The sequence below is a fragment of the Pinus tabuliformis genome, chromosome 6 (genome assembly GCF_031772625.1).
Source record: "Pinus tabuliformis cultivar Carrire ecotype Pingquan chromosome 6, CPIR1, whole genome shotgun sequence".
NCBI lineage: Eukaryota > Viridiplantae > Streptophyta > Pinopsida > Pinales > Pinaceae > Pinus > Pinus tabuliformis.
This window is the reverse complement of record NC_142292.1, coordinates 1571650251-1571722339: the sequence shown is the minus strand read 5'-3', so window position 1 is coordinate 1571722339 and position 72089 is coordinate 1571650251. Positions and strand designations below refer to the sequence as shown.

Below are 72089 nucleotides of genomic sequence, written 5' to 3'. Positions count from 1 at the left end.
AGGGATAATAAACCCACAAAATTTGTATTATAAAGCCAATGGATTATAAACCCAACATATCTAAATTAAACCATAGGATTAATATTATAAACTTTATGAATAATATTATACCCTAGGAATATGAACCCTTAGATTAATGGACCCAAGGGATTGATATCATAAAGGTAAGGGACTAATAAACCCAAGGGATATAAACCCTAAGGTAAATATTATAAACCCTAAAATAAACATTAAACTGTATGATTAATACTATAAACCTTCGAATTAACATTATAAACCTAAGCGATTAATAAACCCAAGGGTTAAGTATTAAAAACCCGAAGAATTTTGAACCCTACGAACATTAAACCCTACGAACATAAACCCTAAGATTAATAAACCAAAGGGATTAATATTATAAACCCAGGGGATTATAAACTAAAGGGGCTAATATTAAACTGTAAGATCAATATTATAAACCATATTCTTAATATTAAACCTTGGGAATATAAACTCTCTAATTAATATTAGAAAGCCTAGGATCAATATTATAAACCCAAGGGATCAATTGACCCATTGGATTAATATTAAAAACCCGAGTGATTATAAATCAAAGGGAATAACATTAGACCCTAGGATTAATATTAAACCCTAGGAATATAAGCCCTAATATTAATATTACAAACCTCAGGATTAATATTATAAACACGAGAGAGTAATACTATAAATCCAATGAATTAATAAACCTAAGGGATTAATATTATAAACTCAATGGATTATAAACCAAGGGAAATAATTTTAAACCAAAGTGATTAATATTATAAACCTAAGGGATTGACAAACTCAACAAATTAATATTAAAAGCCCAAGGGATTAATATGAAACCCTTAGATTAATATTATAAACCCTAATAAAAAAATTGTAAACCCAATATTATAAACTGGATATTAAAAGACAATAATATTATAAACCTTGTATTTTTTTTCTTAAGGAGAAATCGTAATTTTATTAATGAAAACAAAATTACATGTTGCAGATGCTTGAAAGCATTCCATCATCTAGTCAAAGACTAATGATCATAAGTTCATACAAAATAATAAACTAAACAGATGAAGAGGAAAGGTTAAACTTTCCTCCATTTCTTTTTTTCAACCTTTCACTATTATCCTTGAGATGGCATGGATGAGACAATGGCTAGCTAATTTCCTTCTTCTATTCTTGTAGTTTCCTTATCTGAATCAGAATTGTCAAATGCATGATGACATTTGTAGCTGCTAGAATCCTTTACCTCTGGTATCCTTGCTAACTATGTTGCAATGACCTGTATATCAATTGGTTTTGGTGTTGTTTCCTCCTTTCCATCTTTTTCTTGTGAATTCTGATTTTCCATATTGGGCATGGGCTCTTTTTCTGCTTCAGCCTCTTCGTCATCTAGCTCATTTGGGGGGAATTTCCATCTATTGGGTTGCTTTCCTGGTTGCTTCTTCCTCCTTGATTATTTCTTGGCTTTAGGGAATGTGTTTTGTAGATGTCTTGTTTGCAACAATGCAACATTTAGTAAATAACATTGTGATAATCTACCATGGTTTCCCAAGGTTGACCATGAATGATGATGGATGACCATGCCTGATTTTGAGATTGAGACAATCTTTGTCAGAATGTGATGTTCAACCATGGTTGACCATGATTGACCATGATTGATCATGGTTTCCCATGGTTGATTTTCATATTGACCATGATTGTCATAATGTGATGTTGGACAAAGAGACAATCATCATCACAATGTGACCATGATTATTAACCATGGTTGATGATGATTGACCATGGTTGACCATGATTGAACATGGTTGATTTTCAAACTAAGATAATATTTTTCACAATACGGCATTGGACCATAGTTTACCATGACTGATTTTCATGTTGAGAAAAATATTTGTCACAATGCAACGTTGGACAATGGTTGATATCCATATTAACAATCTTTGTCACGATGTGACGTTAGTACATGGTTGACCATGATTGACCATGGATGAACATGATTGTCACAATGTGACATTGGACACTCAAACATTCTTTGTCATAATGTGACAATGGTTATTGACAATGATTGACCATGATTGATTTCCACATTGAGACAATATTCACGATAATGCAACATTGGACCATGGTTGACAACGATTGACTATGGTTGGCTATGATTGATGATGTTTGACCATGGTTGATTTTCAGATTGAGACAATCTTTGTCACAATGTGACATTGGTCCATGGGTGACCAAGATTGACCATGGCAGAAAATGATTGATTTTCAAATTGAGACAATCTTTGTCACAATGCGACATTTGACCATGCTTGACCATGGTTTACCATAATTGATTTTCATATTGAGACAATATTTGTCACAATGCGACGTTGGACCATGGTTGACCATGATTATAAACCCAAGGGATCTATATTAAACATGAGGATTAATATTATAAACCCTAGGAATAATATTATATCCTAGGAATATGAACCCTTAGATTAATAAACCCAAGGGATTGAATTTATAAACCCAAGGGATTAATATTATAAAACTAAGGTATATAAACCCTAAGATAAATATTATAACCCCTAAAATAAACATGGTTGACCATGGTTGATTTTCATATTGAGACAATACTTGTCACAATGTGATGCTGGACCATGGTTGACAATAATTTATTTTCATATCGAGACAATCTTTGTAACAATGCAATGTTGGACCATGGTTAACCATGGTTGATTTTCATATTGAGGCAATCTTTGTCCCAATGCAACGTTGGACCATGGATGACCATGATTGACTTTATAAACCATGGTTGACCATGGTTGATATTCTAAACCCAAGCGATTAATACTAAAAACCGAAGGGATTATAAACCCAAAGGAATAATATTAAAGTCAAGGAAATAATATAAACCATCGTTATATAAACCCTAAAATAAACATGGTTGACCATGTTTTACCATTGTTGATTTCCATATTGAGACAATATTTATCACAATGCGACATTGGAACATGTTTGATCATGGTTGATGATGGTTGATTTTCATGCCAAGATAATCTTTTTCATAATGAGACATTGGACCATACTTGATTTTCATATTGAGACAATCTTTGCCACAATGTGATGTTGGACCATGGTTGTCACAATGTGATGTTGGACCATGAGGCAATATTTGTCACAACGTGACCATGGTTATCGTTCATGGTTGACCATGATTGATTTTCATATTGAGACAATCTTTCTCACAATGTGATGTTGGACCATGGTTGACCATGGTTTATTTTCATATTGAGACAATCATTGTCATAATCTAGAATTGGACCATGGTTGACCATAAGTGACCATGGTCAACCATGTTTAACCAATGTTGACCATGATTGGCGATGGTTGAGCATGGTTGAGTTTCATATTGAGACAATCTTTGTCACAATGTGACGTTGGACCATGGTTGACCATAATTGTAAACCCGAGGGATTTATATTGAACTCTAGGATTAATATTATAAGCCATATGAATAATATTATACCCTAGGAATATGAACCCTTAGATTAATAAACCCAAGGGACTGATATTATAAACCCAAGGGATTGATATTATAAACCCCGAGGGAATAATATTAAACCCAAGGGATTAATATTATTAACCCAAGGTATATAAACCCTAAGATAAATATTATAAACCCTAAAATAAACATGGTTTATTGTCACAATGTGATGTTGAACCATGATTGACCATGATTCATTTTCATATCGAGACAATCTTTGTCACAATGTGACGTTCGACTATGGTTGATTTTCATATTGAGACAATCTTTGTCACAATGCAATGTTGGACCATGGTTGACTTACAAATCCTAAGATTATAAACCCTATATTCAATGTATTATACCCTAGGATTAATATTATAAACCCTTAGATTAATATTGTTAATCCTAATCATCCAATATAAGCCTCGATGGTCAACGGTGAACATCCACTATGGTTCACTATAGGTCACCTATAGATAGACCAATACAATTTACCATGGTAGTCATGTTGACTAAGTTTTACTATGATGCCCATGTTAACTATAGTAGACCATGTCAACAATAGTCAATCATAATTTAAATATATTAATGTATAAATATTATAAACCCTAACATAGTCAACCACATTTATCCATTTGGTTTTTGTTAAAATATTTGCATTTCATTACTATAAAAATATAAAAATTAATAAATTAATTCTTATAATGGTTTTAGTTTATACTAAGACATAAAAAATGATAAAAAAAGATAATAAATTCAATATGAAAATAAATCAAACTAAATAGTTAATTTATTTTTTAATTTATTTTTTTCTTTATTTAGGAAATTAATTAAAAAAATATTAACTTTTAAAATTTTTATTGAAGAATCTTTGGCGAAAATCACATAGAAAAACTTACGTCGACGCGTTTCGAACCATCCAGTATGGTTCATCGTCAAGACAAGTTGAATGAGCAGATCAGATTTAGCACATTTTCATAAACACTTTTGTTATAATATTTATATTCTATTTATTACAAAATTGTAAGAAATAATATATTAATTCTTATAAATATTTCCCTTTAGTATATAATATTAATAATCTTTTTTAATAGTTCTCAATTCCAAATAATTTTTAAATATAACGTATCTATCTATTTCATATATATGGTTTTGGTTTTATTTATAATATTTGCATTCTATTTTTTTATAAAAAATATTTTAAAAAATTATAATACTTTCAACATCACATTGTGACAATAAACCATTAAAATAAATTAAACTAAAAGCCTAAGCTTATGGCATTGTTGATGTCGTAGCGGAAGGTTGATCTCATAACGGAAGATCCTCTTTTTAATTTATTTTTATAATGAACTGTAAACTTTGATCTCTTTGTTCCTTTTCAAAAAAAAAGGGGGAGCAAATAGAGGCCTCTTCACCTTCAGCTCTCGAAATATCATCACATCAGGAGAACAATGGATTTGTTTCTCTGAACTTTTCAGTATTTCGAAGAGACCGTTGTTTCCATTTTGCCTTTCCGGGACGACCATTTAGTTTAATTTTATTTATTTATAAATTTTCCCAAATACTTTTGTTATAATATTTTGCGTTATTTTTATTATAAAATATTAAAAATTAGTATATTAGTTTTTATAAATATTTATGTTTATGTTAAAACCTATAAATTTAATAAAATATATAATAAATTTAATATAAAAATAAATCAAACTAAATATTTAATTTAGTTTTTTAATTAAAATTATTAATTTTATGAAATTTGAAATATCATTATTCAATTTATGCTATTATGAACTTGCACTAAAGTAAAAAAAGCACTTTAATACTTAGTTAAAAAACACTTTATTACTTAGTAAAATGTTATATAATAGTTTTTTAATTAAAATTATTAATTTTATGAAATTTTAAATATCATTATTCATTTTATGTTATTATGAACTTGCACTAAAGTAAAAAAAAACACTTTATTACTTGGTAAAATGTTATATATATATATATAATTATTATTTTTTTGGTTACTAATGTTGTCTTGAAAAAGATTTTCATTCCTTATTCAATATAGAGAATGTATATATCCAATCAATATTGCAATAAGTAAAGTATCTTTGGGTTACTAGAACTCACTATTTTCATAATATTATTACGTGTAGTCTAATGAGGTGCAGGAGTTGCCTGGAAAGTTATGGAAATTCTGGTCATATTTAGAGAAAATTCGGCAAGGATTTTTGTAAATCCAAGTTATAGTTGTTAAACTTCAAAATTTTAGCCATCCTAGACATTTTTGATGGTGCTGAATTCATTTAATCACTCGTTATCCGGGACCAAGAACCAAGTCTCTTTTACTGGCCTAATGAGCAGGCCTAATTTGTGATTGAGTCAGTGTTTGCTAGGGGTACTGGGTCTTTAGCGGTAACGTCAGTCGCTAACTCAACCCTTCCTTAACTGTACATGCTCTGGGTAACAAACGAACTAAGGTAGCAGGAGTAGGACCAGGAACCAGCACCAGGAAAGAATCACTGAACGAACCATCACTTCACGAATCGCTAGCCCAACCAGGATATAGATTAGTCCAGAAACACTCACAGGCTTTAGTCCAGACCTTATCGGCATGTCCGGAGGGTAGGCTCCTCATGACCAGAGAGAAAAACCAGGCAGAAATATCACTTAGTGCTGGCGTCCTTGGTCGCGCGCAAACGACTGGTAAACCATCAAAAACATGATTCAAATACTGCCTCTACAAAATTTTTTGAATTATTTTATCCCAGATTCCGACCACTTTTGACTGTCCAGACAATTCCTCTGCTTATTACTATGACACCATCAAATTTCGGTCAACATTTTTTTCCTTTTTACATAGTTCACATTAACGCTCATTCATTTATATGAGTTAGAGAACTTTTCATTTACCATTACTCCAAGTTTCATGCGTTCATCGTTAGCTTTAACAGTGTAAACATGTTAGGGTAATTAAATGGTTAATAATTAGATATGTATATATAGGCAAAGTCATAATATTAATTTCGCAATAATACAGGTTTTATTAATTTATTTACATATTTTTTTTGTGGTATGCAAATTTTAAAATATTTGTAGGTGTTAGTATAAAAAGTATTTATGTTTTTAGTGATTTTTATATAGTTTCAAAAAAAAATGTCAATTATTATTAAAATAAGTTAATTTTATAATATAAAATTTAAACCAATTATCTTAAAAAAATGAAAATTTGATAGTTAAAAATTTATAAAAACTATAAATAAATTAATCCACCTTTTAATAAGATTTTAAAAAAATAAAAATTAATGAAATAAATTTAAAAAAAATTATGAAAAAATTAACCTATCTACAAATATAAACTTTTAATTTTTTTTAATTTTTTAATTAATTTTTTGTTATTTATTTTTAAATAAAATTATATTTTATAATATAAAGAAAAAATACAATGAATTAATTTTTTAAAAAACATAAAATAAAACCGTGAACAAATAAACAGGTTGTACGTATTTTAATTTGATTTTGAAATTTAAAATTATATTTAATTTATCATTAAAACATAAATTAAAAAGCTATATCAAAATCATTTTTTAAAAATTTATGCCCATATCCTATACATTTCATATTAAAATTTATGTCTGACACACACGCATATATATATACTTCGGTGAAAGAGTTCAAAACATGTACTCTATATATACTTCGGTGAAAGAGTTCTAAGGCTCGGTGAAAGAGTTAAAAACATACTCTATATATTCTTGGCATATATTCTTACTCTATATATTCTTCGCATATATTCTTCGGTGAAAGTGTTCTGAGGCTCGGTGAAAAAGTTAAACACGTACTCTATATATTCTTCGGTGAAAGTCTTCTGACGCTCGGTGAAAGAGTTAAAAACATACTCTATATATTCTTACTCTATATATTCTTCGCATATATTCTTCGGTGAAAGTGATCTGAGGCTCGGTGAAAGAGTCTACGGGTTGCGGTGGGCACGAGCGATCTACAGTCAGTTACCAAAGATTACCAAGGGCAGACGGGCGATCTGCAGTCAAGTTTTCTGGCTCATATAATTTCAAGTATGAATATTTCACCACAGTTACCAAAGATTACCAAGGGGAGACCTAGCACAGTTACTCTACAAGGCCTTTATGAGTATATAGAGTCTTTAGAGAAACGTAGAGAAGAAAGAGAAGCCAAGCTACAAAAAGAGTTAGAAGCCATGCTGGAAAATAAATTTGCATCTCTTGAAGACACGATCCAAAAACAAATAGAAAATAAAATAGAACTACTAGAGAATAAAATGGAGGCAATGGAGATTAGACTGCAAGTTATAGAAAAACATAACCAAGATACTAACCAACCATCCCAACAAGGAGATGCTGATACTTTAGAGAGTCTTAAAATGAAAGACATGATTAAAGAACTAGAAGAAAAAGTTAATAGCCGCATCACCCTAAATAATGTGGTAGATAAGTTAGATATCAAACCAATTAAAGATGAAATGAAAAAATTAATAGAATTAGACCACGAACGTAACAAAAGGGCCTTAAACCTTATAATATTCGGTTTAAAAGAGGAAGTAGATGAGGATACTTTAGCCTTAGCCCAGACAGAACTACGTAATAGATTACAAATTGAAACATTGTGTCTCACAGAAGCAACAAGGTTGGGGAAATTAACCGAGAATAAAGGAAGACTAATCCGCATAAAGGTGAGCTCCACTGATCATAAGCACGACATACTTAGTAAAACCTCAAGTCTAAAAGGAACGGGAATATTCATAAATGAAGATCTCATTCCAGAAGACCAAGCAGAATTAAGAAAGGAGGTTCAAAAGGTAAAAGAAGCTAGAAATGAAGGAAAATGGGCAATAATAAGAAATAGAAAAGCCTTTATTCGAGATAGAAACCAAAAAGATAGTAATCAATAGCAATTAAACATGCTCCGGATCCTTTCTTGGAATTGTCGGGGCTTCCCATGGAACAAAGGCCCCAAGCTAAGTTGGATTTCAAATGATGTTGATATTATTTTGCTTGTTGAAACTTGGGAGCACGAAGAATATAAGGTCCCTAACATAGATGGCTTTACGCTATGGTCTACCTGGAACAAGCGATCCTCCCGTAGAGGCATTGGGGGAATAGCTTGTTACATTAAGAAGAACATCTCCCCCCATGTTAGGATTTATAAAAATGACCCTCACAACCAATATAGTTGGATAGAGATCAAAGACATTAATAATAAAAAGTCCTACATAGCAATATTATATTTTCCCCCCATTAATTCTAACTTCTATAAGAAGAAGAATCTAGATAAAACTAACCCTTAAAATGGTTTAGAGAATGATATTTCTAGCCTAAGGAATGACGGTAATATCCTTTTAATAGGTGACTTTAATGCTCGAACTTCAAACAACCAAGCTATTATTCTAAGCAATCATTCCAACCCTAATCCTCTTTGGTTAGATGAAGACCCTACTCTGGCTAGCAGGTACAAAAGGAACTCTGAAGATCTCGGGGAAAATTTGTTTGGGTCGGAGCTAGTCAAGCTATGTAGTGCTCAGGATCTCATAATTTGCAACGGTCTAAAGAAGTGGCCCAATTCTAGCAAGATGACCTGCATCCATGGGCTTGGTAGCAGCGTGGTAGACTATGTTATTTCCGATCTCCCATTATACAATGAAATAATAAATTTTGACATCTTAAACGACCATGAACCTGACTCTGATCATAGGCCTTTACTTATAACTCTCAATTTTGTCATGCATAGAGTTCTCATAGAAAATAATACTTATAGCCAAAAGAACTTAATATTTGATAGAAATAAAAATGATCTCCTTCTAAATGAATTAAAAACTAATTTTCTTCCTTTATCTAATATAGACAACATAGAAGACCTTTATCATAATTTTACTACAACCCTCTCATATTCTATTAACAAGTTCTCAATTGAAGTTTCAAATAATAAAAGAAATAGCAAAACGAATCCATGGTATGACAAAGATTGTAAAAGTGCAAGGAGAGCAATTAAGGAAGTTGTTGATGAATCTCTTAAAATGGATAAGATAAAAATATACAAAGCCCTAACTAAAAGGAAAAAGAGGCAGTACATTCGTCAAAGACAGGAGAATCTCTTACACCTCTTTAAGGTAGCTCCTAAGAAATTTTGGAGGCAGATTCTAACTAGGAAGACTAAGTATAATAATAAAATTGCTCTTTGCGATTGGAATTCCTATCTTAAAAAGCTTTATGAATCTCCAAATGTCATGGATAATTTGGAAACCCTTCTCACAACGAAAGAAGTTTTCTCTTTAGAAGACATTAAGTTTGGGGTTAATCGCCTCGCTAATGGGAAAGTTAAGGACATTGAAGGTTACCAAGCAGAAATCTTAAAAATTGGAGGTCCTGTCCTCATCCCCCACATCCACAAGCTTTTCAATCAAGCAGTCAAGCAAGGGTTCCCTAAACCTTGGACTGAGAGCCTCATTATCCCTATTTTTAAAAGTGGGGATACAAATAATCCCTCTAATTATCGAACAATTATGATCAGCCCTCTCTTAGCCAAGTTATATGGTAGTATTTTGGAAAAAAAGTTAAGCATATGGCTTGAAAGTGAAGGTAAGCGGGCTAAAGGCCAAGCAGGTTTCAGAAGGCATCACTCAACAATAGACCACCTTGTTACGCTTAGGATCATTGCAGAGGAATGTCGTAATGATAAATCCAATTTATTTTGTTGCTTTGTGGACTTTAGAAAGGCTTTCGATACGGTTCCTAGATCCAACCTTTGGAATAGATTAGAAGAGTTAAAGGTTCCTCTCGAGTTGAGAGCTGCCGCTATAAGGTTATACGAGAATGTAATTGTCAAGCTAAAGAGCAATGAAGGGTGGTCGAAAGATATTAAGTGTAACATCGGAGTTAAACAAGGTTGCCCCCTCTCCCCTACCCTATTTGGCATTTACATCGATAAGCTCGAAGGCTATTTAGAGGAAGCAGGATGTGATGGCACGATCTTAGCTGGGATAGTCGTCATCCTTCTTCTTTATGCTGACGATATTGTTTTTTTGGCAAGGTGCCCATCTGATCTTAATAAGCAACTCAAGCTTCTTAAGGATTTCTGCTCTACCATGGGTATGATTGTTAACACTGACAAAACAAAAGTTATGATTATCAAATCCAAGAAGGACACTTATGCTAATTTTATGTATGACAATAATAACTTGGAGGAAGTGTATTCTTACAAGTACCTAGGAATTGATATTCATCACAAGCTCAACTGGAACCATAACATTGAGAAAAGGATTAATGGGGGGTGGAAAGCTTACTATGGTCTTGAAAATAATTGTAAAATTGCAAACCTTGTAATGTGGGATAAAAAGAAGTTCCTCTTTGAAACTTTAGTCACTCCTGTTATCTTATATGGCTGTGAGGTTTGGGGTTGCAGCATCTCCAGAGAATCATGGAGAAAGATTGAGCAAATCCAGAAGCGTTTTATAACTTATAACCTGAAAATTAAAAGTAATACACCCTATCCTATTCTCCTTATAGAAGCAGGTCTTTCCCCTATTGAGAGCCTAGCTATGCTTAGGTTTCTGTTGTACAAGCACAAAATTAGTAACATAAAGGATCATAGACTTCCTAAGCTAGCTTTAAATTCTAGCCAAAACCACCTAAGGCTCAATCGAGGGTGGCATAAAGACACAAGGGCCTGGTTAAACTATTGGGAGATCAACGAAAATGATGCATTGCAAAACATAAATAACATTAAAGATATTGTTACTTCTAAGTTCAAAGAAAAAATGTGGTGTGAGAAAGACTTAGCGGCTAAAAGAAAATTAAGTTATTATAAGAAGGTCATCAACCCCACCCTAGAAGATCAAAAGTATCTCTCTATTTTAACTAGCTCAAAGAAGAAAATTAATATAGCAAAGATTAGAACGAATTCTCATGAGCTCCATAGTGAAACAGGTCGTTGGGCAGTTCCTAAAACGCCATGGACGGAAAGGATCTGCCATATATGTAAAAATAGGAACATCGAGGATGAAAACCACTTCCTCTTAGAGTGCCCCGCGTATAACCACATTAGATCTCAGTTTCACAATCTTTGTTACAACACTGACCTTCTTAGCCTTTTACAATGTCAAAATTATAGTGAGCTCAGGAGGCTTCTCTCCAAGCTTTTTGAGCATAGGAATAAAATCTTAAATCAAAATAGATAGTTTGTTTCTTTAGGTTCGATAGACCATTATTTGGTCTCAGCGGACGTTAACCACCATCATCATCATCATATATATATATATATATATATATATATATATATATATATAATTTTAATAAAATTTTAAATAACTTTAATTTGATCTAACTTTTCAGTATAATTCTAATATAATTTTATAAAATTCAATTCTAATAAAAAATTATATCTTTAATTTTTATTTTAATGACATTTACTATAATTTTATATTAATAATAAAAAAAAAAATTATATTAACCTAACATGGAAAACCTTAAAAAACAAACCCAAACGATAATTACAAAGAACTGTATTTTATTCAGTTTAAAGTACCGTAAAAAATCCATTGTCATAAATCGACAATAAAACCATGGAAGGTTCTCCACTGCACTTCCCGTCCCCACAAAACCCATCGAGGCAGCTTGGAAACGGATCGCAATGCGTCTACAGCTGCAGGCTTACAGCCAACAACAGAGAGACAACGCTTTCTGGCGAAGCGGCCTCCGTTTTCCCATTAAAAAAAATGCAATTTCAAAAGGTCCCTTTCTTGTCCTTGAAACTCTCCGATCTGTTCTGTTAATCATTTGAAGACGATGCATGTTTTTTCACTTGTGACCTTTAAAAAAAATTCATATCAAAATTTCATTTCCTTTATGATATAAGTCTGATCTATATATTTAACATTTTCAATGTTGAGAAAAAATACTCTACTGAAAATAAAAATTTTAATCACTTGATCCATTTCATTATAATTTCTTTTTTTTTTTTAACCACAACAACAAATTTTTATTTTACATCACTATTTTTCCAGGGGAAAAAAAGCTCGATAGTATTATATAAGATATATAATGGCAAAATATTACATCATTTGCTAAGAAAATAGATCCGACCAATAATCTGAACAAAAAATTGCAGAAGAGTCGGAACCGAAAGATAATCCCCAATATGGCCTAATAGATAGTATATGACAGCATTATGCATAAGATGGTGATACAACAGCTTCAATAGGACGGTGGTGGATAAAATGCCAAACATCAATAATCCAGAAAAGTATAGGATCGATATAACCACCTGCAGTTCTAACAGTGGCAGATACAAAAAACAAAAATACAGTAAACCGGAAAGACATACCTGGGATTCTGCAATGAAAAATATAGGTTATGTACCAGGGAGAGAGAATTCCTGTAAGAGGAATCTTTCTGCTTCAAATATTACCTCCATATTCCAGATGCCTGGTTGAGAGAGTAGACCTTTCTTGGATAAAATGTCGGCTTGTTGATTTTGTGATCTATAGATATGTCGAATAGAGTAGCCCTCCATCAACCTCCATAGGGACGAGATTCTATTCATCCAACCGATAAGTTGTTGTTCCTTGATGTGATGCTTCCTAGTGACATGATCAATAATAACTTTGGAATCTCCCCAAATCTGAAGTGTTTGAATATTTAGAAAATGGCATATGGAAAAAAGACCTGCAAGAGCCATAGCCTCTACTTTAATATTTGAACCCTTTCCTCCGTTCCAGAAGATTTGATATTGTAGATTATCCTCCATAGTAATATGAACCCCGCATCCACAAATATCATTTTGAACTGCCCCGTCAAAATACGCTCTAGGAAAAACCATATGTTTTGGAGGTCGATCTGATTGATTTGCCTTATTACTCTGTGCAGATTTTGCTGGGATTGAGTCGTAGAGAGATACAATATTATCACATACTACAGAGAAAGGATCCTTTCTACCCTGAAAAATAATACAATTCCTCCACTTCCATATAAACCAGAGAACAAGTAGAATGACAGGCCTCCACGATGCTTTTGGACTGCTCCACCAAATAAAAGCCACTATTATAGAGGCATGAGAGACATAGGAGAAACCAAAATATGCAACTAGGCCACGCCAGAGTTGCTGAGATATATGGCATTGAAAAAATATGTGAAAATTGTTTTCTTCAGCCGATTTGCATGCATAACAATATCTCGGTCCGAACCAATTCCTCTTTTGTAAATTATCCCATGTCAGATTTTTGTTGTGGAAAACCAACCATGAGAAAAGGATGGTTTTTTTAGGACAACCAGTTTTCCAATAGATAACAGGAAAACAGGGGAGAGATTGATCACATTTATGACTGATAAGGTTTGTATAGATATCCTTAACACTTACAGATTCCATTTTATATTTGCCATTCCAAATGAGAACATCATCATCCAACATGCGACAAAAACCACAGCTCCTCATACATCACTTAACCTGCTCCCATTGCTGCGCCAGATCGCCTGACATACCCATACATGAGGAATCCTTCCAAATTGGGAATGGGCCCTGCCATGCCGCGATTAGCTTATCCCATGTAAAGAACCCCTTTCTATGAAAGAAATTTAAAAGCCTCTGAGATATATTGATGGCATCTCCCCCTCCCATGATCGGATCAATTCCAATGAGGATCTTGTTCCCAGTTTGTAAACTCCAGACCAAATTTTTTAGGAAGAATATTTCGACTTTACGGAAACTCAACTAGATTGCAGATCCATAAGCAACCCCAATCTTTCCCATCCTGAACTAGAAAGTAATGTCTTTGTTTGCCATATATTTTCTCTTTATTGTCTTGCTCCATGGACCTTCCCCAAAGATACCCCTCCAAAGTGACTTGCATATTAAAGCTTTCCCAAATAACCTCAGATCTAGAATGCCCCAACCTCCTAACTTCTTTGGTAAGGAAATATCAGATAATTTTGTTAAATGATATTTCCTTTGTTCTAACTGACCACCCCAAATAAAATTTGCAGACTGTTTTTTCATAATATAAATGATACTCGTAGGAATATAGAATAGATGAGCCCAGTATACAGCCAATTGAACCAAAACAGATTGAGTTAAAACAACTCTGCCCCCCAAGGATAGACATTTATATTCCCACTCGAAAAACCTTTTATAATATCTTTCCAGAATCCAGAGCCAATCCGATTTAGAATATCCATTAGCTTTTAATTGGAAACCAAGATATTTCATCCCTTCCTTGATGGATTTCTCTTCAATCCCAAATACAGAAGTTAAATACGCAATAAGATCCATGTTAACATCATTATGATAAAAGGATGATTTGGATTCATTTATGTGAAAACTTGTAGCTTTTTGAAAACAATCCAATATGTCATGGAGACATAACCAAGTTAGTTTGCATAGCATGCCAAAAGTAAGGATGTCGTCCACAAATAAATTGTGGGATATAAAATTATTTCTACATATATTTAGAGGTCGACACCTATCTTCCAAGACCGCCTTGTTGATGTGGAGGCTTAAAGAGTCCATGGCTAATATGAATAATAAAGGGGATAAAGAACAACCCTGACGAAGTCCTCTAGCAACTGAGAAATAGGAGGATGGCAGACCATTTAAAATGACTGCATAATTTACATTCTCCACGCAGGCCATGATCCAGCTAATCATTTTAGAATTTAGTCCAATTTTTGCAATGAGACATCTCATAAAACCCCAGTCTAGACAGTCATATGCCTTTCTAAGATCAATCTTCAGAATGACAACTTCACTTTTTTTTTATGCATAGAGAACAAAGCTTCCTGAGTGTTTGCAACAACATCCAAAATATTCCTACCTTTTAGAAACCCATGCTGGTCCTTAGATAGAAATCTGGATAGGGTGTCCTTAATTCTCCCAGCTATGATTTTTGATATAATTTTAAAAGAGATATTACATAGTGATATAGGCCTGAAATCCTAGAAGGAGGTTGCATCCGGTTTCTTCGGAATGAGAGCAATTAGAGTAGAAGATATGAGCAGATGAATGTTACCTGATATCCGAGATTCCTCGACCATCCTCAGTAAGTCAATTTTAATGAGGTCAAAGAAGTGAATAAAAAATTCAATCGTCCACCCGTCTAGGCCCGGACTCTTGTCTTTTTCAAAAGATTTCATGACCCCCAAAAGTTCCTCTTCTGTTACTTGCTGGAAAAGACATTCATTTTGTACTTCATCAAGCATCTGAGGATATAGATCAATGCCCCATATAATGTCCTCAATCCTACCATCTCCAGATCTTCTATATCGATTTTCAAAAAATTTGACAGCCTCATTAGAGATGTCTTGCTACAAGTGAAGATAGCCTCCCTCCCCATCATTTATCCCCCATATAGTGTTTTTTTCACGTCTGGAATTTGAGAACCTGTGAAAAAAATTTGTGTTCCTATCGCCTTCTTTAAGCCAAATAGCACAACTTTTCAACCTCCATGAGGTTTCTTCCATATCTAGAATCTTCTGTTTTTTTATTTCTAGTTCTTTAATATGACTTCGCAATTGAAAAGGAAGCGAATGAGCAAAAAATTAGCCAAAACTCCTGTCTAGTTCCCTTTGTATATCCCGAAGGACACTCCGGTGTTCCTGTCTTTTCCTATATTGCCAATCCTTGACAATATTTCTGATAGAAGAAAGTTTATCAATAAAAGACATAGTAGGAGACAAAAAATCACGAGGAGGGGAAGCATTCTAAGATCTTTTTATGAGATCATTAAAATCAAGATCCTCTAACCAGGACCTGTTAAACTTGAAAGGATAACCTTTCCTAATACCCTACTCCTTCCATCTAAGAGATATCGGCCTGTGATCCGATATAAAACAATTTTCAATGAAATACTTCGGCATACCAAGACGATCAATGATGCTAACATGTAATATAAATCGATCTAATCTTTTTGCTATATAAGCCCCGTCTATTCTACCATTATCCCAAGTCAATTGCATTCTAGGGGGGCAAATATCAACAAGATTTCAATGTAGCATCTCATTTTTTATATGATCAGCAAGTGGGTCTTTTCTCCTACCATTTCCCCATACTTCTCCAGAATTTAAAGTAATATTCAAGTCCCCCGCAATCATCAAAGAATCAATGTCAAATAATTCAGATGACAATAGTTTTTCCCAGAAAGGGAGCCTGTCCTTACACAGGCCGTAAATATTCAAGATATTAATGGTGCCGTCATATCCCCGGAGATAAGTAGAGATGAGGATACCAACGAAACATTTATAAGCCCTGGCTTTCATCCAGTCCGAGTCCCAAAGAACCGCCAGTCCCCCAGACAGACCATTTGCCTCAGAAGCAACAATATGCCATGAAGGAAACATTCTTCTAAACTAGGCGATTGAATCAGGGGTTCTATGCATAGTCTTATGAATAAGGATAATTTTAGGATGAGCCGAGTGAAAAAAGTTTTTTAGGGCCATGAATTTATGGTCTGCTCCAAGACCCCTGATATCAATGGAAAGAATAATAGTCATGATGGGCTATGCTCGGGCATGCTTGCTATAATTTATTCCACTGCATATCAATTAATTAATTTATATCCATTAAAATTACTCTATTTTCAATTTATTTATTTTTGTAAATGCATTTTGTAAAATTATTAGTTTATTTGAAATTGTAAAACATCAATTTACAGTATTTTAGTACATTTTTTCTTTAATTTTATTTAACTACAATAACAACTTTTATTTTTTTTATTTTTTTTTATTTATTCTTTTAGTTATTTATTTATTTATTATTTGTTTAGTTTATTAATTTTACAAATTTTTATTTAATTTGCAATATTTAAATTTATTTTTTTTTAATTATCTTTAACTTAAATTTCTTTATTTAATTTACATTAATTACATTTATATTTTAACTTTATGTTAAATCATTATATTGATGATGATGGTGGTGGTTAACGTCCATTGAGACCAAACATTGGTCTATCAGACCTAAAGAAACAAATTATTTATTTTGATTTAAGGTTTTATTCTTTTGCTCAAAAATCTTGTTGAGAAGCCTCCCGAGCTCGCTATAATTTTGACATTGTAAAAGGCTAGGAAGGTCAGTATTGTAACAAAGATTGCGAAACTGAGATCTAATGTGGTTGTATGCGGGGCACTCTACGAGGAAGTGGTTTTCATCCTCGATGTTCTTATTCTCACATATATGGCAGAACCTTTCCATCCATGGTGTTTTAGGAACTACCCAACGACCTGTCTCACTATGGAGCTCATGAGAATTTGTTCTAGTCTTTGCTATATTAATTTTCTTCTTTGAGCTAGTTAAAATAGAGAGATACTTTTGATCTTCTAGGGTGGGGTTGATGACCTTCTTATAATAACTTAATTTTGTTTTAGCTGTTAAATCTTTCTCACACCACATTTTTTCTTTGAACTTAGAAGTAACAATATCTTTAATGTTATTAATTTTTTGCAATGCATCATTCTCTTTGATCTCCCAATAGTTTAACTAGGCCCTTGTGTCTTTATGCCACCCCCGATTGAGCCTTAGGTGGTTTTGGCTGGAATTTAAAGCTAGCTTAGGAAGTCTATGATCATCTATGTTATTGAGTTTATGCTTGTACAGCAGAAACCTAATCATAGATAGGCTCTCAATAGGGAAAATACCTGCTTCAATAAGGAGAATAGGATAGGGTGTATTACTTTTAATTTTCGGGTTATAAGTTATAAAACGCTTCTGGATTTCCTCAATCTTTCTCCATGATTCTCTGGAGATGCTGCAACCCCAAATCTCACAGCCATATAAGATAATAGGAGTGACTAAAGTTTCAAAGAGGAACTTCTTTTTATCCCACATTACGAGGTTTGTTGTTTTACAATTATTTTCAAGACCAAAATAAGCTTTCCACCCCCCATTAATCATTTTCTCAATGCTATGGTTATAGTTGAGCTTGTCATGAATATCAATTCCTCGGTACTTTTAAGAATACACTTCCTCCAACTTATTATTATCATACATAAAATTAGCATAAGTGTCTTTCTTGGATTTGATAATCATAACTTCTGTTTTGTCAGTGTTAAAAGTCATACCCATGGTAGAGCATAAATCCTTAAGAAGTCTGAGTTGCTTAGCAAGATCAGATTAGCAACTTGTGAAAAGAACAATATTGTTAGCATAAAGAAGAAGGATGACGATTATCCCAGCTAAGATTGTGCCATCACATCCTGCTTCCTCTAAATAGCCTTCGAGCTTATCAATGTAAATGCCAAATAGGGTAGGGGAGAGGAGGCAACCTTGTTTAACTCCGATGTTACACTTAATATCTTTCGACCACCCCTCATTGCTCTTTAGCTTGGAAATTACATTCTCGTATAACCTTATAGCGACAGCTCTCAACTCGAGAGGAACCTTTAGCTCTTCTAATCTGTTCCAAAGGTTGTATCTAGGAACCATATCGAAAGCCTTTCTAAAGTCCACAAAGCAACAAAATAAATTGGATTTATCATTACGACATTCCTCCATAATGATCGTAAGCATAACGAGGTGGTCTGTTGTTGAGTGAATCCTTCTGAAACTTGCTTGGCCTTTAGCCTGCTTACCTTCACTTTCAACCCATATGCTTAACTTCTTTTCCAAAATACTACCACATAACTTTGCATTAATATATAAATTTAATATTAATATGTTAATTTTACGCCCACGGGGTTTTGGATTGACGATGAATGGGTGCGTTGTTAAGGCACTCCTTGCGATATGTCACCGGTTCAAATCCCCGTGGGTACTTAGGTTAGTCTTAACTAGAAAAATAAATAAATAAATAAATATATATATATATATATATATATATATATATATATATTAATTTTACATTTTTTTAATAAGAGTCGTCTTCTGCGATTTTTTGGACTTTCTAGTGCCGGAATCTAGCGGAAAATTTTGAGGTGAAACCTTGATTTGTGTTATTTAAACTTGTTTTTTAACTGCATATTTGGATTCAACACACTAAAAAACCCCTAGGACACTTTGATTGTGCGAATTACCCATCAAGCTTGTGATTTCAATAAATTGCTACCGGATTTTAGAGAAATTTGACATGAAAAACCCACCTGAAAAGCTTCCAAAAAATTGCACTAAAGACAACTCCCTTTTAATATATTTATGTTAACTTTAATATTAATATGTTTACTTTGTATTCGTCATAACATATTAACATTAATATATTTACTTTCCATTATTTTAATATATTTTTATTAATTTTGCATTAATATATTTGCTTTCTATTTTTTTAATATATTTATGTTAACTTTAACATTAATATGTTTATTTTTATCTAACTTTTATTATTAAATTAACATTCATCGAGTTATTTATTTAAATTTATATTTATTTTCCAAATTATCTTTACTTATTCAATTTAAGTTTATTTATTTAATTTATAATATTTACATTTATTACATTAATATATTAACCAGATGTCACCTTTAAATTACATTAATATTATGTAACTTTATCGCCAATAATGAAGTGCTTTTAAGAGTAGTTCTTTTAACATATTTACGCCGTAAGGCGTTTCTTTTTTAAATGAATTGCCCCAGCCGCCGCCGTGTCCTATTGTTCATCGTAGATTGGTGGTGTTAGACGATTGAACAAATTTTGATCGTTGATCGAAAACTGAAATAAAAAAACGGGGAGAGAAGGGGCAGGTAAAGCGGTTCGGTATGACTCTGAGTCCCTTCATTGTGCGGGTTCGCATAGCTCTTGCTAGGTATCGATTACCAGTTCGCAGAAGAGAATCTCAGAGCTAAGAGCGAGCTGCTCCTGAAATCGAACCCTGTTCGCAAGAATTCCCAAAGATCCATATGACCGAGCCATTGCTCGTTTCTGGGCTGCCTTTGTAGACGATAAGGTAATTTAGTTCATTCTTAGTAATCGCCTGCATTCGTATCTCATCGATCCTTTCCTTATCTGCTATTCATGTCTTGGAAAGTTAAAAATATTATTTTTCTATTCAATAACCAGTGCTTCGCAGGAAAACCGTATTTTGGAGGGGATCAGATCGGCTTGCTTGACATCGCATTGGGTGGTTTGTCAGCGATTATCAAAGGCCCAACTAGATGAGACCCAATTAGAAGTGAATAATATAGCTAAACTGAATTATTCACAAATTTTCAAATTTTTTGGCCTGTATTGCAACCAGATCAGATCCAATTAGAACTGAATAATACAGCACTGAATTATTCACAAATTTTCAAATTTTTTGGCCTGTCTCAGCCAAAAATGTTAGCTATGCTTTAAAGTTTAACCCAAGCAGGATAACTATACCAGCAAACTTTGTTAAGCAATTACCCTTTTGATAAGCCTTCTCCATGGATACCTTTGACCACCCAGGCTTGTAGGGCACCTACCTTACCCGGGAAGAAACAATTAGGATGAGTAGGTTAATGATAACAGAAACCCTCGTTAAGTGATCACCCTTTCAACTAGTTGATACAAATCTAATCGGGCCAAGCCTTATAGAAAGAGCAACATAACCGTTTATCTTTTGTGCTATTACACATGATCAGTTAATGATGTGGAAGTAAGTCATTGTAAAACATTTGGTTAACTGCAACTCCCATTCTGTACAGACTGTGTTTTTGATGGTTGATATAATAATATTTCTCTAGATTGTGTTGGTTGTTGATTTCAGACAGGAGTTGTTTATTTCCAGGGATGCAGTCTAGTCTTCCTTTCTTACTTCGTCATTAGGTTCTGTGAGTTGCATCTTTTATAGTTGGGGACTTTAATTAGTACAGGAAGGATAATGCTGCTCAGATGACAAGAAAATAAGCAAACAACAAAATATGCTTACCAGGATGACCTGTGTAAAATGGCCACAATACAGATTCCATTTTGTATAAGCAGCTTACTTTGAACATGATTCCTGCATGTTTTTGGTAATAATCAAGATGATAAAGAAATTACAAATGGTAATATTCCAGACATATGAAACAGTGGCAAGGCAACTCTCATTTTGCGTGAGGTTCACCGTTCAGGAAATCCATCATCCCCACTGAAACCAGAAAGCCAAGCCACGAATGCAACCATCACTATCGACCAGGAAGCACAGGAGAATCAAAAGACCTCCTTATTGAATGAATGGTTTGCAGTCTTCATCAACTCTGCCCATAGCCTCTAATATTGAAGAATATGTAATCAAATTATATGAAAATCCTTTAGAAGTCATTTCCTTCATTAATTTGACTGCTTCATCAAACATGCCCGCATTGCTAAGTGCACCAAGAACTGTGTTGTAAGATACGGCATCTGGCTGAATCCCCGAATTTTTCATTTTCTCGAACATCTTAAAGGCCTCTGTTGGCCCACCTGCCTTAGACAAACCATTCAAAACTATATTATGGCTACTAATATCAGGTTTACATCCTCGATCTTGCATTTTTTTAAGCCATGAATGAGCTTCATCAACCATGCCTGCTCTTACCAGGCCAGACATTAATGCATTGTAGGAATACACATGAGGAATACATCCCTGACTTTGCATTTCTTCAAATAGTTTAATGGTTGCATCAATACGCCCTACTTTACCAAGGTGTTTAATCATCACTGCATAGAGCCTTGAGCTGGAAGGAGTGTTGTTTTCTTTCATTTCCTTAAATAATTCCACTGCCGCATCATAACGGCGTGCCTTACCAAGTGCATCAATCAAACTACAATAGGCAGCAGGGCAAGGCGAAAAGCCCTTCTCGTCCATCTCTTCAAGAAGCATCAATGCCTTTTCCAATATGTTTGCCTTGCATAAACCAGCAATTAGAATGGAATATGTAAACGAACTTGGAGCAATGCCTTTTCCATTCATTCTCGCAAACCAATGCAACGCCTCCGATGGATTGTTAGATTTGAAAAGAGCTTCCATGACACTGTTATATGTTACCACAGTAGGATTGCATCCTATAGTTTCCATCGGTCCAAATAGCTTCAGAGCATCATCAAGTAGGCCTGCATCACCCATGATATCGATCAGTTTGTTGAACATGACCACATCGGGAGAGCAACCATCTTTCTGCATATCTTGAAATATTCTGTATGCCTCTTGGACTCTCCCTGCTTTGCCTAGCCCATTTATTACTTCAGTGTATGTAAACACATTCGGTGTACAACGTGTATCCTTCATTTCCTCGAACAACTTCAAGGCCTCTATGCATCTTTTTGATTTAAACAAACTTCCAACCAGGATCGTATAGATCTTCGCACTAGGTTGCAGACCATTCTCCTTCATTTCTTCAAAAAGCTTAATCGCAGAGTCCACATCTCCAAGTTTCCAAAAGTTGGAGATGAGCATAGTATAAGTTACCGTATTGAGAAAAAATTTCCCTTCATTGCACATTTCCCTGTAAAGATATTTCACCTTATCATGACAATTTGCCTTCATCAGCACACTAAACATGCAATTATAAGCATAAACACTGGGTTTGCACTTCTCTGTCTTGATGAGATAAAATATGGAAAGGGCCTTTTCCACCATCTTTATCTTGCCTAGTATCCTAATAATTTCAGACAATATGCTAGGATTCATGCCACAGTCACTTTTCACCATCTTTTGCACTGTCTGCCACATTTCCCCCACTAGTCCCGCCTGCGCTAAGCAACGGATGAGGGGCATATATGTGGTGGAATCATGCTTGAAATTCTTTTTCTTGGCAGCCCACTTGAAAAACTGTAACTTTACACCAATTTCTACATCAAGCTTCAAAACCTCCCTAACCAATCTGTGATCCACCTTCAGCAGTAGGACTTCTATGGCCTTTTCAGCATCAGGTCCCCACTTGAAAATCTTCAGGATTTTCAAAAACCTCTCATCTAGGTCCCTGGCTGAAGGGTTTTTTCTGTTCATTCTGGCCATTGCTGATTGGCGATCCCCAGACCTAGTTTTAAGAGATGGATCTCTAAACATCTCCACTATCCCATCTTGGCTAGGGGCATCATTGCTGTTGTTGGATGCCGAGGTAATGAATCCACAAGTACCTGAGAAATTGTAAATGCCTGAATTTAGTAAATTTATTTACATGGGTTTTGCTCTACTACTCATCAGAATCGATTCTAAATATCCGCGAAGAAAGAAAAGAGGAAACGGGAAGATCCCCAATCTCTGATAAAATTCTTTCGTTCGCATAATTTTTAAGTTTGTTTATAGGTATCCAGGGTTTAAATGCTTTTCAAACAATGGAGAAAATGGTTACATCGTTTTAAGAAAGAGTTCGTGGTGAGGTCTTAGTTATGACTGAGTGCCCCTGGATTATCTGTGGGAAGAAGAAATTACACAAATCTTTTCTATATGCAGGGGAAGTAGGGAGATTTCACAAAATTTTCCCCCAAAAATATATAGAGTTAAAAATTAATAGATCGGATCTCTGAAATTGCAGGTAAAGGTAGCAATCCCGAGTGGAATGAGCAATTTGTTTTCACTGTAGCCGACGGGGTTACTGAACTCACCTTAAAAATAATGGACAGCGATAGTGGAAACGCGGATGACTTCGTTGGGGAAGCAAGGTGCAGATGAGTCTCCAGCATTATGATCTCAGTCATTTTTTCAGATCCTGCAGTCTTTCATCGTTTCTCAATATTTCTGTTTTCTGATCATATATCTTTATATTTCTGATTGTGGTGCACAACATTCCCCTGGAGGGAGTATTCATGGAAGGAAGCCTACCCCCGACTTCCTACAATGTTGTCCTTCCAGACCAGAACTACTGTGGGGAGATAAAAGTTGGCCTCACATTCACTATTAAGGTAGATTCTATATATGCAGAGGCTCTTTATATCAGAAACGTTTTTTTGAATGGTAATAGGATGGATTCATATTAGCTCTGGATATTGACCAATCACTGTAAATTTCATTTTCAAATTTTGTTTTACAGATGTAAGAAGATAATTTCAATAAAAAGTTTAAACTTATTCCTTCTAGATCTTTTAAAGTTAAATATCTTTTTAGAATTTAATGGATTTAAGGATATAAAGGATGATGTATTGTAGATTTTGAGAATATTCAAGATATATGAATATAGAATTTGAGAATCTTAGGGAGCAATACAAAGTTTAAACTTTAAAGTTAAATACTTTTCTAGAATTTCATGGATCCATGAATATGGTAGGTTTTGAGTATATTCAAGATCCATGAATATTGTAGAATATGAGAATCTTAGAGAGATTACAAATAAGATTAAGGTGAAACAGGTCAAACAAATTGACCAGGCAGATTCTATCATATTCTCAAATTCTAAAATATTCCCAGAATTTATTATCAAATTAATTTCGATTCCATAACCCTAACATGTAATTGTGTTTTTTCATATAAATTCCCATCAAATTACTTCAATTCTATGAACTTAAATATGTTTTTTCATATTATGGTGATTGGAAATTGCAGGAAGAAGAAGATTGTTGTGAGGAAGCAGCAACGGAGGAGGTCGGAGGGTGGAAAGAAAGCTCCTACTGACCATTCCTTTCAATTGTTATGTTCAGTAGGTCAGATAACATAGAAAACCTTCAAAGAAATCGAATGTATTGTCGCATCAAACGCAAGAAATTCTGAAATAATGTTTATTGGGAGTATATCATTCTGAAATAATGTTTATTGTGAATATATCTGCATCTTTCCTCGACTATGACTCTCTTTTAGTGTCGCATCTAACACATAAATTCTGAAATATGTTTATTTGGAGTGTATCCACATCGTTCCTGGACTATGACTCTTTTTGTGTGGTTTGATGTTTATCTTTTCTACCAATCATTGAAACTCTTCATGGAAACGTTGTGATTTCTCTAGAGACTATACATAATGGATTTCCGCACTTTATGCCTTACGGCGTTTTCTTTGCAACATCTGGTGCAAATGCTAGTTATTCTTGTATTTATATTCTTTAATGTAAACAATATGCATATATTTAATGTTGATTTACGATTTCATAAAAAAAAAATTACAACTTTATGATTTTAATAATAAAATAATTATTTAACCTTTATGACTTTAATTAACGTTTTGTTTCTCACATGCCATTATTTAACCTTTATTTTACATGAGCCATAATAATAATTAAGGTTTGTGACTTTAATTCAAGTTTTGTTTCTTGCATGTAACCACCACATCGATTCATTAACCACTTCCAAATCACCTAAGGAAAACAATTTACGGCATTATAATTTTCAAACATTAAAGTACACATAAATCTAGGTTTAGTTGGGCCTTCGCTAGTTGAAATACATTAAAATCCTTGGAAATGTGAATGAAGGGTGAGTTGCTTGTGATTCCGTATTAAAATAGCAGGAGAATACAAGTTTTTAGAAAGTCAAAAAATATTAAATCATGTTATTTTATAGTTTTGTTAAATATAATAAATATGTGATTTGATGTAAGTTTTTAGAAAGTTAAAAAAAATTATGAAATTATGTTATTTTATATTTTTGTTAATAAATATGTGATTGGATGAGTTTAATTGTTATGGTTTAATGGTTTGGTAGGGAAGTTTGGTCTTACAGGTTTTGTGGTCTAATCTCGGATAGGACTATGTATGTTTAACAAATTTGGTCTCATAAGTTTTGTAGTCCAATGGTGAATAAGACTATGTATACCTAAGAGCTACTCCAAACATGATTTTTTTTAAATTGAAAAATATGTGATTTGACAACTATTTATGGACGCATAAATAAAAAATAGAGCCCTTACACCTTTGTGAGATTTGTTCAAGAATTATATATGCAACAAAGACCAAGCGAAAGAGACTCACTTATGGTAGGTTTGAAATGTGATGTAGTATTACGAGGAGGATGGAATATATCCTTTATCAAGATGACCAAGAATCCAAGTATGCTACCCCTCCAAGAGTGCTCCAAGAAAACTCTAAGTATCCAAGAGTATGAGAGAGAGAGAGCTCCAACATTGAACTAACAAAAGGTTACCAACTAATCCTCAGAAGCCTTTTTATGGATGAGGCCTCTATTTTATTCATTTTCCATTATTTTCCTCTTCACATGCAACCTGTGACCTTTCACCTCCATTTTCTCCTAATTTGCATTATTTTCATAAATAATGTGCCAAAAATGTCATTTTTGCCTTTTAATGCCTTATCCATTGTCTTTGTGAATTTCCTTAGCCATAAACAAACAAATGAACACCCCCTAGGATGTCTTGCCCAACATTCATCTTGGACTAAGTGTCCCATTCATATTGTAATTGTTTTTAACTTTTATTACATGGAATTTTCACCAGGGCTGTTACAGAACCCCCCCCCCGCCCCTTGGGGGACACCATCCTTGGTGTTCAACCACACATATACCTCAGCAACTTGCTGAAAGAAGACATACTACTCATGGAGCTGTATAACACAACGCGATGTAGTATTTACAATGAAAGACTTGCTCAAGAGAAAAACATCATGACAACATGACAACATACTACATAGTGGATCTTTATAACACAACTCATTACGGTATTTACAATGATCATCTTGTTGAGTGCCAACACATATAACATCATAACGTCATGATAACATAACCACATGATAGCATAATAACATGACACCATGCCGCATAGTGAAGCTTTATAACATAGCTCGTTACAGTATTTACATCCATACACGGGTATACATATAGCAACATCATCAAAATATGGATACCAGAACATATGCCAAATCATATACCAAAGCATATATAAAATCATATACTAAAAACCATGTCTAAGCATACATCAAAACATCATATAACATATACTAAACCATCATAAAGCGTATATCAACCACCACAAAATAAATACCAAACCATCATAAAGAATATATGAAACCACCATAAAAAATACCAAACCACCATAAGCAAGTACCAAACTAACATATGAAGTTGCTTTACCTCAACTGGCAAACAATGAAGGATACACAACCCACGTTTGATCCACCATCTCCCATTTAGCTTCATCGGGCCCAAAGTGCTTCCATTTCACTTTGACTTGCTCTATTGGTCGGTTCCGGAGCATGAACACCTTTTTCTGCAATATACACCAAAGCTCCGACTCGAATTCTCAACCTGGTTCCACCTGCAATATAGACCAATCAATTACATGATCAACATACTTAATATACTTCTTAAGTAATGAGACATGGAAAAAATCATGGACTTTCATTGTCAGAGGCAGTGCAAGTCGATCGGCTATTGGCCCAATCCTCTCAATAACACTGAAGGATCCACAAAACCGTGGTGCCAACTTGGCACATGATCCAATCTACAAGGAGCTCTACTTCGATTTGATGTGCGAGTAAACTTGTTCCCCAACTTGGAACTCCTCGAAATTTAATTATTACTTAACATATTACCCAACGGCTATTTTCCAACAGCTATTTCCCAATGGCTAACTCTTGGCAGTGTTGCATTCTTGCTATTTTTTCCCTCAGATAAATTGATTTCTCACCTTTTCCTGAGGATGAACCACATTATTTGGTTCGTAACGTTGACCAAATCCTAGCAATGTGATTAATTGATCCGGATTTAAGCACGAACGCAATAGATGATAGAGATAACCATAAATACAGAGATGCGATAACCATAAAAACAGAGATGCGGCGGAAATAATACTTCATTTCATCAATGGAGAATACTGAAATATGCTTACAAATAGAAATAACCTAGCTAGGGCGATGGTAGCTTATCTCTAAGAAGAGATGTGTCGGCTACATGCCTCTCAACTATTCTGAACTGTGTTTACAATGAGGCTCGAAGGCCTATTTATTATTGAGAAACAATGGAAACCCTTCACATTCCAAAACCTAACCCTAGAAGATGAAACGCCAAATTGTGGGCCTCGTTTTGGGGTGAGTTGGACAGCCAACTTCCCGGGGTCGCGAATTGGTCGTATTATCTCCATTTGACGTGCATGATAGCCCGTTGGAAAGATCTCTCTGAGGACTACGACGAAAAAGACGATTTTTATCAGAAAAATCGCTAACGATATATTTCCCAAAAAACGTCGTTTAGGGCCTCAAGACGGCTCCGGAAGTTTAGGACCCGAAAAACTGCTAAAAATAGTAACTGCGCTATAATTAAGGAAACTGAAAAACTGAAAGGGACAGTTGTGGGGGTCCAGATGGGATAGGTGGGTGGCCACCAACATCAACCTAGATCATTCCTCCCCACTTAGGAAGCAATGGTCCCCATTGCGTTGAGTTCCTCCTTGAGATGAGGAAGCTTCTGCTGAGCTGGGTCTCTGGTGAGCTGTTCTGCAACCTCTGATATGTCCAGAAATGTTGGGAAGCATGGTTGACGAAGGTCCACATTGAACACTCAGTGAAAGCGAAGGAATGGAGGAATGCTATGCTTCCAAGCATTGTTTCCCGTAGCCTTGGTACTAGTGTAAGAACCATGTCGGAGTGGTCTGAGTTTCTGATGGGTTCTGGTAAGGCATTCTTTCTGCAGATGTAACCAAACTTTGTCACCCACCTGAAACTTGTGTGGTACCCCTGTGGGTGAGGAGAAGTTGTTCCTGTGTTCTGTCATGATCGTATCCCTTTGCTGCTGTCATTGCATGGAGGGACCCTTTGTGGGGGTCATAGATGTAGCAACGATCTTCCCCTTACTTTGGGAGTGAACCAAACAGGAAATAAATTTCCTAGTCTATGATATGAGCTTGCTACCTTTCTTGGTAGTGATCAAAGAGGTGGCGGTAGGTGGGGCTACCTCTAGTATCTTGTATAATGAATTATCCAAAGAAATAATGACAGCACGAGGCCTTGACTCATACACAACATGTCTCCTCCACAAGTATGGTTGGCCTAATAGTACATCACAAACATCCAGAGGTGTAACATCACACAATACCTCGTCTGTGAAGGGCTTGATGCTGTAGGGAAGGTGGCACTGCTGGCGAACTTTGAGATCTCGTCCTTCGTGAAGCCACCCGATACTATACGGCTGTGGGTGTGGTGTAGTTGGTAGGCCCAACCGCTTCACGACCTCTGCTGAAATGAGGTTCTTTTGGCTGCCACTGTCGACAATGAATTGCAGCAATGAACCCTTCACCCACATCTGTGAGTGGAAAAGACGTTCCCCCTCCTCTGGCTCTTCGGGCTCATTCTTCTGGATCTTGGCAGTGGCAACAGTGGCACTAGGATCTGCATCAATGATCTGCTTCCCTTTGCCATCCCCTTTGTTGAGTTCTGGCTCAGAGTCGGAACATGCATCTGATTCGGAAGCCTTCAACTCGGCCACCAGCGACTGCTTGGTCCAACACTCACTTGTGTTATGAGTGGGACTCTTGTGGAACTCACACCACTTTCCTGTGTCCTTCTTTGGCTTCGTGGTGTTGTTCTTTTCTTGCAGCTTCGAGGGGTTGTCTTGGGTCACCCCACCTTGGCTTTGTCCTTTGGGCTTCGGATTTGTAGATCCAAAGTCTCACTTCTTCTGTTTGAACTTTTGCTCAATTTTGACAACGTATCAGTATGTTGTGCCGAGTGAGGAGATGTTCAAGAACTCCATCTCTTCCTGGATGTATCTGTGTAGGCAGCCACGGTATTTGAGTACCAGATGCAGCTCAGAATCTTTGATACCCAATTGTGTGCGAAGGGTATGAAAAATATTCGTGAACTCTGGCACATCTTGGTCTCATCCCTGCCGCAGTGTGGTCCATTTGATGTATTTTTCCTCATAGCTTTTGACAGGGTAGTACTGCTCCTTGATGGCATCCCGGAAGTCATTCCAAGTGGGGGCGGCTAAAAACAGTGAGCTTGTACTTTCATCCTTCTGCTCGCAGTATGTTTCCCACCAGTCCTTGACGTGGGGGGCTGCTTTGAGAAGAGCGAAAACAATCTTTTCCTGACTTGAAAATTCATGAACAGAAAAATACCCATCTAGCAGATTTGACCATTTATCTATGGCATCTGCGTCTATTTGACCCTCGAAGATGGGAATTTCAAAATTAACTTGTACCTTAAATGGTGTGGCGTTTCCAGAGTAGCTGTTGGAAGCCGATGCGTCGCCTCTGGGTAGCCGCTGAAGGATCTGCGCAAAGCTATCCATCATCTCGTTCCTTTGCCGCTCGAGGGCTTCTTCGAGCAAGATTCTGATAGGATCTCCTACCCCCTCGTCTTTCTTCTCATCTGCCATGGGAGGTCGTCGAGATTTACGAGGCTGGTCTTACAAAGGTTCGACCAATTCAAGCCCTAACTCCTTATATCCCGACCTCGTTGGGGACATGCAAAGAAAAACAGAGAAAGGGCAGACCGCTCTGATACCACTGATCCGGATTTAAGCAGGAACGCAATAGATGATAGAGATAACCATAAATACAGAGATGCGATAACCATAAAAACAGAGATGCGGCAGATATAATACTTCATTTCATTAATGGAGAATACTGAAATATTCTTACAAATAGAAATAACCCAGCTAGGGCGATGATAACTTATCTTTGAGAAGAGATGTGTCGGCTACATGCCTCTGAACTATTCCGAACTGTGTTTACAATGAGGCTCGAAGGCCTATTTATTATTGAGAAACAATGGAAACCCTTCACATTCCAAAACCTAACCCTAGAAGATGAAACGCCAAATTGTGGGCCCCGTTTTGGGGTGAGTTGGACAACCAACTTCCCGGGGTCGCAAATTGGTCGTATTATCTCCGTTTGACGTGCATGATAGCCTGTTGGAAAGATCTCTCCGAGGACTACGACGGGAAAGATGATTTTTATCAAAAAAATCGCTAGTCGTAGATTTCCCAAAAAATGTTGTTTAGGGCCTCAAAACGGCTCCGAAAGTTTAGGACCCGAAAAACTGCTAAAAATAGTAAACTGCGCTATAATTAAGGAAACTGAAAAACTGAAAGGGACAGTTGTGGGGGTCCAGATGGGATAAGTGGGTGGCCACCAACATCCACCTGGATCATTAATCTGAAATACTAATATCAACATTATGGATCACAAAAGTCTTAGATCTAACAACCTCTTCCTCTCAGCATAACTTTTCTGCCTATCATGTGCTACCTTAAGATATTTCTTGATCACCTAGATCTCTTGTTCCATGTCTGCCAACATATCTAGCCCAATCCATACCCTGATAACTGGATCACTCCAACTAATGGGAGTGTTACAACTCTGTCCATACAATACCTCAAAAGGACTCGTCCTCAATGACTCCTGATAACTGTTGTTGTATGTGAACTCTACCAAGGAATATGATCTTCCCACTTCCTTTGTTGATGCATCACATACATCCTCAACATATCCTATAATATCTAGTTGACCCTCTCTATCTGTCCATCTATCTACAGATGATATGTAGTGATGAAGGGCAACTTTGTACCCAAACCTGCAAATAACTCCTTCCAAAACTTGGAAGTGAACTTCGCATCCCTGTCTGACACAATATTCTTTGGAACACCATGTAGTCTAACCACATATTAGATGAACACCTGTGCCACATCGCTAGCTGAGTACGTAGACTTCACCAGAATGAAGTGTGTCACCTTTTCTAACTTGTCCACAATGACCATGATGGAATCATGTTGCTTCATTGTCTTTGGAAGCCTTGTAATGAAATCCATGGAAATGATCTCCCATTTCTATTTTGGAATCGCAATTGACTATAGAAATCCACCTAGATGTTTACACTTTTCCTTCACTTGTTGACAATCAAAACATCCAGCAACAAAATGTGCTAAATCCCTCTTTAGATTAAGCCAATAGTAAGATCTCTTTATTGTTGTCAGTGTCTTCTGGTAACCTAGGTGACCTGAATACAATTTCGCATGAAACTCCCTCAAGATCACCTTCTTGAGGTCACTATCATATGGCACATATATCATATCTCAGAACCTAACCAATCCATCTGCTGCAAGACAATAGTCCAAGTCTTGTGCACTTGCACCTATACTTGTACCACTACCTGCACCTGTACCTATACATGTACCATCACCTGTACTTATACCTATACATGTACCACCACCTGCACCTTTACCTATACTCTACTGCAACCTGTGCACAATCTCCATATATTTGACATCCTGCTATCCTACTTGCAAGATCTTGTCATGTAAATCTGTCCCATAAGAACTCATAGTTGCTAAGTGATTCACGTGTATCCGTCTACTGAGAGCATCTGCCACCCTGTTCTCCTTACCTTTGATGTACCTGATCACAAAATCAAACTTGATGATCATGGCCAACCATCTAGCCTGCTTGCCATTTAGATTTGGCTAGTCAAACAAATACCTCAAACCAATGTGATCACTCATAAGAACAAACCGCCTGCTAAGAAGATAGTGTCTCCACATATTCAGTGCATGTATAATCGTTGTTAGCACAATATCATGCGTTGGGTAGTTCTTCTTATGTTCGTTTAGTTTCCAGGACTCATAACATATCACATGTCCATCTTGCATAAGGACTCCACTAAGCCCTCTCTTGCAAGCATATGTTCATACCACAAATTCCTTATCCAGATCTATAATCTGTAGTATTGGTGCATGTGTTAACAATTGCTTAAGCAGATCAAAGCTAGCCTCACACTCCTCAGTCCATTCGAACTTCTTATATTTCCTCTGCAAAGATGTAATGGGATAAGTAATTTGTAAGAATTTCCTAATGAACCTTTTGTAATACCCTGACAAACGCATGAAAGATCTCACTTCATCCACATTCTTAGGAGCTACCCACTCCATGATGGCCCTTATCTTCTCTATATCTACTGCAATTCCTTCCTTGGAGACAACATGTCCCAAGTAGTGCATCTCAGTCTGAAAGAAACTACACCTGTTGAGCTTAGCATACAATTGATCCTCCTTCAACAACCTCAACACTGTTTCTAAATGCTCGACATGCTCTTCCCCATTTTTAGAATATACCAGTATATCATCAATCAACACAATAAAAAACTTATCCAAATATGGACGCAACACACTATTCATCAAACACATGAATGTAGTTGGAGCATTAGTTAAGCCAAAAAGAACTACAACAAAATCATAATGCGCATACCTGGTCCTGAACTCAGTCCTGTAAATGTGCTCCTCTTTGATGCGTACCTGATGATATCTGGATCACAAATCAATATTCGAGAAAATTGTTGCTCCCTTCAGCTGATCGAACAAGTCATTAATCGTTGGAAAAGGATATTTTTTCTCGATAGTCACTTTATTCAACTACTTGTAGTCAATGCATAATCTCAAAGTACCATCTTTCTTCCTCACAAACAAGATAGGGGCGACCCAAGGTGATACACTTGGCCTAATGTACCCCTTGTCCAACATTTTCTTGAGTTGTAATTTGAACTCGACCCACTCAGGTGTCCACATCTTATAAGGTGCTTTAGATGCTGGAGCTGCCCCTGGTACTAGCTCAATAGAAAAATCTACCTCCTTGTGAAGTGGAAACTCTGTAATGTCTTCATGAAATACATCCTAAAACTGCTGCAAAATTGGGTACTTGTTAACCACATGTGCATCCTTAACCTACTTACCCTTATCACTAGAAATGTGTACTACAAATAGCTTTCACCCCTTCCCGCGACTACACTTTTCTTGCATAGATGTCACCATCCTAACTGATGTGGCTTTCTTCGTTCCTTGCAAGACTCTTAGTTCTCCATTGTCATCAACACACTCAATAGATTTTTCATGGAAGTTAACCTTGGTTCTATGTAGATACAACCAATCCATGCCTAATAACGTAATGTATGAACGCAATGGTAAAACATTCAAATGTGTTGCAGTAGGCATACCATTCAAATCAAATGTGCAAGCTCTTACCCAATGATGAACTCGCTTCTTTGTACCTGTATCCAACTGCACTAACCAAGACTCTGCATGCAAATCCTTATTCAAACCACACTTGTCCACCAAGTCAGGACTAACATAGCTATAATTAGATCCATGGTCAATCAAAATAGAAATAAATTTATCACAAAGCTTACCGTCCATCTCGATGATAGATGCCTGATGTTATGCCTGTTTGTTATTCAAGGCTGCATAGATACGTGGAATACTTTGACCAACGTCTCCAATAGTTTGTGCCTCCTATGCACTGTATATCTGAGGTCTACCACCCTGATTCTGTGGACAATCTCTCTTGCGATGATCTTTGCCACAAGTCCAACATTCTATAGGCTTCTAGCCTCTGCCCTTTTTCTTTTCTTTAGATTGATGTCCTTGTCCTCTATCTAATGTATTGGACCTCTTAGGTGCTGCAACATTCTCATTGTTATGTGTAACCTGTGGCCTTGATCGCTTTTTATCCTGTTTTTCTTTGTTCTTTACATTACCTCTCCAGCTTGGCTTAGTCTCTGTGTTGTGCCTCGATTGTTCATAGAAATGCTTTAGCTTTCAAATGTCCTCCTCCAATGATCTAGGCTCATCGAATTCAATCCTATCTTTGAATGCAACTATTAGTGCAGTAATGAATCTCTAAATCTTAGTCTTCTCCTCCTTAAGGTGAGGCACATACCTCAATAGTTCCAAGAACTTACTGGTGTACTCATCATCTGTCATGGATCCCATCTTTAGTTCATAGAATTCTTTTTCCCTGTCATCAAAGTACCTTTATGAAAAATACTTCTTCTTATATAGTCACTCAAACTCATTCCAAGACAAATCTTCTTCATTTATGTCCTTGATATTCTTCACATCTTCCCACTAGATGTCTTCTTTACCTTTAAGATTGAAAGTAACCACTTTAGCTTTCATTTTATCTGAGTAGTCATGCAACCTGAAGAACTTCTTCATACCGAGTAACCAAGCCTCTGCATCGTGTGATCTCTTTACCTATCCATCAAAAGTAAGTGGCTTTGCTTTCCTAAAATCATCCAGAAAGTATCCCCTATCACTCCTCCTGTAAGGATGATAACAGTGATGATCATAGTGATTACCGGAATCAAAACTAGAGTTATACATGTGTCTATTCCTTCTCCTCTCCAGAGTGTCCAACAATATTCCATCTCGGATTGTGTCCTCTCTATCTAATCGGTGACCTCTGTGTGATCTACTGTCGTATGCCCCATTAATTTTATCCTGCTCATGACTGATTCGAAGTGGTCCTTGCCCCTGCAAATCTGACAAGCTCTAGAGTATCACTGCATTTACTTCTGCTAACTTTTCCTGTGTCTATATGATTCTGTCATTATCTGCCTTACAACTCTTTATCTCTTCCTTTAAGCTTCTCAATGTCACTGCCAAATTGGAAGAGTTCCTAACACCATACTGCTCTTTGGATTCGTAGGGAGAGTCTCTGTACTCAACCATCTTGCTAGCCATTTCATATTTCTTCCTACAAGGCATAATATGTCAGATAAACCAAATCACAATAAATCAACGTAGCTTAGTATATATTAGGGAGGACACCTTGTCTACAAGATCACCAAATCAGTTTGATACATGTATAACATAATCATAACAACATATCGACATACACAAGTAAATGTATCAACTCATAAACATCATTCTAGCTAGGGTCTAGTCATCAATGCAATGTCATATCAACAATGTATGCTATGACCTCATGCATGAAAACAACCATTATTCCATTATACACATTTCTACATGCAACCAAAATATGCATAAACAATTCCTAACCAACTACAAATGCGCATAAACGCATGTATTCGAACATAATCTATCAGTTTTTTCAATCAACCTATAATACTGATACATGCAATCGAAATATTCAAAAATGTAACCTAACAACAAGGATGTAATTAGGTGACACACAATCACATATAAGCAAAATATAACCATATGCAACCAGTCACATGTTCATGACAAATATGTTTCATGAAATCAATATCAAATTCTCCATGATAACCATACTACAACCCTAATCAATCATCAAGCAAATGTAACAAGTATATAAGTGTAAGAGACACACATGAAACTGACATGCATGCATGACTAACACATTCAACCCATCCAGTCTAAGAGTTGAACCATGCTCTGATACCACTCTGTAACACCCTCCTCTCAGGCCTACCCAAAGTAACCATGCCAACCGGGTAAACATGAGATGAGAGGCTATTATGATCAGATTTGACCTCCTATGTGACCTCAAGGAAGTGGAATCGACGGAACATCACATACAGTCATCCAACATCATCAACAGAACCCTCATGAGACAATTCATCCACTCAGACAGCCTTTTCCTAGATCACATTGTTGTTTTATATCTCTTAGGCCATAATCGTTCACATGCTATGGGTAAGGGAGCAGCCAGAAACCCAAAGCCACTCTCATGGGCTTGTCTTCCAGTGACTATGGACCAAACTTACCAATTATGTGCCAACGACCTTGGGAGTTAAGCGATTTTTCAGGCCCATAGCCCATGCCACTACCCAGAATAGAATGAAAGCTCAGAATCAATAAAGTACAGGGAAATAATGATGCAAAAGTAAATAGTTGATCAAGACCCTAACCAAACCCCTACTAGCCATGAAATACATTTCATCAAACATATCATCGACATGTAACCTACATGTGTAAACTACAAAATTAAGTGTAGGGATCTCATACTTATTTGATAATCATTATGAACCATTTTTCCCTCATGTCATTTGCGGCATATTCATCTATTAGGTCTTAAACACATTATCTATTCATAAACAATTAAAAACATGTTGAGAGCCATACATAGTTGCTGCCATAAAATGTGCATATAACCAACATAGTAGGAACAAAAATACAATAAACATATCATCCATCAAAATCCATATATACATCAATACCTTTACACATGAAAATCAAGGGAATGAATTTTTCATTAATGAATGCAATAAACCAACTAGAGATGGGACTACCATGTTCCACCCGATCGTAGAATGGCTGAGCCAAATATCTCTTTAGTCATTCACCCTCGTGGAATATTCCAAGAATGATTGTGGGATCTCATAGAACACATCAATAAAAACTCATCAAGGGATTCCAAAGGCCATCCACCTCAACCCATCAAATAATGATTCCACCTCAAGGTTGGACATCACAAAACCATCATCAGATTGGTCTTCATCCAAACCTTCTAGGGCTTCCAGAGCGTTTGTCCAACCAAGGCTTCCAGAAATAGTAACTCAACCCACAGCTTATACAGGGTTTCCAACCAAGGCTTCAAGGACTAGTAACTCAACCCACCAAGGGATTCTAGAGAGTTTGTCCAACCAAGGCTTCCAAGACTAGTAAATCAACCCAAGGTGTAACAAGGCTTCTAGAGCATTTGTTCATCCAAGGCTTCCAGGACTAATAACTCAACCTAAGATAAGGAAAATGAGAACTAACAAAAAAAACAATGAAAGTAAACCCACAATCACCATGGCTATCCAAGAAATGGCAAGGCTAGGAAATCCATTGTTGATCTAGGTAATCCTCCATGCCAATGATAGATCACAACCAAGAAACCACATGCATATGCCATGCATGCCAAAATTAGTGAATAAATCATACATGCAACTCGATACATACAAGAAAATATAATGTAGCTGCCAATGCCGATACCTTCTTGCACTTTCTTGCTCTTTCTTTGCCTTCTTGCTCCAAGAATCCAAGTATGCCACTCCTCCAAGAGTGCTCCAAGAAAACTCTAAGTATCCAAGAGTATGAGAGAGAGAGAATAATGAGAGAGCTCCAACACTGAACTGACAAAAGGTTACCAACTAATCCTCAGAAGCCTTTTTATGGACGAGACCTCTATTTTCTTCATTTTCCATTATTTTCCTTCATTTTCTTCACATGCAACCTCTGACCTTTCACCTCCATTTTCTCCTAATTTCCATTATTTTCATAAATAAATGTGCCAAAAATGTCATTTTGCATTTCAATTCCTTATTCATTGTCTTTGCCAATTTCCTTAGCCATAAACAACCAAATGAACACCCCCTAGGATGTCTTGCCCAACATTCAGCTTGGAATAAGTGTCCCATTCATCCGTGGTTATTGTTTGTAACATTTATTACATGGAATTTTCACTAGGGCTATTACAGGTTTGTGACTTTAATAATTATTTAACCTTTACGACTTTAATTAACGTTTTGTTTCTTACATGCCGCCACCACATCGCTTCACCAACTGCTTCCGTGCCTTTTGACTCTTACACTGCAGACAACACATCCGCCATTTAATACAACTTTACATGCCATCACCACATTGCTTCATTAATCATTTTCTTGCCTTTTGACTCTTACGCTGCCAACAACACATCCAACACACGACACCCACCATTAAACTTATTTTTATATAATTTGTGTTTGACGGTTCGTCCTCCCTCATGCCCTTGTCATAGATCATGGACTAAGTCGAATCATATGCCTAAGATATTCCTTTGCTAATACATCTTGATCGTCCATCAAATTTTGAAAATAAAAGTCAACAACCCTTCCCCACCTAAAGTTAATACATAAGACAATTAACCATACTCATTGGTTCGAAACACATCAAAAAATATTTTCCTATTTGGTTATTACCAAAATCTTCTCAATAATTTAGTATGGATCACAAAAACCTAAATTCAAAAATATATACACTTATTGGTAAATTATATCTTAGGAAAAATATACATTTTACATACTAATACTATCCATTGAAATTAAATTCCAAATGGCATTGTTTCAAATTGCATTGTGAATTAATTTTGATAATGTAACCATCACTTTAGGATTCATGCTTCCCTAAGGAAAACTATTTACATCATTATAATTTTCAAACATTAAAGTACACATAAATCTAGGTTTAGTTGGGCCTTTGCTAGTTGAAATCCATTAAAATCCTTGGAAATGTGAATGAAAGGTGAGTTGCTTATTAAAATAGTAGGAGAATACAAGGTTTTAGAAAGCCAAAAAAAAATTATGAATTCATGCTATTTTATATTTTTGTTAAATATAACAAATATGTGATTTGATGAGTTTAATGGATATGGTATAATGGTTTGGAAGGGAAGTTTGTTCTTACAAGTCTTGTGGTTTTGTGCTCCAATTCTAGATAGGACTATGTATGCCTAAGAAGTTTGGTCCCACAAGTATTTTTGTCCAATTGTGAATAAAACTATGTATACCTAAAAGCTACTCCAAACATAATTTCTTCAATTGAAAAAATATGTGATTTGAAAACTATTTATAAACATAGAAATAAAAAATAGAGCCCTTACACCTTTGTGAGATTTGTTCAAGAATTATATATGCAACAAAGGCCAAACGAAAGAGACTTGCTTATGGTAGGTTTGAAATGTGATGTAGTATTACGAGGAGGAGGGAATATCTCCTTATCAAGATGGCCAATTTTTGAAGTGTGTAGGCACACTTTGGAGGTCACAGGAGCTTCAGCCATTGTTACAATCTTCCTGCTCCGAGTTAAAATTGAAATCCGGCCAACTTTTGCGGAAGCAGTGACTCTATAAATGTGAACGACACTCGCAGTATCAATATAAATTGTAAGAATGTTTTCGCAAATTAAGCGCAAAGAATCTGCGCCATGTGCTTACACTGGCAGGGTAGGGTACATATAACTTGTAAGAGCATATTTGCAAAGTAAACAAAAAGAATCCGAACGAATGATGATAATTGCAGAGTAAACAAAAAAAACTGAATGAATGATGAGAACAGAATGTCATTAGCTTTGTATATATAGAGTTTTTGATGATGATGATGATATATGGTCAGGTCAAGTGTGCATGTTCTTTAATAATTTTTCTAGGAGGCCACCGAAATAAAAATTAATTGGGTGCTCGATTTCCAAGTACAATTTACAGACTAGTAGTATTCTCTTTTTTTTTCGCAGCTTAGTGGAGCTTGGATGGCCATGAGTGTGCAGTTTTTTGTTGATGTCATAAGATATTTTATTTATATTTAATTGAAAAAGGCCAATTGAGAAAGGCCATGGTTGAAAAAATACACATCACTTGGTATTTTGGGATTGAATCTCATTAGATATAATTAAAGTGATCTAAATGTATTGAGAGTTTAATTTGTATAATAAAAATAATAATAAAATCTAAATTAAATTTAAAATATATATATATACATATATATATATATATATAATAATTATAATTATTAATTAAAATAGTTTAATTTGATTAAATTATATAAAAATTAAAATTAAATTAAATTATAAAAATAATTATAATTATTAATAATTAAACTAACCTAAATTTATTTTAATTCTACCCCTATCAAAAATAACCTAAATTTATTTTAATTCTACCCCTATCAAAAATTTAGAAAAATAAAATGTTTGTAGAGAACGATTATACTTTATTCTAGTCTTGGATATAAGTATTATTTATGATACTTTATTCTAGTCTTGGATATAAATGATGCGATTATTACAATTATTACAATTATAACATCTAGAAATGGATTGGGGTCACATCGAACAATTACGGGAAAAATTTTATTCCATATGCAACTTCAATATATTAAATATTAGGCCATCTATATAAATATTAGGAACATCCTTTGTATATGTTGAAATGCTCTTTGTCAAGGTGGCGTTGAATTGTTGTATGTGTAGGAAAAGGTATATGTGTGCTGGGTATTGATGGAGAATGTTAATTTAATCTTATGGTTAGAGTTTTATTAAAAAACTTTGGAAATCCTAAGTTTATAAGATGTCTTTATATAACTAATTAATTTATAATAATTTTTTTTAAGTAAGATTATTTTATATTTATTCAATTTATTTATTTATTATAAGGTTTTTTATTTAATTAGATTTTCTTTAAATACTAATTAATTTATAAAAAAAATTGTAAATTTTTAACTAAATACTTATTAGAATTTTATATATTTATATATTGATCTAGAGATTTCTTATTAATTTAATAAAATAATTTTGACCCCGGTCCTAGAGTCAAGTTAGCCATTGGTCAAGTTAGTCGTTGGAGGCTCTGCTCAGACTATTTAACTTGCTAGGCTGGATCTGTTTCTTCAACTTGTGCTGACGATGAACCACACTAGTTGGTTCGAAACGCGTCGACAAATGTTTTATCTTGTGATTTACGCCAAAGAATTTCTCTTAAACTTGATATGGATCACAGAAGCCTCAATTCAACAAGATGTCTTTATTTAGTGTATAGTATCGTGTACTAGCTTATCGTTAAAAAAAATTGTTACACTTAAGTAACTTTTACTACTTCTTTCTTTAATCATTCACTTTGTATTAGAATAATGTCTTTCTCATTTGTTTTAAAATATTTGCGGTGAGTTGCAATTAGATTTTTTTTTTATTTTTTTTATCTTCGCAGAGGTTTTTTCTTTTTTCTTTTTTAATCTTACATGGTAGTAGGACAATCTCTCTTTCTCATTTGTTTTAAGATATTTGTTTCCCATTACAATTAAATTGCTTTTGATGTGGTAGGAGGCTAATTTTTTTTTTAATAGTTTTAGGTTTTCTAAAGTTTCTTTGTGATCACATGGTTTGATCTAGACTCGCAAAAAAATCTTAATTTTTACAAATATATTAAATCAGTACATTCTAAGTAAGTTGATCATGATACGCTTTTCTTTTCCATTGTATTATATCAAATCTTAAAGGTGGATGAGAATTTTGAGATAGACATCAAATATTCTTCGTTGAAACTTAAATTAAATTGGAATTATGTGTAGAATTTATTGTTAAGATGTATTAAGAAGAATGACATAAGTGATAATGAACCCAGTTATGGTTATTATTTTTAAAATTTTTACATATAATTGTTGTTTTTTTCACTTTTACATGGTATCGTTTTTTTCCCTAAATTTTAGTGGCAAAGGTGTTTTTTCCTTAAATATTTAGGATAAAGTTTACACCAACATACTCTTTTGCGAGGAATTTTCCAAATTTCTTTTAACCAATAAAAATTATAATTCTTCCAAACTATTCGTAACAATATTTTATTAAGGTAAAAGAGAATCTTTTGTTGGGAGAAAATTATTTAGGAGAGAAATATTATTTTTGTTGTATAGAGGTCATTGCAAAGTCTTTGGAGTTATTGGGAAAAATTACTAAATAAACTGTAGTTCTTACAAATAACCAAGTTTTGTTAAAATACAATGGATTAAAGACCATATTATCATATTTGAAAAATTAAAATGCAATAGATTTTGCAAACATAAGGACCGTAGCAAATGTTAAGTGATAATCAACTAATTTCTACAAAGGAACTTGGAAATTTTTCTTATCAGTAGAAGTAAGATGAAGGCATGTGTTTGATAGGGTTGTATGTGTAATATAATGTACTTTTTAATGTAAAAAGATGAATCACTCCAAAAGGAATCTAGGATAAGTTGGCCTCTCTACTTGGAAATGTCAATATATTTCATGCTTTAGAATCTGAAGAAAAATTATCAAATTTGATACCTGATGGGCATGCCTCTATTGAGAAGTACCTTATAAAACTCAGTCATTTGGTGGCCCAAATGAACGTATGTGGAAAGAAGAAAATACAATCGAAATGTATATTTTCACTGTTATTACAGCTAATTGATCCTTTTCATCTCGTTTCATCTTCATTTTATTCAACAATCGATGCCCTTGGAAAATCATTCAAAATACCCAATTTCAAGACATTATATGATTGTCTCACAGAGGAAAAAAGTAAGCTTAAGCAACTAGATGTTCTCTTTAGCTCTTTAATTCAAGCTCTTATAGCTCATAACTCCAAAGGTTAGTACAAAGACTGATCCCAATAAAAGAAAAACAAATCTCAAGCCCATGAGACTTCCTCCAAACCTCAAAAAATCACAATGTCCACCTCTAGCTTCCAAAAAAAATGGATCTTCCTCCAACACAAACAAAAGAAAGAATAATAAGAAGAAAAAAAATACGAAACTTGTTCCTTTTATGGAAAATCTAGGCACATTGAAGCAAAATTTCGCGAAAATATTTGAGTATTATATGATGTCATGAAGAAGCATAATATTTCAACAAAGTAAAGGACATGATTAGCTACCCATGCTCTAGGAAGATCTACAGATCATTGGATACTTGATTTAGTTGCATGCCATAGTATGATTCATTATTGAGATTTTCTTCCATCTACATCCCATAACAACATTTCACAGGTTGCATTCAGACTCTACTAAACTTGAAGTCTTGGGATTAGGAATTTCTCACTCGACTAATGGGTGCATTAAAAATGTACTCTTAGTCCCTAAGACCTCTGCAAATTTACTATCCATTTATCATATTTGTCATTCTGGTGATGGGAAGTCAGTTAATTTTCTCCCAATTACATAGTTATTAGAGAATTGCATGATCCAACAATTCTTGTTGTTATTGGTCATGTCGATTGCCTCCAAATCATATAGGTATGTAATCCTTCCGTATTCCTTAGCTTATTATTTAATAGCTCATGTTGATTCATTAAGTACGATTTGGCATGAAATATTTGGCCATCGAATTATAAATATTTGCAGTAGATGTTCACTCAATATTTAGTTTTCGATCTTCCAAAGGTTTCCTGTACTGATGGGGTGTATGCACGTTGCACTCTTAGGAAACAACACTAAGATCCCTTCCCTAAAGGGAAATATTTAAAAGAAACTACACCTCTTAAGTTGGTGCAGATTCATTTAATGACATTTGCAACTCTTTCTCATTCAAGGGACAATTATTAACTAACATTAATTAGTGATTTCTCACAATACTCTTGGGTGTAATTCCTTAAGTACAAGAGTTAATTCTTTGCAAATTTCAAGATACTTAAAGCTTTTATCATTAAACAATCATCATACTTCATCAAGAAGTCACACACTAATAATAGGGGAGAATATGTCGATAAGTCACTTCAAGCTTTATACAAAGAACAAGGTGTTGTCACCAACACTCTATTTCATACACCCTTTAACAAAATGGTGGTGTTTAAAGGAAGAACTTAACTCCCAAGGAGATGGAAAATTTCATGATTCAGTTCAAGAACCTGACACCTTCCTTCTTGGGCATAAGGCAATTCTACAAATAACTCTAGTGGAAGCTCGGAAAAAGGAGATATCTGATGTCTCTTCTTTTATGTCATTTAGAAATCATGATTCGTCATTAATTCCAGATGAAAAGTAGAAATCCATAAAAAAGAAAAGTCAATAAATGTTATTTGTTGGCTATTATGAAGACATGAAGGCCTATGGGTTATTTGACCCTACCTCTGAGGAAGTGTTGTTAATCAAGGATCGTATCTATCTCCTTCCTCAACTTTTATTGTTGATAATGGTTCTAATCTTAGTGACGATTTTATAGATGCAGAAGATGAAGATTTTTTAATTGAAATTTCTCAACCAGAAGAAAATCTACCAATAATGTCATTAGAACCTGAGAATTCAAATTCAGAATAGTCTGTTCAAGACCAAAATTTCAAGAGGATCCTTCACAATAGAGAGAAACCTAAGAGATATGGCTATAAGGTTATTGATTCCAGTTATCTTTCCTCAAATCAATCATAATCAAAAGGATTATCTCTTTTCAGTCATGCCATTTTAGAAGATCTGTAATAGTTTTCTCATGTTGTTGCAATAACTGAGTGGGAAGTTTCCATGACAGAAGAGTGTTCTTACTTGATGAAGAATAATACTAGAGATATTATTCCTCTACCAAAGGGATGTAAGGTGTTCCATTGTAATTGGGTCCTTGGAACCATATATGTCATTTATGCTCGATTGACAAACATAAGGCACATCTTGTGGCCAAGAGATTTTCACAATTTGAAGGGATTGATTATTATGAAACATTTTCCCTTATTTCTAAGATGTATTCCATATGTCTTCTACTTTATCTAGCTACCTCCCAAGGTTGGTTAGTATACCATATGGATTTAAAGAGTTCTTTTTTCATGGATATCCACATGAGGAGATTTACATGGAGTAGCCTCCTAGCTTTTTGTAGGATCATTCACTTGTTTACAAAATTTGGATTTCCCCATATGGTCTCAAACAAGATCATGGAGCTTAGGATGAGAATGAGAATATAGATAGTTTTCTTCTTACTTCAGGGTTTAACTATTTTTATTTTGATCCTATAGTTTACACAAAGAGACAACACTTTTATCTATTGATTCTAGTTTTGTACGTGGATGATTTGATCATTACAAGTAGTTTTCAATTATATAATTTAGTGTTAAGTAATCCTTGATAGGGAAATTTTCTATGACTTACCTTGGTTTTCGACATTACTTTCATGGATTACATCTTCACCACTCTTCAAAAGGGATCACTGTGTTCTAACAAAAATATGCCCTTGATTTACTTCAATGCTTTAACATAACTAATTGTAAGCCCACACCTACTCTTTTTCAATCAAGAGTTACTCTTACCACCAATTACACTTCACCATATGTGGATCACACATTGTGTTGACATCTTGTAAGAAATCTTCTCTATTTGACTCACATGTGACCTAACATTAGGCTTGGATTTTAAATTCTCCCAGGATCCTCTTCAAAGTCATTAGAAAGCATCATAACATATTTTGAGATGTTTTAAGGGGATTTTAAGTTTTGGTATTTAGTAAATTATTGTTTATCTTGAGCTTGTGGGTTTATCTTTAGTTTAAAGGACATGCGAATATAAATGTCCCTTAAACCATCACTATGTTTACCAATTTTCATGGTAAAATTTTACATGTAAATTGGCGATTAATAATGTTGATTACTATAAAATTTGCTTGGCATAATATTTTCCTAGTATTTGAAAGATGCATATGTCTTCTAGTTTCCCAACAATGTTTATATAATCTCTTATTAGTCCCTGCCGGGGACTATAAGCGATCGATAGATCGCTGACTTAGGGTTGACCGCGGCGAGATCGGGAAATATTTGGGCGTTTTCCTAAGTGAGAATAAGGTTTACGGGGCGGAATGGAATGGGGGTCTTATTACGTGCTTCGCATGGATCGAGGCGAATCGGAGGTGGCGCGCGTGAGGGGCACGTGGTTGCATGCGCTGTGGTCGTCTGATCGCTCGCCAGGTGTCCGTCCTCGAGATTGGGGAATGTTGCGGCTCTGTTTTACTGTCTTCGCGGCATTTGGGTTGGTATTGTTACTTGCTTGTTCGGCTGTCCAGTCTGTGCGATGGTTTCTCTGCGGTAGAGTTGCACCCGGGTGATGTTATTTGCAGTCTGTGGGTTTTTTCGTCTGCGGTGGAGCTCCTGCCTGCTGGGTGTGCGTTTGGTAAGTTCGGCTAAGTTAATGGCATTCTGGTTGAATACTGAGGGTGTGTGTTCTGGTTAAATACTGAGGGTTTCTCTTACCTGCATGCAAGAGTCCATGGTTATTTGAGCATTATAAGTTAATGGCATTCTGGTTGAATACTGAGGGTTTGTCTTAGCTGTGGTCGGCATGCGCTGTGGTGATCTCATCGGCGGCCAGCTGTTCCTCTTCGAGATGCTGGAAAGTTCGGCTTGGGTTTTACTGTCTTCGCGGCCTTTGGGTTTTACTGTCTTCGCGGCGTTTGGGTTGGTATTGTTACTTGCTTGTTTAGCTCTGCAGTCTGTGCAATTTTTCGTCTGCGGTGGAGTTCCTGCCTGCTCGGGTGTTGTTACTTGCTTGTTTAGCTCTACAGTCTGTGCGATTTTTCGGCTTCGATGGGGTTCCTGTCTGCTTGGTGTGACTTTGGTAAGTGGTTTCTGTTACTTGCATGCAAGAGTGCATTTCTATTTGGGTTTTACCCTGTTGGGGGCCTTTGGGTTATTATGATTGCTTGGTTGTTTAGCTGTGCGGTCTGTGCGATTTTTCGTTTCTATTTGTTCTATTGTCTGTGGTGAAAACACAATGCGGTTGCTGCGTGCTGTGTTAGCTGCATGCAAGAGTCCATGGTTATTTGAGCATTATAAGTTAATGGCATTCTGGTTTAATTCTGGGGGTTTGTCTAGCTGCATGGGTTTTATGCAAATTTGGGTAAATGTCTACGGGAAGCTATGATTGTTAGCTGTATTGTTTAGAGGTTAAGTGCGGCTACTACATCATAAATTAATGGCATTTGGATTATTATTGTGAATTCTGAGGGTTTGTCTTCTGGTTGAATATTGAGGTTTTCTCTTACATGCATGCAAGAGTCCATGGTTATTTGAGCATTATAAGTTAATGGCATTCTGGTTGAATACTGAGGGTTTGTCTTAGCTGTGGTCGGCATGCACTGTGGTGGTCTCATCGGCAGCCAGCTGTTGCTCCTTGAGATGCTGGAAAGTTCGGCTTGGGATTTAGTGTCTTCGCGGACTTTGGGTTTTACTGTGTTCGCGGGCTTTGGATTGGTATTGTTAGTTGCTTGTTTACCTCTACAGTCTGTGCAATTTTTCGTCTGCAGTGGAGTTCCTGGCTGCTCGGGTATTGTTCCTTGCTTCTTTAGCTCTGCAGTCTGTGCGATTTTTCTTCTGCGGTGGGGTTCCTGGCTGCTCGGGTATTGTTCCTTGCTTGTTTAGCTGTGCAGTCTGTGCGATTTTTCATCTTCGGTGAGGTTCCTGCCTGCTCGGTGTGGCTTTGGTAAGTTCGCCTGTATGGCATTCTGGTTAAATACTAAGAATTTCTGTTACGTGCATGCAAGAGTTCATGGTTATTTGGGTTTTACCCTGTTCACGGCCTTTGGGTTGTTATTGATACTTGGTTCTTTGGCTCTGCGGTTTGTGCGATTCTTCCTTTCTATTTGTTGTATTGTCTGCGATGAAAACAGAATGCGGTTCCTGCCTTTTCTGAGGGTTGCTGTTACCTGGATGCAAGAGTACATGGTTATTTGAGCATTACAAGTTAATGGAATTCTGGTTGAATACTGAGGACTTGTCTTAGGTGCATGGGTTTTATGGAAATTTCAGTAAATGTCTGCGTGAAGCTGTGATTCTTAGTTGTATTGTTTACAGATTAAGTTCGGCTATTGCATTATAAGTTAATCGCATTTGAATTATTATTGTTAGTTGGTTGTTTAGCTCTACGGTCTCTGTGATTTTTCCTTTGTATTTGTTGTATTGTCTGTCGTGAAAACACAATGGGGTTGCTGCGTGCTCGGTTAACTCTGTCGCAAACGTTTGGTTGCGGTTCTGTTATTCCAGGTGCGACTTGTATCCCGCAACTTTCTGTTGTCGCTTTGATAAGTTCGGCCAGTGCATTATAAGTTAATGGCATTCTGGTTAAATACTGACTGTTTCTGTTACTTGCATGCAAGATTCCATGGTTATTTGAGCATTATAAGTTAATGGAATTCTGGTTGAATACTGAGAGTTTGTCTTAGTTGCATGGGTTTTATAGAAATTTGGGTAAATGTCTGCGTGAAACTATGATTCTTGGTCGTATTGTTTAGAGGTTAAGTTTGGCTACTGCATTATAAGTTAACGGCATTCTGGTTAAATACTGAGGGTTTCTGTTAGCTGCATGCAACAGTCCATGGTTATTTGAGCATTATGAGTTAATGGCATTGTCGTTGAATACTGAGGATTTTGTGTGCAGACTTCGTTAACCAATTTCATCATTTGCACATTTTCTCATGGTACTGGCATAGGCTGGCTTGTGCATGCATATGGTCTAGACAAGAAGGAGTTCGAACGCTCGGCTTCGTTGCAGGTACGGTGTTATTCTACTAATTGCCTTTTGTGAATAAGTTAAACCTTAGATTAAAATGTCATGTTAGCTAGTTATAACCACATTGATTCTGATATGATGTTTAACTGCCTTGTTCTCCTTACAGAGAAAAAATTGTTTTATTATGAAAACAAAATTACATTTATTATATATGTTTCTGCATTTCACAGATATCCTTAAGCATAGGAAGTGATAAAAGTATTGCTAGCAACATATCTTGTTTCATAAACAGTTTCCAAAAATGTCAATATGACAGGCCTGTCATAGTCATTCTAACATATATCGGAGCTTTGAAACGAGTTTTATCTGATAAGAAATTAGCTGCTAGATATGTCCATAAACAGTCCCATAAAAAAAAATAGATATAGGGATATGGTTAAGCATAGGAAGTGATAAAACTATGGGTGAGAAGATATGTTGCTTGATAACCAGTTTTCAAAAATGTCAATATGACAGCGTTTCATGGTCATTCTGACATACATCACAGGTTTGAAACCAGTTTTGTCTCATAAAGAATTAGGTCCTGGATATGTTCATAAACAGTGCCATAAAAAATTATAGATGTAGATATTGACATTTAAAAGACATTGCATCAGCTCTCCTTCCACTCTCTGTTGAATGGGCCAAGCCCATGCTACCAAGTATAATCTTGCTTTTGACAGTCCATCAGTTTCCATGTTGCTGTCTTTGTAAACATGTTCAAACATGATGTGTTAAATAATCTGTTTAAGCAAGTCAAATCTCCTGAAATATAGGTTGAAGTTTATAATTATCCAATCGATTTGTTCCATTCATCCGATTCATCACAGTTTGTGAATCATCAAAGATCTGTAATTTTTGCGAATCTTCTTTCACATGCCACAATTACCAATAGTCTTGTGACAATTTGCTTAGGCAGATTGTTGCTGTGTTTGCCAAAGCCGTCCTTTGAACATATTACATGTTCATCATTTATATGGATTGTACCTGCAGTGTCTGATAATATTGGATGTTGTTGGGAAGCGTTATGGAAGTATGCTTATGCACTACTCGTATCTGGTTCAGTTTCCAAAAATGTCGATATGACAGCGCTATCATAGTCATTCTAGCATATATGGGAGCTTTGAAGCGAGTTTTATCTAATAAGAAATTAGCTAGTAGATATGTCCATAAACAGTCCCATGAAAAAATATAGATATAGGGATATGCTTAAGCATAGGAAGTGATAAAAGTATGGCTGAGAAGATATGTTGCTTCATAACCAGTTTTCAAAAATGTCAATATGGCGACCCTGTCATGGTCATTCTGATAGGCTGATAACGAATAGCATGAAACTTTTTGCCTTGGTATATGTTAGAGTTGCAACCTAGCATAAATCACAGACAATACTTTTTATATTTTGACAGTTGAATTGGTGCAGCACTTATCTAAAACTCATAAATAGGTTCATGCTCAATTTATTTGACAAATGCAATTGACAATGGTGTTATCTTTCAGAAATATTCTTAAAGTTCTGTTGCATTTGTTCATTTTGTCTTTCCATTGCTTCCTTTTGTTAACTTCATTTTCTGTTTCGATTGTTCCCTTTTGTTTACTTGCAGAAATATTCTTAGAATTATGCTCCATTTTTTTCATTATGTCTTTGCATTTTTTGCATTTCCAATTTCTTTGTTATTTACAAACAATGGCGTATCTTTTTAATATACATACATTTTGTTCAAAACAGTCACATTCAGTTTTTGCTAACTTCATTAATTTTTTTTGCAAAGCTGTACAAGACAATTGCAAAAGCCACCTCTGGTAAGCAATTGCAAATCATGGAACAAATAATAGATGTTGACAATTACAGATCCAGATTGCAATGCATTTTGCCTAAAAACATTGATATTGTATTAAAAAGAAATGGTCTTTTCAGACTAAACGCATTTTCATATACTGTAGGAGATTGTCTATTTGACTCGTTCGAAATGCTTCTACATTTTTGTTATACTTCAAATGAATTGCGAAATGGGTTAATAGACCACTTTCTTTTTTGCTTAAAGAACAATGACGTTGAAGCAATGCAATCATATCAATATGAACTAGCACCTGAGTTCCTATACGAGTTACATGGTGTTAATGATATTGGTACATATCTTCATAAAATGCGTTATTCTACATCTACAAATATAAACGAATCTGAACGAGGTTTATGGGGTGATACCTTTTGCATACGTTGGTTAGCTAAATGGATAGATATATCAATTGCAGTTTGGTCATTGACAAGAAAAACGAGATATTTGCTCTTCGATCAACATGAAAATGCAATTCCATATTGCATTCTCTTTCATGATGCAAATCCTGTTAGTGGTCATTATGAACCATTGGTTTACCAAAAGTTTCCAATTTGCATTTGCAATGAGTCTAATATCTACCTATCACCTATTTGCAAAGATGTTGAAAGCAATTGGATGCACATTGCAAATAATATGCTTTTAAATGGACTGACAATTGCAAAGAAAGTGACATATAATTGTGGTGACAGTCTCTTTAATGCAATTTGCTATTTAGTAGCAACAGAATTCAATGCAGAGTCTTTGCGACTTTACATTGTGCAATCTTTTTGCAATGCAGTTATGCATAAGAATCAAGAAGCATTGCATTGTTTACAACAATACCTGGTAGTTGATGCAATACACTATACAATGAATAGCAATTGGCAACAATATTTGATAAATATGGCAATGCCATATGAAAAAGGACAAGTGGAAGGCGGACCATTTTGCCTGCAATGGATATCTGTCATATTCAAAGTCAATATCCAAGTATGGTCCTCTGTTACTAATAGCTTTGTCAACTACAGTTGCGCTTATTCAAGATGCAATGATATTGTTAACATCTTGTCATTCATGACAAATACATCGCATATTCACTATCATCCAATGATACAAGAATATGTTCACAATTCTCAACAATTGTCCATGGAAACAAATGATGTTTGTAATCAATTGCATCATGGGCATGTACTAGAAAAAGAGCAATGTATATCTCAAGTACATTTTAGCAATAATATTGCATTTGAGATAGCATCTCATTTAGAGCAAATGCAACCAACTAAGGATTGTAGGCTGAATTATCACAAGCTAAAGCAATTCATACGTGCAAAACACAAATGCAATGACAAATGCAAAAAACCATTTTCTAATAAGAAGTCAAAAAAGAAAAATGCAATACAAATTTATATCGAAAAAGTCGAAGACACACCTAGGAATATATGTGCAGTTTGCAACAAATTGAATTTTGCAAAAAATATTAGGTTCTTCACTACAGATTTGCAAGAAAAGCATATGGATTTGACGTTGAACAATAGGAGATTTAACAATGAAAACATATGTGTTTCTTGCAAGAAAGAACTTGACAATGGAAAGCTGCCACAATTTGCAATTTGGAAAGCTGTTCACAATTCTCAACAATTGTCCATGGAAACAAATGATGTTTGTAATCAATTGCATCATGAGCATGTACTAGAAAAAGAGCAATGTATATCTCAAGTACATTTTAGCAATAATATTGCATTTGAGATAGCATGTCATTTAGAGCAAATGCAACCAACTAAGGATTGTAGGCTGAATTATCACAAGCTAAAGCAATTCATACGTGAAAAACGCAAATGCAATGACAAATGCAAAAAACCATTTTCTAATAAGAAGTCAAAAAAGAAAAATGCAATACAAATTTATATCGAAAAAGTCGAAGAAACGCCTAGGAATATATGTGCAGTTTGCAACAAATTGCATTTTGCAAAAAATATTAGGTTCTTCACTACAAATTTGCAAGAAAAGCACATGGATTTGACGTTGAACAATAGGAGCTTTAACAATGAAAACATATGTGTTTCTTGCAAGAAAGCACTCGACAATGGAAAGATGCCACAATTTGCAACGCCCGAACAAATAAGACGTAGCATTTCATTGCCAACTGTAAATATACTTTCAGAGCTAGAAGAAAGACTTGTGTCATTGAGAATTGCATTTGCACAAATCAGACAATGGGGACATAGACGGTCACAAATTGGCATAACGGGATCAATTATCAATGTACCAGTTCATATGGACATTGTGCAAAAAGCATTGCCACAATATCTAAATGATACAATGACAATTGCAGTTGCATTGAAAAGAAGATTGCAATACAAAAATGCATACCAAACAGGCAAAGTACGTCCCACTATTGTCATGAAGGCATTGAACGAACTATGTTCTAGAAGTCTTTATAAAGCTAGCAGCATTTGTATAAATGAGAATTGGGCCCATGTTTTACAAGAGGATAATGAATACATTGTACAAAATTCAAACAGTGACAATGAAAGTGATACAGATAGTGATGCAAATAATGAAGCACCTACTGAAACATTGGTGCATGGATTAATAGAATCACAACGCATCTACGATTTGCAAGACAAGATTATTGAAGTCGCCCCTGCTGAAGGACAACGACCATTAGGCATCTTCAAAGACAAATATGCAGAAGAAATGAACTTTCCAACATTATTTTATGGCGATGCACGTGATCATGACATCACAAATAGGTTTACTTACCAAAAAATTGTCCAATGGGAATTGTTACAAGCAAATGGTGACTTTCAATATCATACAACAAATTTGTTTTTCAAGACAATGCGAATAATAATTGATAAAGTGCTTTCTTGCATATGGGTGCGAATAAGAAAGGGACAACTAAAAGGCAGGAAAATATTAGCAAAAGATGTCAAGTATCGAGCAAATTTGGAAAAGTTATTGAAATCTGACATTGGATACATAGATTTCAAAAACATTCGCATATCTTCTGACCATTTGGAACAAATTAGGAAAAACATATTTGCAATGATACGACAACTAGGCCCTCCAACTTTCTTTGTGACATTCACAAGTGCAGAACATCGATGGAAACCATTAGTAGATACACTTGTCACATTGTTTAGAAATAAAGCAAAAAGAAGTGCTATTGATATATTAGAAGATGATGACATTGACTACCTTATAAGAAAATATCCAGTCACATGTAGCCAATACTATAGACATAGAATTAATGCTATAAAGCGATTGATATCTCAAGATACTACATTCTTTGGAAAAATATCTGATTACTATTTTGTAACAGAATTCCAAAATAGAGGAACTGAACATGAACATGGACTGTTATGGATAGAGAATGCTCCAATATATGGAAAAGAAAGCAACTCAGAAATTGAAAAGTTTGTTGACAATTACATCACTTGTAATACAAATCATTTGGAGCTAGATGTTGCTAAATTGCATAAACATCGCCATACAAAAAGTTGTAAGAAGCGAAAAAATTCAAATTGCAGATACAACTTCCCCATGCCACCAATGAAATCAACAATGATCATTGAACCAACCAATGCAAAAAATACAAAAGTTGTAGAGAAATCAATATCGTTTTTTGCATTCTTGGGGCAAACAAACTACAATGATTCAACAACACATGACGATTTCCTCCTAGAAATAGGATTGCTACAAAATGAGTACATAGAGCTATTGCAACATACAGTAAAGCAACCAACAATTTTCTTGAAACGAAAACCTTCTCACATTTGGAATAACAGTTTTGCAAACAATATCCCTGCTTTATGGAATGCAAATACAGATGCACAATTTGTGTTGAATGCATATGTTGCAGCATCATATTGCAGTTCATATATGGCCAAAATTGACAAGTCTATGACAAATGCATTTAGAAGAATACGGAAAGAGCATCAAAAAGATGAAATTGATGCTATGCAAATGATTCGTAAACTTGGAAATACATTACTCAATCTACAACAAATGTCAGCTCAACAAGTAGTGCATATAGCACTTTCATTGCCATTGAATTCTAGTTCAAGGGAATGCATATTTGTCAACACGTCTCTAGTTGATGAACGCACGTTTATGCTTAAACCACCTATTCTTTTGAAACAAGAACCTGATGATTCAGAAGATGTTATGTGCCATTCCATTGTTGACTACTACATTGGACGACCAAGTTCCATTAGCAAAATTTGCCTTGCTGAATTTGTATCAAATTACAAGAAAAATGGCAAACCGATATCTAAAAGGAAAAAACCAAATGTTATACGATTTGTCAAATATAACAAACACAATGATATTGAAAACTTTTGTCGAGATAAATTATTGTTATATGTGCCATTTGAAAATTGTGAAGATACATTGAAACAAGAATTGGCTACATGGCTCTCTGCATATACATTACATGAAAAAACAATTCAAGTTAATGAAGCCAAATTTACATATAACATCAATCCAACATGGGGTGATTTAGAGACTGCAACAAATGAGCAAATTAGTTCTTTGAGTGCTAACGAAATGAATATGCAAAATCAAGAGAACAATTCGCATTATGAGGAATATGATTTGCAATCGGACTTGCAATTTCCAAAACAATTTGAAATGAAGAAAAAAATCAATCTTGGATTTCAAATTACTGCCCATCCATTTTTAATGGAGAACAATGAATATTACAAACTTAGAAGAATCTTGAACAAATAACAACAAGCAATTGTAAAAGACATTGCAATTAAAAAAAAAAAAACCCCAAGGAACCAATTTACCTTTTTATTACAGGTGGAGCAGGTGTAGGTAAAACGCTCACAGCAAAAGCAATTTTCCAAATGCTTATACGAATTTATGATTCACAAAACAGAACTGATCCTATGAAACCAAAAGGTCTAATATTAGCATACACAGGAAAAGCTGCATATAATGCAGGTGGAACAACAATCCATTATGCATTGTTAATGCCTTTTAACAAGTCTCAACTGTTCTCGCTGAGCAAAGAAGTATTGGACAACTTATCAAAGCTATATCAAGAATTGCAAGTAGCTTTCATAGATGAGATCTCGATGATTGGAAGTCGGTTCTTATATTCTATTGACAATAGACTCAGAAACATAAAACATGTCCAAACAAAATACTTTGGGAACATTGACATCATATTTTGTGGTGATTTCTATGAAGCTCAACCTATCCAAGACTCTCTTATTTTTGAACAACCAACAATCAACAATCAAACAATAACACATGATTTCTGGAAGGATAATGTCAAGTGCTTCCAATTGCATATGACAATGCGACAAACAAATAAGAGATTCATATCAGTGTTAAATAGAATGCGAACAAATTGTCAAACATCTTAAGATATAACATACATGAATACAAGTTGCATGCACCCTGTACCAAATGATCCAACATTTCCCTACTTATTTTACAAAAACAAAGATGTTGCAATGCATAACAAGAAAATGTTGATGCTAATGCCTGGCAAAGAAATTTTGATTCATGCAATTGACGAAAATCAAGAGAATAACGACAATTTCACAGCTCATCAACATACAGCTATTTTGCCACCACAGCTTTTGATAAAGTTGAACATGTTAGTTGAAATGTATGCTTGCAATTATGATGCAGCAGATGGGCTAGTGAATGGTGCAGATGGAATAGTTAAAGCATATACCCATACAAATAAGGTCGATGTTCTATGGATTAAGTTCCATGACCTTAACATTGGTCATCGACAATCTAGAAAACTAGGTCATTTGTACACTTCAGAGATAGCGCATGACTGGACACCAATATTGCGAATATCAAAACCAATGCCTATGACATCAAAGATGGCACCATTGAAAATACGAAAACAATTTCCAATTCAGCTTGCATGTGCACGCACAATACATAGATCACAAGGCTTAACCTTGGATAGACTTGCATTCGACCCTACTGGAGTACAAGTGCATGGTCTAGTATACACAGCACTGTCACGTGTCAGAAACATAGAATCATTGTATTTGCTTAATCCTCTTAAACATAGCAACTTCAAGGTCAAGCAAAAAGTAAATTCTGAAATGCAACGTTTGCAAACCACTGCAAAATGGCAACTAGAATATGACTGTTCATCAATACAGTCATTGCGGTCCATCTTTATTCTTTCATTGAACACTCGCAACCTTCGTTCGCATCTTATTGACATATGCAATGACTATGACGCAATGCAATCTGATATCTTGTGCTTACAAGAAACACATATGTTGCTATCTATGCAAAATGAATACTTCAAAAATTTCAATTGCATCTCAAGTTGCATTAAGCATGGAGTAATGATATTGATAAAGAAAAATATCATTATCCTTGAACATACCCATTTTGAAGACTGCTTTGTAGAAGCATTGTTTGCAAAAATAAAAGTTCACACATTGCAAATTGCAATACTCAATATATATGCATCGCCACATGCAAACCTAAACAATATCCTCAACGTCATTGGAAAATCCGTATACCAGTTAGATCTGAACAATATCACAGTTATACTAGGGGACTTCAATATTGATATGGTGCATTGCAATCAAAAAACAAACCAACTAGAAACCTACATGCAAAACAACAATCTTCATTTCCTAGTTGACAAAAGTAATAGCATGCACAAATCATTGATTGACCATGTTTGGGAAAATCTAGGCAATATAAAGTATAGAATTTTCGTATTGGATGCATATTGGTCTGACCATGATGTACTATCTCTTGTCCTTGACCTATAATATACACATGAAACAGTTTACAAAATTCCAAATTTTGGCATTTTTGCAATACTTCATTGGTTTTACCATACCTATTTTACTAAAGCAAACTACAATATCTTTTTGTGGTAAACGACGTGATAACAGGATACATACTATGCATTCTATTCTACATTTAGATATATGGCATTATGTATTGATCAATGCAACTTGTTCCAAAGACAACCTTTTCAATTAACCAACACAACTATGCTACCATAAATTTGGAGATATGACCTCATCTATTTATGCATGCAGATTCTACTTGTAAAACCCTTTTCAATTGAACAGAACGACCAAGAAAAAAGAACAACAACATGCAACATAAACAAAAAGAGTATATTCTTTTTGCCCTTCCTCTTCTATGGATCTTGTCTTTTTGTTCAAGTTTACTTTTATATTTTCTTTTGACTTGTACTAAATATGTCTTGCTATTCTATAACATAGCATAAATCTTGAGAAAGGAAATGAAACAATTGAAGAAATAGAATGCATAAGCCAATTAGAAAGCGCAAACGAACCACTTGTTTTCCAAAGGTATGTCTATGAGAACCACACAAAAATGGTAATCTGTATTTAGAATATTAATGTCTGCTATATATGCATTCTATTTTTAGTTTTTACATATGTATGGTTCTATGCTTTTAATGTTCTTGTTCAGTTTTTACTTCTGCTTTGCACTAAATATATGTTACTATTGTATAACATAGCCTAAATCTTCAGAGACGAAATGAAACAATTGAAGAAATAGAATGCATAACGCAATTAGAAAGGGCAAGCCAACCACTTGTTTTGCAAAGGTATGTCTATGACAACTATACAAATATGCTGATTTGTATTTAGAATAATAATGTTCAGCAAGACATGTTTATGACAACTATACAAATATGCCAATTTGTATTTACAACGTTAATGTTTAGTATATATCCATTCTATCTTTACACATGTATGGTTCTATGCTTTTAATTTTGCTTGTTAACTGTTTACTTCTATATGCTCTTTGAAACCGAACTAAATATATGTTCCTATTCTATAACATAGCATAAATGCTGAAAAAGGAAAACAAAAAACTGAAGAAATAGACCACATAAGTCAATTAGGAAAGGCAAACCAACCACTTGCTTTGAAAAGGTATGTATGACAACTATACACATATGCTATTTTCTATTTAAAATATTAATGTTTACTATATATATCTCCTCTTTTTACATATCTATATTTAAATGTATATATGTCAGATTAGTGTTTGCTATATATATCTTCTCTTTTGACATATCTATATTTAAATGTATATAAATTAGAAAATCTTGGACGAGTGAAGAAAGCACTAGTAGTAAGTTCCCCCAAACAATGCAGCAAGAAGACATGTACAGGTTACATATCAGAATTTCTTTATTGATTGCTTATCACAAAATACATGTGATAATATCCACACCATATTGAACCATGCGTTTGCTTGTGTTAGTCCAACTCAAACAATCAGAGCCAAACTTCATTCAACAAACGTGCAAAATGATACATCAAAAAGGTATGCATATGAAACACAATCCTCTAATCTATTTCTAGTTATTCAGTCTTTAGGAGAAACATAGTATTCTACAAATGTTTATAGCAATTTCTAACTAGGCAATTTTAATAGGCAAAAACAGATACTGCCAATTAAAGTATCGATTGAAGATCTCAATAGTCGTAAAACTGGGCAGCTATTTGTTGGAGACATAATGGTTGTCTATAGTGCATTCCTTGATAAAGCAAACAAATCACGTCAAGTATTGCGAGCTGATTTGACAGATGATCAAGGAATGATGACTATAACGTTGAGTGTACCTGCACATTTGGTCGAGCGACATGAACACAAAATTTTGCAAGGCAACAGCATCTCAATTACAAACTTCAGGATATTGCCTAAAAGTGTTTATGATTGCGGTGACTGTGACAAAATAATATTGCTTACTGAATCAAGTATCATAGAAACTGTAGCTGAAGTTTGCAAAGAATATCATTTCATTCCCAATACAACCATTAGGCAATTTGCAAACAAAAAAGAAATGTACCCAATTGGCACAATCGTTGCTGCCGTTACACTTGCCAAACGAGTTGGATTGCATTACATACTCCATATCAAAGACGGAGATTCTGAGGACGACAATGCAACTGTATGTATTCAGATGTTATTTATTCTTAATTGTCAGTAAATAACATGCATCACTTCAATAGATAGTTGTTCTAATTTGTCCATAGTTTTTGTAATTTGTCTTCTGCAATTGCAATCTTTCAATGCATACAAACAATGTAGTTGCATATTACTTCTTGTATTTCTCAATACATAGCAATTTATGTTCTGCAGTTGCAACTCTTTGACACATATGAACAATTTTTCGTTTCAATCGAAAAACAATTGCAAAAAGGACACCTTCCGCTGATTCTTTTAAAAAATTTAACAAAAAAGGTAAACACCACAGAAACAATATTCAGATCATCAAAGTCAACGTTCATGACTGAACTGAACACAGATGCACTCAACAACCTCACAAAACTAACTACATCTACCCATGCTGTAAGTATAGCAATAATAATGTTTTTGCCGCATTTGCATTTGGCATGTAATAATCAAAATTAACGTTTGAATGTTTTATAAACAGGTCGAAGGTATTCTGACCACAACAAATCCATATTCAACTCCTTTCGAACCTGTTTGTGGAATTTGTAACTGTCCAGTGAATTCATCCATAGCAATATCCAATGGAACAATTTTTTGTTCACAATGCAATGATAATTGCCCTTTCGTCTACAAGCATTGTATAAATGCTGTAATAGAATCCATTACAAATAACTTTGTCCAATGCATTATCAGGGAGCCCTTATTACATGACTTGCTTCCTGATTTAAAATCAATGTCATATGAGACATATTTGCAACAGAAAGCTACCACTATTTACATTTTACGTGACTTCAAAATTCAGAGCAAGTTCACACTCAATGAAGATGACGAACTATTACATGTCAACTAACAAATGGAAGGTACATCAACATATGCCTTAACATGTTTTCTCTCAAATATGTCCTCTCTTCAATTTACAGTGTTATCTTTTTGTTCTAACTAACCATTTGATATACAGATTACAAAATCCAGGAGCATGGCAGCCTTCAGATCCATAACAAATGCAAAAGTAATATGGCCATGTTTCTTCATATTATGCTGTCACGATAATACAAGTATTTGACTTGCAATTTGGAGTCATTTACAAACATAATGTAACGCAATAGTTGATTTTGAGTCATTTACAAAGATTTTGTGTTTGTAATGTTTCTGTTTCTGTTCTCTATCTCAAAAAAGGCTACAAAGTCTTTATCCATATGTGTTTGTAATGTTTCTGTTTCTGTTCTCTATCTCAAATGGAACACATTCTGCATCATGCTTCAAGCTTGACAACGAGAGATTGTCTTGTCAGCTTTTGTATCTATATTTTTGTCGCATTTTAAAAACTGCCATGTTTCGTTTAAACTATATCATTGAATATAGCAAATGCAACATCAGTTGAGCAATAATTTTGTATGTACAGCTGCTGACTGCAAACACCAAAGATTCCATAGATTGATTAAATGACAAATCGTATATTGAATCAGCTAGTCATTTCTGTCTGCTCGTATGTTATGGCTGAATGCTGGGTTAGTTTTTGTTTCTTGCATAGTGTAGCTAACGGTTCAGGAAACAGACGTAGAAAGTCTTTATACATGTCTATTTGTATTGTTTATGTTATCTTGTATTTGAGATCGAAGGCATTCTACAACATGCTTGAAGCTAGACTTTATAAATAGCATCAAACTATATGCACTTTAAAATGAATATATGTTGTTTGAAAATGCAATTATGGCATAATGCATTTGGTATTATTACTCCTTACCTGGGGCTATATGCAATCGATCAATTGCTAACTGTTACTTGATATGCATGATTTTTCATTATAATAGCATTATAACCTTAACCCAAATGAAAGTTTTGGGCTCGAAAGGTTTTGTTTTATATTACCTATGTTTCTGTTTACTGTTGGCTGTACAATTTGATTAAATTTTTTCCATGTTGCTAAACACATCTGATTCAAAGTCAAATGTACAGTTATATTTTTGAAACAAATGCTGCAGGATAACTGCTTTGCATAAAATCTGGTAACATTACGAGGAAACAATTTATCCCACAGACCATGTGAATATGCCATATATCTGGAGACTGCTAACATGATTTGCAGTTTACAATCTGAACAATGCTCACATGGTTTCCAATCTACAACGGACAAAGGACACAATGGCTAATGTACATTTCTGGTAGCTTCCACTCATTCCATTGGTATTCTTCCTCGGAGTCAATGCTGAAATTCAAATGAGTAAGTTTATCTGAACCCATTTCATTTTTTACATCATTTGAAATCGAAACCTTATTTCAGAAGTCTATGGCTTTGTAGGTTCATGCTTTTGATCTCTCCTTGTGCAATGCCATGTTTAACTAGTTAGCATGAATATGGAATTTGTATTTGTTGTTGGTGGAGTTCCTGTTCTGCTTGTCTAGCTTGACATTATTTTGAAATCTTGTTGTCTAATTAGCAGCACTGTTGCAATGACTTCTGAAATGAAACACAGAACAGCTACCAATATTAGAATATTACCTCACAAAAGGAAAGTAGAATCTGCAACTATTTCATGGTCTTTCTGTTTGCAACTATTTCAGGTTTTTTTGGAAAATACCATATCCAGACATCTTTGTTTCATTTATCAATCAAGATATTATTAAATGCAAAATTGAGTTGAGATGTTTTAGGTTACACTTCCATGTTATTTCAGTTTTGCATAATTTGACTACTGTTTTGACTCAACAAGTTTATATGCATCAGCAAATGCTTTTGATGATATAAAATGCAATTCGCGACAGAGCATGATGATGATGTCACTCGTGAGAGGTACACAACATTTGCACAATTTTGTCAATTGCTGCTATCATACTGCTTTTGCTGATCACTATTTCTGTACTAATGTCCTTGGCATTGTATATCACCTTTGGCAGTGTAACAGCAACTGGTCAGCTTATCACAACAACTGCAGTTGAAGTTGTAACATCTGAATGCACAGTTGCAGCCGTTGTAGGAAAGTCTGGAAGTGATCTTGTTAAAATTCAGCACTTAAGCTACTACAAAGAACCATAAATTTCTGCAAATTCCTTGGCATCCCCTTCAACTGAAATTTTTGATACATGCAAAGTTGGAATGAAGTGCTGTCATTGCTGACAAAATCAGATTGTATTGACAGAATGTCAAAATGTTACAACACAAATCCTATGTTCTTAAATGATCATCTTGTATCTAAACATTCATCTAGTCAAATGTTGTATTAATTATTAGTCAATAAAAATTGCCATTGGCAATTTTTATTTTGTCTCTATGACTGTTGACTCATTATGCTAATGTTTAATGCATTAATTATTAGCCAACAAAAATTGGCATTGGCAGTTTTTATTTTGTCTCTATGGCGCTTGATTCAGTATGCTAATGTTTAATAAATTGGCATCTTTATCTGTTATAGATTTGATTTTATGCAGAAAACCAATGTTATAATTCAATTTGAACAAGTTCCATAAATATAAATTACTATCTGCTATATTTAGTTACTTGAAATCATTTATCTAATATTTGGGTTTGTTTCTTTCTAATATTTGATAGCCATTTTGCTCATGCTTTATCATCATTTACTATTTTCTATCTACTATATTTAGTTACTTGATTGGCCCATGCCTTAGCATCACAACGATGTTAATTATGATAAACACTTTTTACTATTATTAATCATGATACACATGTCAATTATAATTAAATTTCAATATCTCTGATCCAATATAAAAATATTCTTATTATTTATTTTTATTTAATTCTAATATCACACTCTATCTTTAATGTTTAAACAAATAATGCATTTTATAATTTAAATTAGCCATATAATATTAAATATTGCTTATCCATTCATATTTAATTATAACTATTAAACTATTTATAGTTTTAACTAACTATAAATTTCCTATAATATTTTTATTATTCAGTATTCATAATGCAAAGTTTACACTTCCAATCACAAAGAAATAAAATTCCTTGAATAAAAAGATTCCCACATTGAAATGAACTCTTATCTATTTTTTAAAACACTATTAACTGAATATGACTTTCATAATTTATAACATGTAATATCATTTCTCCTAGTTGTGTTAACCTGCAATAATTAGCTTATACCAAGGCAAGCCTTTCTTGTCACCACTTATAAAGTTTAATAACATAATAACTTTTATAAAATCAAGCTGCAAAAACATTATTTCTAACTAAAAAATAGAATAATTTGAAGTGCTATAGTCAATCTCCATTTTTTTATTATTTTCAATTATCTCAATTTTCGTCATTCTATATGTCATCATACTTCCTATGCCTATGCTATTAAACTATAGCCCCTTATTAAGATAATCACAAAATAGAAAAACAACTATGTTTAATGGCATCTGTTTATCTGTGATGTAAGTCCTTTCACAACACCAAAAGATAATGAATATTTTCTTGCAGATCATGATTTGTTTATTTTAGTTTTTAATTTATAAAATAAACTTATCAAAATTTTACTACCCCAAAGATATAAAAAAGACAAAAAGTCATGTCCTTTTGCATCACAACAAATTATTAATTATATGCAACAAATTACTAATTAGAAATTAGATACAAGGTCTATTCTCTTTGCTGATTTGTAATTGGAGAAATTTAAAATTCACACTAAAGTTATGATAAACAATATTTTAGAATAAATATATCTTTTGTTCTCTTGACCATGAAATAATTCGCCAATCATTGACATTAACCTGAATGGTATCGCTTATGTCCAAACATGTTACTAGATATCTAATCTTTCAATCATGGGTCCAAGACTCCATAATTTTTAAATGCTTACGTTCTTCTTTGACTTCCGACAATCGTTTATCTAGATATTGGACACTCTCCACCACGGATTTAATTATCAAATTTATACTCATAATAATGTTTATTTGCTGATTATCATTTTATGAATATTTCCATAATATTCAAATCTAAAAAAATAACAAAATTCTATCTTTTATGCACCATTAAAATACATAAGTTACTTTAACACTCTTTAATTATTCATACGCATTATTATTACCTTTTATACTTTTTCCCCGTCAAAGTTTCCATGATTCAATCTTAAATTTTATCACATTTTAATTATTAATCTACACATTTTCTAAATCATGACACATTGAAATATTACATCTAAAACTAATCTTACATTTATCACAATTTTTATTTAACCAACTCAAATTTCATTATATTTTACTGTTTGCAAAAAGTCAAAAAGTCCATACAACAATTTGCTATTCAATTCACTAAACCTTAATAAAAGTAAACATGCCCAAAACATACTTGTACTGCAAACACGCTCTGATGATAATGCAAACTATATACAAGTTAAATCTCAACCGGCAGAGACTAGCGCCACCACAGTGGCTCTTTGTTTTAAGATATTTTAACAGCAACTCAACAATATAATTATCTCGCTAAAATTGGTGACAAAATATTTGAAAAGTACTTTTATTTTATTCAAAAACATACACCTTTGCACTAACATAGAAAAAAAGCAAGATTGAATTAGAAAAATAAGGACCAACTAATTGGACTCTATCTATAAAATACATCTCTAATACTAGGGAATCTAGCTCGGAGATCTCGGAACGTATTGTAGATTCTTACAAGTTAATGATTGGACTCATCCTACAAAGATGATCTCTATATAGTGATGTTTTCCACTTTTGAAATATTTTCTCTTTCTATATTTTTATAATTAGGTAATCATATATATTAGTCATTTTTGTTTATTAATAGATTTAGGAATATAAAATATTTAAAAATAATATAAATTAATAATTTATTTTATATTATTAAAAGTTAATTTATGGGAGCAATTATATTAGTTATCATCATGGTAACTAATTGTTATGTACCATCAATTTCCAAATTCAAATTCCTTTTATTTACTTGTGTTTATAGAAGGGGCCTATGTAGGCAACTAAAGGCTACAGTGGTAGTTGTTGCAATCGACCCCATGTCACCCAAGTATGATACTAACCTAGTTGTTGATTCCTATACACATAAAAAATAAATATGTATTGTTAAAAAATGAAAAAAATAAATTAAATTATTATAATTTTTTTAATGTAGAATTAAAAAATTATATATGTGTGTGTGTGTGTGTGTGTGTGTGTGTGTGTGTGTGTGTGTGTGTGTGTGTGTGTGTGAGATAAGACAAACTATGATTCTTAATTTAAAATTCAAAATGAGAATAAATTTATTAATAATAATTCCAAAGTGGTTGGATCTATTAGTGGAAAGAGGAGTTTTTCACCATTGGGCAAGAACAAATTCCCATGAGGACTTAACCTATAGCGATTACAACTTGACATAATGCTTGAACATGTGACTACACCCAAAGAAACGAGATTAAATGGTTTCATGACCCATACACACATAAGTGGATCAAAACCCACATCCATGTCTTCCTTTTTATAATTCCAATGGATAGGGTGAAAGGGAGGAGATAGATGAGGACGTGTGTTACCACTACCCAACCAATTCTTACATCTCGCAAGTGTGGTACGACACCCCCTGTCTTCACATAACACTACTTATTTGACCATTATAAGGGCACAAAGTTCTAAACATGTGAAGTTTTATGAATTGGTAAGGTGGTTGATGTGTAGTTGGTTGGCCATCACCTAAAACTTAGATTGTGAAGGGGAGAAATGGGATATGTCATGCTTATGGTCTATTCAAGTTTATTGCATTATGCTCATAGAGACATGAAAATATTGAGAAAACTATAATCATTGTTTTCTATTGGAGGAATCTATAAGAACAAACCTCACACTAATTGATGCACATAGTCATTTGTGGCCTCTAGATTTCACTTGTAGGTTTCATGGATATAGAAGGCGGGATTTAATATCAAAGGACAGGATCTATCATAGGCACACACCAAGACCAATAGTTTCACTTTTTGGATTTCCAATTTCTTGGTTATCTTGTCACTTCTCTTGCAAGTTTCTTCTCTTCTTCCCTCGATGGGTTCTCAATTGTTTTCTCATCATTCATTCCTTGCTTCTCTAACACCCTAACTCTAAATTTCTCTTGGTGTTACCTCAATATCTAAAGTCTTCTTTATTTAAATCGCTTTTAGTGTGCTTTAGTCTTAGGGATGTCCCATGTAAATGTGCTCGGTCTTGTTATCTTGACCCCTCCTCTACATTTCACCCACACTCACTCTATAGGCCACCTCTATTGTAGCATTTGACTTGAACATCACTATGCCCAGAAAATGGGCCAAAGGAAGACTTCAAACTATGTATTATAGGGAAGTGATGATAACTTGTAGCCATCAACATGCTAAGAATTTAGCAGTAAAATAATAGAAAACACACCAACATTGATACAAGAGGAAGTTTCCCAACCTGAGTAAGAAATCGTTGGTGAGAGAGGTTTCTCTTAGACATGGAAGTTGCTAGTGAATTTTTTAACTGCATACTAGATGTGGGTCATACCAAAGGTAGGTTCAAACATTATATGTATGCAGTTGACATATATTAACATCTTAACTTTCTCATAAGAAAATTTTTGGGCAATAGGTACGTAGCAAGGCAAGAGATACTACTCATTCTAGATGAGAATGAAATCACTACTTGAAGTTCAGATGGATGAATGAATGGAGTGTAACGAAATTCACCTAGAAATTCCCATACATCCATGTTACTTATAAGGGGGTAACAAGGAATCGATAGAATTTGAAGAGTGATACTCCCCCATATTGGTTGACACATTCAATACTCTCTACTTTTCCTTCTCATTTTATATTATTTTTTTTTAGCTTAAAGTGTGTAGTTGTATTGGATGGGTTAAGCCCGCATGATAGTATATTTTTAGTTTCCAATTTTTATGACATTAGTGTCTTTTGGATGGTAAAGAAACTATGGCACTTCAATTGGTTTAGGTTCCGTAGTGGGAAAAATTACGTATATTTTTATATGGGTATTAATGAAATGAAAATATTTTTCTTAAAGAGAGGAAAAAATTATTAATAATAAAAAATGAGTTATAATATTTTTTAATTCTAAGAACTAATAAGAATATTTAATTAAAAAAATAAGAAAAAATGTATAATATTACCTATTTAAATTTTAAAATAAATAAATCAAATATATAATTAATTTTTTCCTCTTTTTTTCCAAACATAGTTCCAATAAAGAGACAATTTCGATATAAATGATTAAAAAAAAATGTTACCCAATAAAACAAAAATAATGTAAGAACAATGATCGTAGCAATACAAGAGTGATAACTACATAAAAAAATAGGCCTTGCCTCTTTTGATAGTTATTGGTATTTTGATCGTTATCAATATTTTAGCACAATTGAGGCAGTGTGGGCTTCATGCTTTGAAAAAACTTAAGAAATGTATGTCAAATGATGTGAAAATTGATGTCTTGTAGTACACAAAGTGATGACATATCATCGAAAACAGGAAAGCACAACAAGATACTTATGTGGCTAAAATAAGTGACACATGATAGTACAGTACACTAGCCATGAGACTTAGTGATTCATTTTCAGTGTGAATTCATAGTGTATCATTTAGAAATGACATAGACTGTGGCCTAACAGAATCCACGAGATGGGGAACTTTATGTCACTTAATTAAAGAATTAGTGTGGATCATTATCCAATTAACACGTGTCACGGTTACAAGGACTATACAGAACCATGTTATCCATATCATTTTTGCATGTTCAACAACTAAAACAACTCACCATATAGCGCTAAATTCAAGGATTACCAGAAAAAGTAAACATTTCTTTTTTTAAAAGGGGAGTGATTTTCCATTGTAGCTAAAAATTAGTGTTAATCCTTGCAATCGTAGAATTAATCCATGTATTTTATCTAATTATTACATGATGAAATATTTGTAATGACAACATGTGGCATGCAAACTGTTCAATGCATTAAGTAGAAAATGTGTGAGAAAGGGTAATAGGTAACGTATAAATAGTTGGTAGCATTGAGTACCACAACATGTGAAAAAAGTCAAATACCAACAAAAAATCGTCCAAAGTAGAGTGTATGGGAAAGAAGCAGTGTGCAAAGTAGAAATGTATGGAACGAGTATATGGAGAAGGGAATTCCTAAGGATGTGTGGAAGTGGGAATGTATGTGAAAGAAACATCAAAATAAACATGTAAATATTGGACACAAATATAATTAAAATAAAACATTAGCTAGCAACAAAGCAAGTTATCACCCGGATGCGGGTGATCTAACGTGCCATTAAGATAGGCACTCGTCTCAACACCTGTGACGAGATTTGAGGGGACGGGTCTGTATTTCAAGGCAAGGAAGGAAGGATTACAATTAATTCCCATGGCAGAAGCCATTAATCGGTTGCAGTTTGGTGAGGACGGCGCATTCAAGCCAAGCAAGCCGGCTCAGGTCTTGAAGTGCGCAGGGATGAGGGATCCTTGTCCTCAGTCGGAGATGCATACGGTGAATTCGTTATTTAGTTGGATGGCCCAGATATGCCAGGACCAGCATTTGCCCTTTGAGGTTGGTATTGGGATTGAGATTTCTCCGGAGGCTTGCTGCAGGGTGTTGGAGAAGAGCTTCAGAGCCCTTGAGTTAGGTGTTATGAGGCGCAGCAGAGGGGTGCCTCGTCGAGGTGGTAGATCTGGCATTCGAATTGAAAATGAAGGGGCGGAGCCGCATCCTGTCGCTCCAATGGCTGCTATGCCACCCTCTTCCTCCAGCTCTGAGCAGGAGTTTCTGGTGCTGCAGGACTCATACCAGACATTCCGCCTCAGAATTCCTGGAAGGCTCATGCAATCTGATGTAATTGTTAATTTTTCGGTTTATCTCTCAGAGGCGGCTCCTGAAGATCACTCCTCGTCTTCCCCTGTCTCTGCAAGCATTCAGAGCAGTGATATTCTTCTCGGGGACATGGAAGGTAGAGTTTATCGCATGCCCTGTCATCTCGCTGCCGAGGAGCAAATTCTTCAGCCTCAGCACGTCCTGCTCCAGGAGAATTTGGCCCAAGCCGAGTCCGTGCAGGAAGTTCCGCCTCCGTTTAATCGCCCTCAGGACAGAGCAGGAGGTCGCGACTCAATTCAACCTGATTTGGATGCGCAGCTTCAACTTGACGAGGAGATGGTTATATGGCTCGACTCGCCTCCGGCGTCGCCCAGCCACCCTTCCTAAAGTCTCCTCGGCAGCTCTCTTCAAGGTTTTTGCTCATGTTATCCATGTCTTTGTCGATTGGCTTTTTGGTCAGTGTCAGTAATACTTCTCAGCCTCGTCATGGCATCTTGTTTTTTGTCAATCCAGTAAATGTGTCACGGGTTAGAGTCAATGGGACTCACAGAATTTGTAGTTTGTCTGTTGTCCAGGGTCCTCAAAAAGTCTGTTGTCCAGGGATTCAAAAAGTCTGTTGTCCAGGGTCCTCAAATGGACAAGTTTTTATAATTCGGTCACAGTGGAAAGATAGTCTGTTTCAGGTGTTATAGTTAGAGGGCTGGCCACGGCCCCCTCGATTGATGTAAACCATGTACATATTTTCCTTTCCTTAATATAGAAGTAGACCTTACATAGAAAAAAAAAACAAAGCAAGTTATCAGATTAAAAAATATTAAGCATTCAGGTGATGTTCTCATTATTCATCAATTCACCAAATAAACACCAAAAAGACTTACATTTATGAGCAGGGAAGATTTGGTTTATTGTAGGATTAAGCCTCAATTAATTTTTGTAATATGTGCTACTCTGTGGCGTGGAAAATTGATTGAGTTTACATGACCTTTCTTTAAAATTTTGTCATGGAACGTGAAAATATGTGTCAAATAACATGAAAATTTATGTTTTGCAGTGTGTAGAAGAAGTGTGTAGAAGAAGTGTGCAGAGGGGGAATCTGTGCAGATGTGTGGATGTGAGGGAATAAAGGTTCTCCCACACATACCCCAATTTTACACATCGTTTCATTCTTCTTAAATGGATATTATTTGCGGAGCCCTCTACACCTTCTTGATTTGTTTAGAACCAGTGATCATTACACAATGCTCCAGAGTAAATAATATTAACCATTTGAATGATGTCCTAATTACACATCAATTTTCGAAATAAACTCTGAAAATATTTATATTTACCAACAGGAAAAATTTTGTTAATCATAGAATTCAACCTTAATTAATTTTTAATATGTAGTGATATGTGTCACAAGAGTTTAGTTGATTTTATGTGATATTTTTCCAATACGTTGCTATGAAATGTGAAAATAGGTGTGTCAAATAATGTAAAAATTGACCTTTTGTAATGTGCAGAAGAAGTGTGCAAAGGAGGAATGTGTGTGATGGTGCAGAAGTGAGAGGATAAAAGTTATCCCGCACATATGCCTCTTTTGCAAATCCTATATTCCACAATTCAAAAGCTTCCCATCCTATAGAGTCAAGTTATTAAGCTAGTTTTAAAATGCACCTTCTTGATCTATTTAGAATGAGTGAGCATTACACAATGCTTAAGACTAAATGTTATTAGGCATTCGAACAATTTCCTATTTACGCATTGATTTTCCAAATAAATGTTGGGAATACTTATATTTATTTGCAGGAGAGATTTTGTTAATTGTAGGATTATTCCTTAATTATTTTTTAAATATACGGTGATTTGCGTCACGAGAGGTTGGTTGATTTTATGTGACATTTTTCCAAAATGTTGTTGTGGAATGTGATAATATGTATGCCAAAAAATATGAAAATTCAGATTTTACAGTGTGCAGAGGGGGAATGTATGTGGAGGTGTAGAAATGGGGTAGTAAACATGTTCCCACACTTATGCCTCTTCTGTATATCCTTTATTCTACACACTAAATTTTGAAAGCTATATTAAAATTAATACTTAAAAAAAATTAACTTATTTTTAAAATGCTATATTTTAGCCTAACATGAACTTATAGAAACTTAGAGTAGTCATGTAGCTCCTAGTTAAAGTTGACATTTTGCAATGTGCAGTAGAAATGTGTTGAAGGGGTCCAATGCATGCAAAGATTGAGAGTGTGCTTTGTTATTCCACATAGTAAAAATTTAAAAATTGTCCACCCTATGGAGTCAAGTTACAAAATTATCTCTAAAATGCCAATCTAAAAATATTTTTACAGTTATGAATTTAGGTTTAAAATACCTGTTTTTGGAATCCTATTTTCCCCAATTTGTCAGACCCCATACTCACCCATTTATCGAGTTTGTCACTTCATGTTTTGAAATATATCTTCCAAGAAAATAGGTAATATTGTCAAAGACAAGAAATTTTATCTAGCTAGTGCAATAGAAATGGACATTGGTTAAGAAGGAA

At 34.7% G+C, this 72089-nt stretch overlaps 2 protein-coding genes across 2 annotated transcripts; one reads left to right on the top strand and one right to left on the bottom strand.

Moving 5' to 3' along the window:
- Positions 1–21060: 21060 nt before the first annotated feature.
- On the bottom strand, positions 21061–23559 carry LOC149264790 (uncharacterized). The gene has a single exon (XM_089390377.1). The coding sequence runs from the start codon at positions 23459–23461 to the stop codon at positions 21638–21640; it is 1824 nt and encodes a 607-aa protein (XP_089246503.1). The 5' UTR covers positions 23462–23559; the 3' UTR covers positions 21061–21637.
- A 602-nt stretch (positions 23560–24161) lies between these two features.
- LOC149264789 (elicitor-responsive protein 3-like) lies at positions 24162–25295 on the top strand. The gene is made up of 2 exons (XM_089390372.1): positions 24162–24297; positions 24935–25295. Exons 1-2 carry the CDS (start codon positions 24202–24204, stop codon positions 25001–25003), a joined length of 165 nt encoding a protein of 54 aa, XP_089246498.1. The 5' UTR covers positions 24162–24201; the 3' UTR covers positions 25004–25295.
- Positions 25296–72089: the final 46794 nt, after the last annotated feature.

Bases quoted from the DNA above. Each gene is read 5' to 3' on its own strand.
- LOC149264790 (XM_089390377.1), bottom strand. From the start codon at position 23,461: ATGTTTAGAGATCCATCTCTTAAAACTAGGTCTGGGGATCGCCAATCA.
- LOC149264789 (XM_089390372.1), top strand. From the start codon at position 24,202: ATGGAAGGAAGCCTACCCCCGACTTCCTACAATGTTGTCCTTCCAGAC. The intron at 24,298-24,934 runs GTAGATTCTATA...TGGAAATTGCAG, and splicing joins GCCTCACATTCACTATTAAG to GAAGAAGAAGATTGTTGTGA.